The following is a 72,089-nucleotide window of genomic DNA, read 5'->3' on the forward strand; positions in this document are numbered from 1 at the left end:
ATTTATTCCTTTAGTAGTAATGTAATTAGTTAACGTTAATATTAAGTAATTTATAATTATCCATTTAAAAATATGCATACATGTTCATTGTGTGTCTTCTTTTTTTTTTTTTTTTAATTTTTATTTATTTCTAGGAGAGAGAGAGAGAGAGACAGCGTGAGCAGGGGAGGGTCAGAGAGAGAGGGAGTCACAGACTCCGAAACAGGCTCCAGGCTCCGAGCCGGCAGTCAGCACAGAGCCCGACGCGGGGCTTGAACCCACGAACCGCGAGATCATGACCTAAGCGAAAGTTGGATGCTTAACCGACTAAGCCACTCAGGCGCCCCTCATTGTGTGTCTTCTTTATTCAATGACTAGATTAGCTAGACTCCAAGCAAGAAACAATGGCACTCTCAGATTGGATAATTTCAGTGTTTTTAATAAAAGATCTATTTCTAAAGGCATGGGCAAAACCAAACGTGGGAGTGCAGTATGTGAGGAGTAAGGAGAGTGGAGAGCTCTTAACCACTCCAGATCTAAAGGGAAAAGAATACAACAAGGTCCCCAGAACCCGGGAAGGGTAACTGAAGAGCAAACATCTCCCAGGAGACTTCAGGAGAGGGGGCAGCCAATTCATTGGGACCAGACTAAACATCACACCTTCACTTTTCTGCCTCACTCTGATCTCTGCCCATGCCCAAAGCACTGGCTCACTGCAACTAGGAGGTAGGAAGACAGGAAACTTTCTGACACAATCCGTGGTGGGCAGCCTCCTAAACCAGGAAGGGGAAGAGGAAAGCATGAATCTGGGGCAGTAAAGGGAAAATATCCAGTGCAAAACTCCATGAGGGGAAAGACAAGTTTATCTTGTGGGCTGCTGATCCCAGAGCTTTGGAAATACCTGGCTGTATTTGTATCCTAAGGATCTGTAACAAATTTCCACAAACTGGGTGGCTTGAAACAACTGCAATTTATTCTCTCACAATTCTTGAGGCTAGGAAGTCTGAAATCAACAAGTTGGCAGGGCCACGTGCTCCCTGAAGCTTCTGAGAGACAATACTTTCTTGCTTCTTCCTAGCTTGGTGGCTGGCTTTCAATCCTTGTGTTCCTTGGCCTGTGACAACACAACTCCACTCTGCCTTTGTCATCACATGGAGCTCTTCTCTTTGTGTGTGTCTGTTACCAAATTTCCCTCTTCTTATAAGAACACCAGACGTATTGGATTAGATGCCCACTCTGCTCCAGCGTGACCTCCTCTGAACTTAAGTAATTATGCCTGTAACAACCCTATTTCCAAATAAGGTCACATTCTGAGGTACTGAGAGTTAGGACTTCAACATATCTTTTTAGGGGGACACAATTCAATCCACACCACTAGTAGATCAGAAAGTATATTAAGTAAATGGCATATTATACCATACAATATACAATAAGCAATTTATTTAAAAACTCTGTTGTCAAATATTGTGCTGAAGTATGAAGGTAGGGATGTATATATGTAGCATACTGTCTCCTCTATGGAGTCAGACTCTAGTAAAGGAAATCCACACATGAAAAATTAGGCAGGCAAAGTACAATGTGAGCCTGGGGCAGACAGAGATTCAGAAAGGCAGATTTTCAATGCTGGGGAAGCCTTGCATCAGATCAAGTCCTAATCATGGTTATTAGGCCTCATAGACTCAAATTTCCAGGTTTTGAGAAGATCTTCAAAGACATAGATCTATCATGTTCTCAGAAAATTTTCTGGACAATGGCGCCTGCGTGGCTCAGTCAGTTGAACATCCAGCTCTTGATTTCGGCTCAAGTCATAATCTCACAGTTCGTGGATTTGAACCCTATGTCAGACTCTGCACTAACAGCATGGAGCCTGCTTGGGATTCTCTCTCTCCTCTCTCTCCACCCCATGGAGCCTGCTTGGGATTCTCTCTCTCCTCTCTCTCCACCCCATGGAGCCTGCTTGGGATTCTCTCTCTCTCTCCCTCTCTCTCCACCCCTCCCCTACTAGTACTGTCTCTCTCTCTCTCTCTCTCTCTCTCTCTCTCCTCTCTCCCTCTTTGTATCTCTCTCTCTCTCTTCTCTCTCTCTGTCAGAATCAATAAATACACTTTAAAAAAAAAGAAAAGAAAAGAAAATTTTCTGGACAGCAAATTAGCATTGGGGAACAGAAAAATGAGAACAACTCAGTTACTATCAGTGAAATAATAAAATAAAAATAAAAATAAAATAATAATAATAGATTACTGCTGCAGAGTTTATAGAACATCTCCTTAAACAACTCAACAGTGCTGGAAGAAGATACTAGATGTTAGCCCATTTTACATATAAAGAAATTTAAGGAAGAAATCTTGTGACTTGCTCCAGGTTTTACAATCAAGACTCAAGTCCAAGTTTTCCTCCTTCTCATCATACCGTCTCCCTAAGTACGGTATTCCCCCCAACTCTTATCTGCGTTTTCGTTTTCCAGAGTTTCAGTTACTTGTGGTCAACTGAGGTCTAGAAGCAGACAGTTCCCCTTCTGACATCTCATCAAAAGGTCCATAGTACCTAATGCTTTGTCACAATGCCTGTGTCACTCACCTCACTTCAGGTCATCACGTGGTCATTTTATCATCTCATATCATCACAAGAAGATTGAGTCCAATGCAATGAGGTATTTTGAGTGCATGTAAGAGAAGCCACATTCACATAACAGTTATTACAGTATATTGTTATAATTGTGCTATTTTATTATTAGTTGGTGCTGTTAATCTTTATGATGCCTAATTTATATTATTAATTTTTATCATAGGAATTATGTATACAGTTATGTACAGGGAAAAAAACATAGTATATATAAGGTATGATACCATCCACAGTTTCAGGCATCCACGGTGGCGGGGGGGGGGGGGATGGAACATATGCCCTATGGATAAGGGGAAACTACTGCATAAACTGGAAGTTTAGATAAAAGATAAGTTAGATAAAAGATATAAAGTAAAAACAGCCTAATTTAGGGGCCCTTGGGTGGCTCAGTATGTTAAGCGTTTGGCTTTTGATTTTGGCTCAGGTCATTATCTCGCAGTTCATGGGATCAAGCCCCACGTCCAGTTCTGCACTGACAGCATGGAGCCTGCTTGAGATTCTCTGTCTCCCTCCCCACCCCCCGCCCCTTCCCTGCTTGCATTCTCTCTCTCTCAAAACAAATAATCATTTAAAAAAAAAGAGCCTCACTTAGGATCATTGGAAACAAGACCAGAGTAGAACAAAATGGCAGAGAGGTATCTGAATCACAGCAGAAAGTTCTGTCCCTGAGGTTAAGGAGTTGGCTGAGTCTACAGCACGAGCTATGTGGCACTAGCTAAAGTAAATGAGGAGAGTTTGTTTACAAGTATATAGACAGTCAAGGGCATGAACCGTCTGAATATTGAAAAGGTAGATTTTCTAAAAGAAGAGCAAAGTTCCCATTCCTTGAAACCTCTAGTAGAGAGTTGTCAGTTCTCCCTTGGCAGTGGGGGTGCCAGGAGACAGATTCTGATGACACGTGCTCCACTGAGAAGCCTTCATTGTGTTTATGTGAAGTGAGCAGATTTGGCTTTCCTTTTAGGCAAGATGATGACAGATTGTCATGCTCAACACTGAACTGGAGAAGCCACATGAAGTCCACTTCCAGGAAAACTGTGACAGAGCAAAGTGTCACAGTAATGTCACTCGATCTACAGTGCATCATGTACGCAATGCAAACATGGATTCCAAGACTTTCCAGCACACTGGGCCATCTCCCATGTCCTCTGCTTTTCTTCCCATGACATACACAGACACACAAACCCTCACACCAATTGCCCACCAACCATAATTACGTACTGAGACTAGAAAGGAAGTTGGATTGCTTAACTCTTTTTTTTTTTTTTTTCACTTATATGCATGTAAGCATCTGTGAGCATTAAGTCTTAGCTTTCATGATTTCCCAGGTCATAGATTCTCTTCATTGGTAGAATGATCCCAGTGCTGGCATAGCAAATGGAGCTTATTGCTTGGGAAAAGCCAAGTAATCACAGTGAATGGTGAAATTAAAAACTGGAGAGTGCCTGGATGGCTCAGTCACTTAAGGGTCAGACTTTGAGCCAGATCATAATCTCATGGTTCATGGGTTTGAGCCCCACATCATGCTCTTCACTGATGGTGCAGAACCTGCTTTGAGTTCTCTCTCTCTCTCTCCTCCTCCTCCTCCTCCCTCCCTTCCTCCCTCCCTCCTTCCCTCTGTCTCTATATCTCAAAAATAAAGAAATATTTTGAAAAATTTTAATGGATGTTTGCCTCAGTAACTTTTCATTAAAAGTGCCACACTTGAGTGAAGTCGGAAAGAGACTCCTAAAAGAAGTCCTAACTCTGTAAAATTGTTTCTTCACCTTTGTGCAACTAATACATTTTGTCTTCAAGACAACAAAATTAAATAACTATTTGAAAAAAAATAATGAAAGAGGGCCCATTTTAAGGATTACTAGCTGAATTGATTTCTTTGCATTTTTATTTATTTTCCTTTCCTCTTACCCAGGTGCTTCTAAGTAGTTGCAGAAGATATAGATTCAAATGATATTAATGTTGCAAAAGACCTAGAAATCATCTAGCAGCCCATTGGCTACAAATTATTGTTTCCAAATAACACTATGTTTAAAATCAATAAAAATCTTGGGGCGTCTATTAGTAAAAATCTTGGGGCGTCTGGGTGGCCTAGTCCATTAAGTGTTTGACTATTGATTTGGGCTCAGGCCATGTACTTGGTTCTTAACTTCCAGCCCCACATCAGGCTCTGCACTGACAGTACAGAGCCTGCTTGGAATTCTCTCCCTCTCTCTCTGCCCGTCCCCTGCTCTCTCTCTCTGTCTCTCTCTCTCAAGAATAAAAAAATAAACTTAAAAAAATGAAATCAGTAAAAATCTTATGCCAAACACGGCATTATCCAGGCTGAAATCCCCCTGGGTTCCTTTACTCTCCCAACCCTGATCTGTAGTGGTTCCTGGGGGAGATTCCGGATGTACCCCTACGTCTGCCTCCAGAGCACGAGCCTGCAAGGCTACCTCCGTGTTCACAAAGGAAAAACACGAGGCTGAAAGGATGAAAGGATCTAACATCACTAAGGGGCTACACAGCAGACAACAATTTCTTCCTTGCTTTATCATCTCCTAAATTTGTCTTCTCATAGTTAACTCATTTTGTATGTCTGCAGAATGACTTCCCAGAGGAGGAAATCTACCCCAAATAGCTGATTTGCTTTCCTTTCCCTTTATCTCGAGAAATCAAAACACCTGATTGTGCAACACAGTTCTTTTGAAACTGGCATGTAATCGCAGAATATTTAATTATGGCTTACTTACTGACGGTATCAGTTTTATGTGAACTGTTACATGGCAATTAAATTTCTCAGGTTACCGGGTTGTTGTTTTTTTTATAAAGTCCTCTCATATGCGTCAATGGCAAGAGATCCGTTTTCCAAACCTGTCTTGTTTCCTTAGTGAGTCAGTCTCTCAGAGCTTATATTGCAGTCATTGTTTGCATTATAAAAGTAATTAATCCCTAAAGTAGGAAGAACAACTACATATAGCCTCTATGAAATTCCTAGTCTAAAAAGTCATTTCAAATGGCTTGCTTTCCTAAGTATTGCTTAGTATTACCTAACTGTGACTAGCTCTGTACAAAAATATAGAACACAGGGGAGAAGCTGATGGTAATAGTGGAACTTGGGAAAGTATGTGTATTGGAAGGAAAAAATACAATGCCGGTGGGCAATGAAGAAAATAGACTTGGAAGAAAAAGAGGAGCATATAAGAGTTTGGTGTATTGTGTTTTTCCAAACGTATGGCTTCATTTAGCAAACTTGGGACAGTCTTTATTTTTTTCCATTATTATTACATGTCAGCAGGCATAGCTTGGCCTTCTCCTTCACAAGCCTGATGCTGAGTCAATGCTTAGTGTTCAAACATCATATAAACTATTTTCCCCTTAGAAAGTACTCATATGATGACTTAATAAAAGTGCTTTAATGGTTGGAAAGAAAGAAAAGTGTTTGCCTTCTTCTTTTACATTTAAAGCTGATTAAGATTTCTAGAAAATACTGAGGTCAGCAGCATTCAAAACGGAGAGAGTTTGGGGGATAAAATCTACCCACCTCTACTTTACTTCTACAGATCCCATTCTAACCAAATAATACATGTGGCCAGAGATAAAGCCAAATGCAGAACAGAAATTATTATAGGAAGTATGGCACAGGTGACCAGTTCCTACAGGACACTGACTATCAACTTCTGGGTGAGTTTCTGCCCCGTGGACTCTGATTTACCAAATTGCCCTGAGGTCAGGACAGTTGACCACTGAGTCCAGTCAACTCATGCAATTCTAGCAAAAGCACAGCAAGGAAGAGTGAGAGATTGTGGCTTTGAAGTCATGAGTAATAACAATAACAGCACGAGTCATAATTACAACAATGTTTTTTTGGACATTTACTACATTTCAACCACTAAGCTACGGACTGTGTACACTGTTTCCCTTACTCTTGCAACAACATTTTTCATATCTGATTTGCAGATGTGACAAATTAAGTTTAGGAAAGGCGGGAAATTCATCCAAGTTCACAGAGTTATCAATACATGGAGTCAATATTAGGAGTCTGTCTTCCCTCCAACACCAAATTCCAACACTCTGCTCATGATCAGTACAATAAGACACTCCCACCTGTGAAGAGAAGTTGGACCAGGTGATCTGTAAATTCTAGGTGAACCCTTTCGAGTTTTTTATTTCATACCAAACATTGTCTCTCAAATCTCTACTAGTGGAGAAATAGCACATCATCTCCCACAACACTTGGGAACACAATCATCAACAGCAACTTTCCCAATCTCATTTCTCAATGCAGCCTGTTCAGAGGTACCTCATGCTCCAAGTGAACTGAGTCTCAATGCTGCAAGTGAGCAATTTATAAGGACTTTTCACCTCCCTGACTTTGCATTCACTGTAGTGTTTTGCTATTCTCACTATCATCTCCCTTCTGGAACTTATACCCATCAAAACCCAAACTGAACTATAATTTCCAAACTGTATGCTAATTTCTCCACAAATGTTTTCCATCAGATGATATCTGCTGTGTGCACAATTTCCAACTGGCACCCATGTACGTCCATGCTCTAGCCTTCTTCCCTACAGACCACACACATGCAGGGGCCATACATTTAAAAGGAACACAATTGTATAATACCTCTTTGTGACTACTGTGGAGTGGCTAATTCTCCTCTCACCCCTACCTCCACTTTAATTTGAGTCAAGTGAAGGAGGTCAGCCAATGAGATCATAGTGAACTATTTATTTGCAGTAGTTTCTAAAAGATTTTTTAAAGTAACCCATCATGTATAGACACATGTAACTGTGAAAATTTATATAAATAATAAGCAAGCAATTTCAGGAAAAAGTGCTGCTAGAAAATAATTCTGTCCCCAAATTCTGAAACAATAGCACAACTAAAGATACATGTATATAATGATTTGGGTTGTGAGTTATAGCCATACATTTAGTACTTCTGGTACTTTACACCCTCTGAAATTGCATTTCAACAAGTTTCCTTAGCAGGAACTTTACAACTAGTGGTCAAAGCTAATCTCAATACCATTGATCTAGGCTCAAAAAATAATAATCATAATAACACTAACAACAATAATGATGATGTAGAAAAGAGACTTTTATCAAACAATGCATCAAGGCTGTCATAAAAAAAAATGTATCTGGAAACTTTAAATGGCAGGTGAAGAAATTAAAAATTAAAGAGTTATGGGGTGCCCAAGATAGATGTACATGCAAGGGAGTAAGAAAGCTATGGAGAAAGATCAGTGAGTCAATCAATGTACAAGGATCAGGAAGCATGGGTTCCGAGTCCAAATGCAGGCTCATCAACCCTCAGCATTTTTGACAGTCAGGCCACAGTGGGCTCAGCCAGGCTGGAAGACTCAAAATATCACCTAGATTTTCCCTTCTTGCAGCGAAGAATCAGAAATGTAGAATAGCATTCTCTTTACAGTGAGACCAAAGTGAACAGCTTGCCCTCTGAAGTTTTATGAAAAATTGTGCTTTCTTTTCCTTTACTCTGGATATATTTATATAAATTATTTTTAGTTTAGGGGATCGGCCAATAAGGATGTCTTAGTGCTAGTTGTCTACGTCATAAAAATGCAACCTCTGGGGCACCTGGGTAACTCAATGGTTAAGCACCTGACTTCAGCTCAGATCATGATCTCACTGTTCATGGATTTGAGCCCCCTGTCGGGCTCTGTGTTGACAGCTCAGAGCTCGGATCCTGCTTCAGATTCACCTCTCTCTCTCTTCCCCTCTCCTTCTCTCTCTCTCAAAAATAAATAAGCACTAAAAAAATTTTTAATGCTACCTCTAACCTTATTACCTAGACCACACTTCTGGGCGTGGAATCATGGTGGGAGGGAAAGCTATGGGCTGAGCTCAGCTTCTCATTCCTCACCACTATAGTGTCTGAGTTAGTGACATCACAAGACAGCTCATAGTATAGGAAGGTCTGAACAGAGACCTTGAGTTCACAGCCCAATTATTTCACCTCTTTGAAAGTTCTCAAAGGTCCCAAGGCAAAATAAGGACAATAAATCATCTGTGGATTTAAATGGATTAATACAAGCAAAGAACTTTGTAATTCAAATTCATTGACTCATTGTAATATGTCGGTTTTCATACTAAAGAACTATATTATGTTTTATTAGAAAAATAAAGCTTTGAAAATGTTAACATTTCCCTTTGCAATAAGTATATAGGTTAGACTTGCCTTATTTCATTTTATTACTCACCCTTTGCTAATATATTAATTTTTTAGTATTTAATAGGCACATTTAATATAGAGGTTTTCTATAAAAGATGGACACAGTAAGTTAAATTTCATTCAGAGTTTAGTTTATGGCACACTATTTTGAGGCATAACTTTACCCTTTGTTAAATCGCAGTTTTATGAAATTTATTTCTAAAGTCTCGATCTCACATGTATGTCTCCTCTAATCTGTATAACTATTGACTGTAAAACAAAAAGAATCTGGGTGTCTAAGTTCAGGAATAACTGACCTCTTTAGTCCTACAGATAACACTAAGAATAACTAAACCCCACAAGTGATGTCACAAATCCTTAGTAGAAGTAAGAGATGGGTAGAGAGAAAGGGAAAATAATGTAGAAGAAGAGAAAAAGAGAAAGGATGAGATTAGAAGCTTAGAAAATAAAGAAGAGCAAGTGCTAAAGATGCTGGTAAAAAGTCATGTGAGGAAAAGATATTTCAGGGGACTTGTTTCAGGAAGACATAGTCATGGGACCATTCCTCATGGACATGTTATGATTGGATCTGTACTTCAACATGAGGAACATCTCAGTACGGCTTTGAACCATTTTAGCCCAGAGAGGGAAACACCAGCAAAGGCATTTCAGTATAAGAAATGCATTTTTCAGATGAATGCAATGAACTGAAGAGTCACCTCTGAACTAAGGGTTTACATGGCCTGGAGCCAGGACTAACTAGCTCATGACCCTGGTCAGCTGTGTGTGGTTTTGCAGTTGCCTCAAGAATTTTCCACTGATGAGCCAGGCCACTGGTAACTTATTCCAAGGATATGATATAGTAACCTAAAAAAATGTGTTACCCTTCACACTGCTAATCTTTGATTAACTCTATGAGCTTAAATTGTAAACCCCACTCAATGGAACTGGGTTAATAAAAAGCAACCTGCTTTACTAAGGAAAACAATAAAGAAGCTTCTTTATGTAACTCAAAAGACAAAACATTTAATTCTTTGTAAACTTCATGTAGAAGTAACAGGAAATAGTCCAAAATAAATAAACTTGCTCAGATACAAAAGGGTAAAACACATTGTAGGAATATTGGGTTGGGCAAGTGATTCTTAACATTTGTCACAATTTAGAATCACCAGGGAGCATGAAACAGAACTGATTTGTGGGCCTCTAGTCTCAATCCACTTATATCAGACATTGGACTAAAGCACCCAGGTTTTTCAATAGGTCCTTAAGTGATGGAAATATGCAACCTCATAGAGAACCACCAGCCTCTCTATTTGCTTTTGAGAAGAGAGAAGGCTGGCCGAAGGGAATTTTTCCATATATGGGAATTCAAGCTCGAATTATAAGAGGTGCTACTTGTGTGGTTTGAGGCAAGTGAATCAGACTCTCCATGCTTAATTTTCCTTATCCTTTAAACGAAGGATAAATATTTTCCCTAGGAGACCTATCTGGGGTTGTTTGAGGATCAGAAATCATAGAGGCGTTGGCAAGGGATGTACAGGCAATAGGCTGGGATTCCCTCCCACTCTTGGATGCTTCCTTTCTCACTCTGCAGCTGATCCGATATAAGCCTCCATGGACTCAATTATTTCTTCCCAGCCAATATGGCTCTCTTGTGAAAAGGAAATGACGGTTATTAATATCTAGGGATACTGTAAAACAAGTACTTGCAAATTTCTTCATTCCACAGCCAGGTTTAAATATATTTATTAGCAATGCCTTAGATTATCCACCATATATCAATAGAACACATATTCTTAAAACAGTGATCCTCACATAAAAATAAACCAAATTATATATTTCATATATAGCATCATTTGGGAAGTCAGAAAATTTTCTAATAATTTCATGTAATTCCTAAGCCCTTAAATATATTTTCTTTTCTTCACTCATGTCAATTTTTTTTTTATTTAAAATGTTTTGTTTATTTTTTTGAGAGAGACAGATAGCGTAAGCAGGGGAGGGCCAGAGAGAGAGGGAGACACAGAATCTGAAGCAGGGTCCAGGCTCTGAGCCAGCTGTCAGCACAGAGCCTGATGCGGGGCTTGAACCCATGAACCGTGAGATCATGACCTGAGCCGAAGTCAGACGCTTAACCGACTGAGCCACCCAGGCGCCCCCACTCATGTAATTTGACAAAGAATAAACTGGAATATCAAAAAGAAATTTTGGAGAGAGTGAGAGAGCACATGTGTGCACAAACACACACACTCAGGAGGGGAGGAAGAGCAAAGAGAGAGAGATAGCTTGAGCAGGTGAGGGACAGAGAGAGAGAGGGAGAGAGAATCCCAAGCAGGCACCATGCTGTCAATGCAGATCCTGATGCAGGACTCAATTTCACAACTGAGAAATCATGACCTGAGCCAAAATCCAGAGTCAGAAGCTGAACAACGTCAAATATTTTAAGGAATATCTAAAACTGCCAGAAAGAAGCATGATGAAAATTCTGCAAGTTAGTTAAGAGTGGGCCATGGGGACTTGTAAGAGTGAGCTGTGACCTTGCTGGATAAACAACTAGTAACTCCATCTGAGAATAATCCAAACCCAGAGTTGCTGCATGAATTGCAAACTTCTTATGACAACTCTGCCACTGACACAACCACCATTTTGTACAATTTTTCTCTTTCAAGTTTTGTTTAGAGAGACACTCTTTAAGTAACCAAACCATTCAGTGACACACATATGTCATGTTGATCACAATTTCACTACCAATTCCCATTATTGAAAGCAGATCTACATGGCCATAGAACTACTTATAGTTAACCATTTTAATTATTGAATGGAAGTATCCAGTAGCATACTTTGCTCTTCTGAAATAGCCAAGAAAAGTCTTTCCTAGGTTCTGACATCCTCTATTTGATGCAGGGGGGTGGGGGGTGGGAGAGGGAGGCAGAAATAGGCAAGGGTTTGCTGACTATAAACATTCTTCCATTTTAGTTCCTGCTTCTCTTTCATAAGATACATGAATTTTAAGAGTTTTTCCAGTGTCTGTATCCCTAAATAGACTGGTGTGATAATTAGTCTGCTCAGCTACCAAACTTCACTTCATATTAACCAGAACCAATTGTAGAGGATCTCAAAAATTGTGTCTGCTATTCATTCATTCATTCACGCCCTTTGTGCATTTATTTACTTTCACAAATAAGCAATTCTTAACTTTCTACTATGTACCATACAATATGTACAGGAGATAAATAAGACATAATCTCCACCTTAAAGAGTTTATAGTCAGTTACCTCAGTCCTACTGGCATTTGGGACCAGGTCACAGTTGTAGGGACCTGTCATACACATTGTAGGATGTTTAATAGCACCCCTGGCTTCTATCTACTTATTAAATGCCAGTGGAAGCCAACCCACTCACTACCATCCAGGGTTGTGACAATGAAAAAGTCTCTAGGCATTACCGGATGTTCTTTGGGGGCAAAGTCACTTCCAATTGAGTACTACTGAGTTAGAAAGAAGAAACAGACATTAAGTGCAAAAAATGATACAGGTGCAATGATAGAAAAATTCATAAGACAAAATGAAGGCAAAGAGAAGAAGTATCAGGAAATGCTCTGAGCAGACAAAAGATCAGGAGTGTGATCACAGACCTTCTTTGACTAAACATGGTTGCTACTTCTACTGCAAAACTACCATAGGCTGGGAAGAGAGGCCTTGTGTGAGGTGTTCTTTTCTTAGAGCCCCAAATGAAACCTCCTTATTTGACTTATTTTTCCCTGGACTGAAAGGGATAGTTTTCAAATATCCATTTCACACTTTTTCCCCTGGATGAACTACTCTAATCCTGCATCCTTTCCTTTCCTGCAGTCTAGTAAGCTTATAAACCTTTGCAGGTTATTACAAGTATGGTTAAACAGAAGAAAGGCCTAAGATAACACTCTAGAGCCTCCCTCTGCTTCTGTGTGGCAGGAAGGTAGCTCAGAAGTCATTGTGTGTGATACAGAGGTTTCCAAAGGCAGGAAACTAATTAAAACTGCTGATACTGGAGTGGGGGCTACTCTAACATGTGGCTGAAGCTCAGTGGGGTCTGTCTGCAAAGACATAAGAGTCAAGGTGGTGTTAAGTCAGCAAGAAAAGACAATGAGTCTGGGGATGGGGCTCTTGCACAGAAGAACAGGAAGCAAGGAAGAAATCAGTGACAACTAAAAAATTACATAGAAAAAACCTGAGGTACCAAAAAAACCATGTTAGAATTCCTCACTAGTAGGGACCACTGAGGAAGAGGCTATCAGTTATAGAAAATGAATAAGCCTCATATTCTTTCCCTATCTGAATTTTGGTATGAAGACTTTTCTTTACACTGCACAGTAACTGCAAGATTAGAAATACAAAGTTCTGCAGGAACACACTGCAAAGTAGTTTAAACAGGCCTGGGTACTCGGGGAAGACCCAGATGAAAATGGAATTTTGAACAGAAACTGGAGAATGAATAAGAAATATCTATTGAAGAGAGAGAGGGAAAGAAGACAGGAGGAATGTTCCAGAGACACATATGAGAAGCCCCTGATGTGAGGAAGAATCAGGTAAGTTTGAGAACTGGAATATATACAGTGTTTCTAAGATGAGGAAAGCCACAGTGGTCAATATTTATTCAGGATGTAATACATTCCAGGTACTATGCTAAATTCTTTACCAACGTTATTTTGTTCAGTCTTCACAAGCAACCAATAACATAGGAAGTTATAGTTTTCCCCACTCTCATTTTGCTATTGCTATCTACATCATCATCACATCAGATTTGTTTCAGAAAGTATACAAGTATAAGGAGTGAGCAAAAAAAAACAAAAACAAAAACAACAAAAAAAGAAGCTTGCTACTATCACAAACTGGGAGAAATTGGAGTTCCAGATTATGTCATTAATGCTTAGAATTGAAAGGAAAGGATGATTTGTAAGTCACTTCAATGACAGAACTGAAAAATACTGATGCAACCATCTAGCTTTTCAAGTTCAGAGAGAGAGAAGTTGAACATGAGGTCAAAGCTTTGACCATGAAGAACATGTAACAAATGATTGGCACCAAGAGATGGGTCAAGAGGATGAGGAAAGTGGAGTCGGGGGATGCAAGCATGTGGGAAGAGCACACAGTGAAATGAGGAGCCACGATGTGCCCTCCTGAGTTTGAGGTGCCAGCAGAGGACCTGAAATGGAGGATAGGAATTTTGAAGTGAAAGACATTCAAGGACATAAAATTAAAAGACTTTTGGAAATTTTAGATAACTAGGTGACAATTGGTGTCCCAAGAGTGAACACAGTGACAAAGACAGAAGGAGGAAAATTCAAACAACTACTGAAGTTGGAACAGAACGAAGACCCACAGCACACATTCATAAATCCACTCTGTCTTACCTTCTGCTCCAACATTAACAATTGCAAGAGCAAAATTAATACTGCTTTTGCTGATTTTTGCTCCTAGGGGACCAGGAAGAGGGACCACGATCTGAGCATCGTTTCTTTTCTAGCACCTTCCCTGATGCAACCATTTCTTTTTTTAATGTTTATTTATTTATTTATTTTGAGAGACAGAGAGACAGAGTGCAAGTGGGGAAAGGGCAGAGAGAGAGAGCAAGACACAGAATCTGAAGCAGGCTCTAGGCTCTGGGCTGTGAGCACGGAGCCCGATGCGGAGCTCGAACTCCTGAACTGCGAGATCATGACCTGAGCTGAGTTGGACACTTAACTGACTGTGCCACCCAGGTGCCCCTGATGCAACCATTTCTAAGCTTTATTCTCTCCCCTTACTGTTCAGAGATCCATACGCTCATGTTTTCCTATGATCATGCCCATGGACTGACCATCTCACCTGTTTCTCAGACTCTGTGCCAAATCAGGTGTGGACTTTGGGAGAGAGTATAGTTTACTGTTGTTGGAGAAAATAGTGACTTCCCTCTAAAGGACACTGGGCTTCATGGCTTGATAACATTAAATGATTTCAACCTGATGTGTTAAACTGTCCCCTCTCTGCTCTGTCCCTTAAAGAAGAACCTAAATATTTAGATATTGAAATGAATTCAGCAGGGACACCTAGGTGGTTCAGTCCATTGAGCATCTAACTTCAGCTCAGGTCATGATCTCACAGTTCATGAGTTTGAGTCCCTCACTGGGCTCTCCGCTGTGAGTGTGGAGCCTGGTTTGGATCCTCTGTCCCCTCTATCTCTGAGCCTCCCCTGCTCATGTTCTCTCTCTCAAAAATAAAATAAAACATTAAAAAAAGAAAAGAATACAACAAATGTTTAAAACATTTTGCCTTTTCTTCATGACCTGTCTTTGGTTCATTATATTCTCTCCACTTGTAACTTTACCTTCTCCCCAATCTGCAACTGTTAAAATCCTATCTCTCAATATCTAGCCCCAGTAACCCCTCTAAGAAGCTATCCCAGCTCTACTAAGGGAATGAACTGTCAACCCCTCTGTGCCCCTGAGCACTTTACATCTCTGTTAAAGCATCCATTGTGTTCTTCCACATTTGTTGTGGTGGTGGTGGTCGTGTGTGTGTATGTGTGTACGAATGTAACTGCATTTGGGAGTTCATGAAACAGACACATGGTCACATAAGTAACAGCAATTAGAAAAGTCCCATGAAAACATTAGCCAGGAATCCTTCCTCCCAACCCTACCACTTTGCATTGAAAGTAATACTTTTAGCAGGAAAATCTAACCCATATTTGCAAATAGCAACAGTGTAATTAGCCTTCAGTTGTATTCCCTTATTGATGATGCTGTTCTTCTCCTTTCCACACAATGTGGGACACTGTCATAAATGGACATTTGTATAATGGATTGTAGGAACATATAATCTAAACATCTGGATTCTTCCACATATGGCTCATTAGCTGTTGCTGCAAAAGCCAATATGAGCTCCATGTTGATGCAATTAAATGTGACTGGAAAAATACATGCTTCTCACATTTTTAGCTCTACATAGGTATATAGTTGGCAAATAATTCAATGTAGTCACAGGAATTTGAAAAAGAAAGCTTTCTGCAGCCATGTCTGTTAATCATCATTGTGCTACTTCCTGGAAGCAAGGGGAAAATGAGTAGTCCCGGGCGGCCAGCCACTCCACCACATTGCCATAGTGAGAAAATATCTAATAATAAATAAATACGGTCAAGGATCAGGGTTTCTTGTCTGCTCTTCATGATGGTTAAAATATGCTTCAATTTGAAATTGTCTGGAATTGAGTAAAAAGAGGGTTTTTATCCATCGTTTCTTAATATGCAAGAACACAAAACAGGTGATTACTAATAACACACACTCTCTCTCTCTCTCATCACTGTCATAATGAAAGTGGCCTGAAAAGTGTGTGGCCCACACTGAGTCAGAATGAGAACACAGATCATTAGCTTCACGGCACTGGGTGAGCCAGCCCAGAATGAAATCCAATACCAAAGCAGCTGAGAGAGACGCAGATGCTCACTCTTTCTCTTCCACCCCTGCAGACCCTGTTTTGCCCTTTATGTGCTGAAGATAAAGTTGTCCATGCCCAAGTCAGAGTGGCCTTTCTCCTTCAAGTTTCTGCATGCATCAGAGCCTCAGAAAAGGAGGGGCATTGTCTTATGTTTCTTCTTTTATAATTGTTATGAAGAGAGAAGATACACTTTGCCTTCTCTTTATTTGGTCATCTACCATGGAAAAACTATTGAGCCTTATAACATCTGTATTCTCTCTTACTTGAAATTTCTCACCCTCATTACAAATGAAGTAAATATTAAACTAACGGTGGTATGCTGTTATTAATTTAGATTGCCCAAATTACACTGAGACTAGTGTAAAGGAGGTTTATTGGCATATTCTCTCAGGAACAAAATGTGTAATGGAGTGATGGAAACAAGATTTTACAGAGGAAAAAGGTGAACTGTGGTTTGGTTACACCAAATGTTTCAGCCTATTCCATGGAGAGCATGGAGGGATCTAAATCTAGGATGGTCCTTCAAAGATGTTCCATGCTGAAACAAGGGAGTCAGGCCTTTCAACTCCCAAAAGACCAGGTATATAGAATGATGACTAACCCAAGGATGAGAGTGTAACCTTGAGTGAAGGAAAGTCCTTCCACCAAGGGCAATTCCCAGATAAGGAAAGAGCTCAGAGCCACCAGCAGTCAACATATCCAGGGTCAGAGAAGGAGCACCTTGGCTCTGAAGGAGTTGTCTGGATGGCATATAATAGTAACCACTACTGCCTACCCTAATTTAAGATTCTTGAATCTACTGGCTTTCATAATAAGTTCTCCTCATCTAGGAATATCTTCGTTGGGACTCTAATTGGTCTCATTTTGAAATGAAACCTACAAAAGAAAGTTAGTAAGCTGAACTACAGCCCTCTAAGCTACAGCCCTTTCTACTATAGCTAGCCTCAAGGTTGTTAGTACACACCAATTCTAGATTTTTGGTACCCTCAGCTTGCACATCTGTTGGTCTGGGTTGCTTACCTGCTGTAATAACCCAAACTCTGATCTCTGAGGGATCTAAACTCTTTTCCACCATGAAATTCTTGGGTGATAGCAGCTGCATTTGTCTGTTACCACCCCACCACAGTTGGGCATGGTACTACCAAGAAACACATTAGTGGACTGGTACTGTCAAACTGCCCCCACTGTGACACAACAGTTCGTCCTTCCCTTAATAGTCAAGATCAAATACCCTGGCATCTTTCCTTGTCTAATTATATGTTGACATTACAAACCCTAAATGACCAGGAAGTGGAAATAGTGTAAAGTTCAATATTATTTTCATTATGTCTCTTGGTGAAAGCCTTACTTTTCTGAGAACAAAGACCTCTAAACAGCCAGAGAGGCTAAAATTGAAGGGAAAGGAAACTAGAATTCCTTCAAGTGGGTCATAGGAGGGATGGCCACTCCATTCCCTGACTTCTAGGCCCTTTTTTTCTACCTACTAGAAAAACAATGTCATATTGTGGTCATTGATTTAGGTTATTCAATAGATCCTGGAGGATGAAGCATCATCATAGCAGATGTCAGCATCAAGTTGACATTATCAGTTGCACTAAAAAAAGCTATCCCATCTCACTTCCAGGTTGAGAGCTTCTGGATAGTACAGAAGTAATAGTACAATGTAACAACTATTCCAATCATACATTTGAGGAACCAGAGAAATGATCACTACATGAATCTAAGGAACCAGCCTATCCACTAAGAGCCTGAGCTGAGCTATCACTCTGTGTATTACTTGTCCACCTAAAACAATGGAATATGATTGTGCTCCAGTCTCCAAGTATCAATGTCAGCTCAAATCCTGTGTCCAATTATTCTTGAAATGTCTGCATTCCTCTTTCTCCATGGTATACTGTCCAAATAATATTCACATTCCCTTTTAATGAAGACTTGTGAAGTCATTACCATATAAGCTTGGCATGTTGCAGTGTCTTTCTTCCTGATGACCATGACAACCCCAATAACTACCATAAATAAAATGTAATACAAGGAAATACTATTTAAAATAGAGGCATAAATAATGAAATTAATCATGTATATCATTTTTAGTGAGATCAAAAAACTTCAATTTTATATCTCTACCTCTACACTTAGCTTTAACTATACATCCAGTTACTATACATACACACATATAGATATATAGCATTTCCTCACAATAGACTATGCAACTTGGGTTTTTGTGAATAAGATAAGAAACTATTCTACTAATCTGTGCAAGGGTAAAATTAGTATGACTCCTTCCATTTTGTGGCAACCAAACTCTCCCATCTCAGTCAGTAGGCATGTTTCCCATGGCAAATGCAACACCACACATACTCTCCACACAATGCTTTTGAAAAGCTATGGAAGACAATATTCCATGGCTCTCTAGAATTTCTAAATGTCCTGCTCTTAATCCAGATTGTACTTTCAAGGATGTTTGTAAAATGCGCAGCCTGGGAAGATATAAATAGTATCTCCCTCTGAAGCCAAGGATAGGTTTGTTATAGCCTTAGAAAATAGAGATAATGTTTCCCTCCAAAGTAAAGGGCATGTTTGCTTACTCTCCAGATTAGTAAAGATAATGTCTCCCCAGAGCAAAAGGCAGGCATCTTCCTGTTATAAAAGATTTGAGTTCTCTAGGTTCAGAATTCATTTCCTGTAGTGCAGTCCACTACATAGGTATGGTACCACCTGTCTTGTGAATTGGGGCCAAAGAATAGCACAAAAATACTGATATTCTAGCTACTACTGTTGCTGTGAATAACAAACTGCCCTTCATCTCTGACCCAGGGATCTTGTATCTTCCACCAGCATCCAAAAATCTGTGGCAGGCTAATTTGTTAGTTTGTAAGTAGAGTAAAACTTTTACCACCTTTGCACTTCTAGACATTCTTTATGTGGCTATGCAGAAGACTTATTCTAGATAGCAGTAAGAGTGTTATAAATACAACCCTAGGAAGTACTGTGCAGATAAATAGTGACAATCATCCACATGACCCGTGTTCTAAGAGAAAAGGGAGATACTAAGCTAGGAAGGTATTACCTTTCTCAAATCTCATAACTACTTTATGATGGAACCAGGAGCTAAATGCTGCTTGTGTGACTTTACTATAATGAGCTCTCTGTCTGCTGAGAACTTTCTAGCTGTGCCTCAGAGGATGTTCTTATGAAGTTTTGCTTAAAGAACAGCTCAGAGTTAGAGACTTTTATACACCTATCATCTTTCTATTTTTAAACCTACAAAGAGAATTAGTATTGCTTTATCCCTATAGGAATAGCAATGTCAATGCCATATTCTACCATTTATACCATAATCAATTGCCAAACTACTTTGGCATTTTAACCGCTTCATTGTCTCAGCTTGTGTTCATCCAAAGCTGAGTCTGAGACAGAGGTCTACATGCCAGGAGTTTATATGCAAATGTGATCCCATGGAGCAGAAAGAAAGGCCAGGAAATAAGAATCAGGGAATGAGGGAAAGCCAGTACCAAGGATGCATCATTGAGTTGGCCAGCTGCTATGACAGAGTTCAAACCAACAGGACTTCAGATGAGCCTTATGAAATGCATCTTAGAAGTAGGAGAACCAGGAGAAACACTGATCTCTGACTTCTTGTCCCTCATTGGTTCCAAATGATGCCATAAGCATCACTCTGCTGAATATCCAGGTTGCACATGTGTGAGAGCCAAGTGGGTTCCCACAGTGAAAACCTAGAATCACTGCAGCAGGAAGCAAGAGGTGTCCATGCAGATCCAAAGAGAGATGCTGTCACATCTTATCTGCACAAAGTGTGAAAACCAAGTACTCTGGGGTGGTATCTGCACCAGTATGTGAGGCTACAAGGGTTTGGAGTGATGCCCAAGAATTATATAAAATGTGCCTCCTCTGCACACATTTTTTTGGGGGGTAAAGATGGTAACTTCCCTACTTCTGACCTGAAACCAGTCCTAACCATACTTCTCACCCACTAGAGAAATACCATCACTCGGCTTTTATGCACAGCCATTCTTAAACTAGAGAGCCTGTATAATACGAGTGGAGAGGATAGATTCTGTAGTCAGAGTTCTCCTGCAATGAAGAGTTCTGATGTAACTTGAGCAAGTTACTTAATGCCTCGATGCTTCGGTTTCCTCAACTATGTTAGGAAAATAATAATCATATCTATGCAAAGTTGTTTATAAAGATTAAATATATTAGTATTTTCAAGGCATTCAGAAAAGTGTTTAGCACATGGCAAGAGTCCAGGTATGTTATATATTGCCTATTAAATAACACTGCATCACTTTGATGTTTTTAGCTTAAGGTTAAGTTTAATTACAGAATAACAATTTCAATAAGATATATAGTTTGATGTGCTTATTTTAGGAGCTAAATTGATAGATGGAATCTATTGAACTTGGGTAATATATGTTTCCAATAAATTTGTAAGAAAGGAACAGGAAAGCAGTCCCCAAATAGGAACATATTGAGGGCAGCAGTCTGCTTTATTCATCTCTAAATTCTCTAGATCCAAAGATGCTTCATTTTCTCCATGTTCACAGAAGTCTTTTCTGTGCTACATATGAACCCAGGTTTCAAGGTGTTCCATGCAGATGTTGATTTTTTTTGTTCCTTGATCATACGATGGTGCCTCTCGATTCATGACTCTCACAAGTTACCCCTTTTGTCTGCAACACTAATATTTCAACCTTTTGACCAATAATATTCATCCTTTAGAACTCAGACTCTCCTGCCCAAATTTGAGCAAAGTTCCCTTCCCTTTGTGCTCCCATAACACCCCATATTTCTGTAGCACAGCACCTACCATCCAGTACTATAATGACCTGTCTTCATCTGTTTCTCACTAGCCTGAATTCCACAGTTATTGTTTCATTTCCATCATTTAGTATAGAGCCTGGCACAAATAAACTCAGAAGAAATGCCAGCAGAATCAACAAAGGAGAGAATGAATGTACATACAAATAAACGTATGAACAAACAAAGGCATAGAAGACAGTAGCCAACTGAGTTACACACAAAGAATGACAGCTCTGAGTGTTCACTTGATTCATTTCTGTCCTCCACTCCTTAGCCTCGAGGGGGGTTAAGCTCACACATGGCTAGCACCCTCATCCTGGAATATGATAGCAAAAGGTATATTTGCAGCCACTCCTCTAGACTGACGCCTGACTATGCCGATCTCCCGCTGGATTTCTAGATTTGGCTGAGGCTGAGGGAGCAGAGCTCAGCTCCATTCTCTTCCTTACCAAGCAAAATTACATTGCTCCCTATGGAAAGTCCTTTTTTAAGCTGACCCCAGTTACAGTCTTCATACATCATACTTCTCCTCCCGAGTGAGATGCCCAGAGGACAGAGTATAGGGAGTACAATCCAGGAATACAACTTTGATAGGTGCAGTGAGTAGACCTTCATTTTGGTATCACCAAAGACAAAAGTCATCTACACCTCATTGATGTAAAGTCAGTTCCCTTAATTATTTCAGCAGTCACTTTCACTAGAATATGATTATAATGCCAAATGGTTACTCATTATGAATTATGAACACAGACAAGTGGTAATATTTTTAAAGTAAATAAAAATTTTAGGTCCTCTATCTTCCTTCTGAGTACTCTGCTCCTTAATCTTCATGGCCTTCTCTTGAATGTTCCTCTTCTCAGAAGAATCTCTTTATAAGCTCCTATGATTCTGCAAGTGGCTCACAAACCTATAAAAGATGATGGATTATAAGGTGCAAGGCAGTATTTTCCGAAGTATGGCTTTTGGAATCACCTACATCAAAATCACCAGGATCAGCATCTACAACTCAGGGCATTAAACCAGATTATCTTGGGGTGGGGTCCTTGGAGGTAATCTTAATGCCACCTACATCATGAATACTATGCACTCTCAATATTGAGATCCACAAGCTTGACTATTTCCAAGTATTTTAAGGAAAATAACCTTCAAACTTCAAAGCAATGAATATCTCTTTATACACTGAACTGAAGATCCCTTGTACCCCATAAGAATGAGTGGCTCACATCATCATCTATGTAGCACATTTGCACTTTAAGATCAAGCAAGCTAATAGGACCATATGGAATTGAGATCACACCAATTTAGGAGGTTATTGACTCTGGCATCTGACATCAGTTTAAACCTGAAGCCAGAAATTATGAGCTGCTTAGAGATATGTTTTTAACTTCTAGGAACTGAATGTTCTCGTAGTAGCAAACACAGTTGGAAGTCTACAGAACCTTAACAGATTTCCTGGCCAGTGCAGTGGATATGCATGATTACCTGAAATACTGGAAAACGTAAGAGAAATATTAATGATTCTTAAGAACTCCGTCAAACTTGAAGAATCTGGCCACAGGTTGCACTTGAGTAGCATCCAGAATTAATAAATTGGTGAGCAATGCCTTATGCACAGTAGTACTAAATAAATATAATAATAAACAGACAATATTTATTTCACAAGAAAATTTCTAAGTAACCTCAGAATATTTTTCTTCACAAACAAGCCATTATTTTCCTATAAAAGCAATCTCTTTCCCAACAAAAATCATACTTATTTCTTGGCCTGGGTAATTTTCATACTATGGTGAAATTCCTCTGAGTGAATACTGTATATGATAATTGAGAATACTGCCTTGTTTTGAATAGTGGATTCATTTCTACTGTAACCAAACAAGGTGGTAATAATCTCCAAATGTAATCCTTTACCTAGAAGTTACTTCTCACTTTGTGAAAGTGTAAATTCTTCAAGCTGAGAAAAGGCAATCAATTGCTTCTTTTCTGGTAACTAGTTGGGCACTAAGATTCCAGAGAGAAACAATATCCCATCAAAGGGATCCTTGATGTCCACCCATCTCCTCATGCCCCAAAGGGCTCCATCCCAAGTGAGCTGATTTCACAGTCTAACACTGAATACCTTATTGTAAATACCTTATTGTCATCACACATACACATACTCTAAAAATCTCTAAAGGGATGAGAGATTAAAGTAGTCTGTTTAGGCACAGCCATATGGACATTCTTTCAAAAATATATATAAGTTAACTAAAATCTGTATATCTTTAGAAAGAATAGAATATCAAGAATGAGATGTTTCAGAGATCCACATATTAATAAAAATATACTTTTGTTCTTCCCAGATAGTGTTTAATTAAGTAATAACAAGAATAAAGAAAACCTAAATGTAAAGTACGTTAGTTATGGTGAAAGAAACACTGGCCTTTGGGATTTTAATTTAGGGTAATTCTTTGTTATTCAGTAAAGATTTATTAGTTGTTTACTCATGCCTAGCACTACATTAAATATCAGTGATTCAAAGAATAATAATACAATACTGTTTTTGCACCATATGAATTCAAATTGAACAGGGAGAAATAAACACATTAATAAATAATTGTCATACAGTTTGTGTTAATTGTCACAATATAGGAATGAGTTTTGACATAAAGCCTTGGAGTTCTCATAAAGATACTATTTGAGCTTAGTCTTGAAGAATGATGGAAAGGGGGAACCAGCATTCACATTAAGAAAGGTGTAAGTGCAAAGTCAGGGTAAACTAAGCAAACACAATGTATTCAGGTACTGACTGGAAGGTCCATAGCTGTGGCTGGGAGTGATGAAGAACAGTGTCAGGAAACAAGCCTGGAAAGGTATTTTATGGTCATCTTGTGAAAGACGAAGGGCCTTGAAAAAGTTACCCATGACCCTTTGCAAAAGAGAATTTTTTCAACAAACTATTTTCTAAACCAATTATTTACAATTTCTCAACAAAGTGTGCAATATGAAACTTTCCACCAAAATAGGAAATATTTGTTGAAAAATAATACAATCTTATGACCACATATCCACGTGAAGCTTAAAATTCCATTCTACAGAATCATACACATTGCTTTTTGAAGTTACAGGCAGCTCTAATAGTTCATAATTATAAGGGAACTACACAGAAAAAAACACAAAGTAGGTCAGCAATGTAGGGCACTAATCATCCAATCCTATTCAGTCTTTTGAAGCCTAATTCTTCCAATATGTGAAATCAAAAGATTAGCTTCTTTCTAATCTTAGGACAAAAGTAAAATAAAAATAAATTCAAATTTTTGTAGCTAAAAATGGTATGTAATTATTGGAACAATACGACAGACATGGATAATCTTCTGTGCTCTGTCCTCGGTATCACAGAGCAATTTAGTCCAGTATTCACAAACATCCTAGAAAAAAAATTAATCTTATAATTAAGTAGATAAACAGGGTATGCTTTCCCCATACCTGGCCTCACTTCACCTATGTTAATTTAAGGCACTGTCTAACCACAAAAGGAGATTCTATAGAAGCCTCTGCCAGTTGACTGAGGAGAAACATTCTTGCTTTAGAAAAGGAACCTTTCTTGAAGAAGAGATATGATTCAAGGAAAGTGAGATTTTGAGCCTTCACCTTCCAAAATATGTTCTCATTTTGGCCTTTTTACTTTTGTGACTATGTATTCCCAGAATGTCTACCATTTTTAATTATCTTGATTACTACTACCATAAGGTGTGCTAGTCTTATGCAGTAAGATGCTTAAACTTTTAGAACATTGCATTCTAATACAAAAAAAATTAGCTGCAACATAGCATGAAAAATAAAATGAAGTATATGTTCTTGGATAATTTTTGGAGGATTCAAATCAAGTCTGTATATTTTTTCTTGCTTATAAATGTATAGTCATGATCCATTTAGAACACATTTTTAACACATGATGTGTGTTAAAGTTGAACAAAAATACATGTTATTTTGGTGAAGAAATACAAAGATCTTTTCAATGTTTTGCTCTAAATTTCTTAAATAATTGTTTTATCCCTCTGCTTTGCTCTGGTACTGGAAAGCCAAAGACACTCATCTGAAATCTGTACAAATACTTATCTCTGCCTTATTGACTCTATTGTAAGTATCTATCATTGTGAATTTGTTAGCTATTTCTAAGACTGAAATTATTTTTCCAATAGTATCACAATATTAAAAGCTTTAGCTTATGATAATATCCTTAAATATCCAATATTTAACATGGGAATTTTCAGTCTTAATTTTAGTAGCTCATATTATACTAACTATTCCACTGAGAACAACTAGAAAATTATATAAAATATTAGATAGATAGATAGATCTTTGTATAAATATATACAAATATTTGAAGGGCTAATGAGATAGACATATTGAGGCATAAGGATCTAAGAAAAGGGAAGGACAAGAAGTTGAACCCAACACTCTTTTTAGTCTACCCTCCAGTAGACATTTGTCAAATCTTAAGTAAAGCCAAAAGGCTAAGAAGCCAAATAATATTCCAGATATAAGTGAGATCATACAATACTTTCATTTCCCTGTTTGACTTATTTCACTTAGCATAATGCTCTCGAGATCCATCCACACTGTCACAAATGGCAAGATTTCCTTTTTTTGTATGGCTGAATAATACTGATGGACACTTACATTGTTTTCATGTCCTAGCAACTGTAAATAATGCTTCACTGAATATGAGGATACATATATATCTTCAAGATAGTGACTTCATCTTCTTTGGATATAAACCCAGAAGTGGGCTTGCTGAATCTATTTTTAATTTCTTGAGGAACCTCCATACTGTTTTCCATAGTGGCTGTACCAAATCACATTCCCACCAACAGTACACAAGGCTTTACTTTTCTCCATATCCTTGCCAACACTTATCTTTTGTCTTTTTGATGACAGCCATTGTAACAGGCATGAGGTGATATCTCGCTGTCATTTTGATTTGCGTTCCCCCTGATGATTAGTGATGTTGAGCATCTTTTCATGTATCTGTTGATCAGTTGTATATCTTCTTTGGAAAAATGTCTACTCTAGTTCTTTGCCCAGTTAAAGCAGATTGTTATTATTATCATTATTATTATTATTAGCTATTGAGTTACATGAGTTCTCCACATATTTCAGATATTAAACTTTATTACTTTTAAAAATATTTTCTTACATGGAATAAGTTGCTTCTTCATTTCATTGATTATTTCATTTGCTCTGCATAAGCTTTTTAGCTTGATATAGTCCTATTTTTACTTTTGCTTCCGTTATTGATGCCTTTGGTGTCATATTAGAAAAAAATCATTGCCAAGACCAATGTCAAAGAGTATTTCCCTGTTTTCTTCTAGTAGTTTTACAGTTTCAGGTCTTACATTTAAGTCTTTAATCAATTTCAACTTAATTTTTACGAGTGGTGTAAGAGAAGGGGTCCAATTTGATTCTTTTCTATGAGAATATCCAGGTTTCCCAACAGCATTTATTGAAAAGACTATATTTTTTCCATTGAGTTTTCTTGGCTTCTTTGTCAAAAATTAGTTTACTGTATATGTATGGGTTTATTTCTGCGATATCAGTTCTGTTCTATTGGTCTATGTGTCTGCTTTTATGCCAGTACTATACTGTTTTGGTTACTACGGCTTTACTACTATAGTATAGTTTGGAATCAGGAAGTGTGATGCCTCTACTTTTGCTCTTCTTTCCTATGGTTGCTTTGGCTACTCTGGGTCTTTTATGATTTCATACAAATTTGAGTATTGTTTTTCTGTTTCTCTAAAAAAAGTGCCATTGGAATCTTGACAGAGATTGCATTGAATCCATAGATGGCTTTGGATTGTATTGAACAATATTTGAACAATATTAGTTCTTCTGATCCATGAACATGGGTATTTCTCCATTTATTTACATCTTCCATTTCTTTCATCAATGTCTATAGCTTTAAATGTACAGATCTTTCACCTTCTTGGTTAAATTTATTCCTAAATATTCTATTGTTTTTGATGCTATTATAAATCATATTGCTTTCTTTATTTCTTTTGCAGATATTTCGTTGTTAGTGTATAGAAATGCAAGTGATTTTTGTATGTTGCTTTCATATCCTACAACTTTACTGAATTTATCTACTAGGCTTAACAGTTGTTTGGTGGAATCTTTAGGGTTTTCTATATGTAATATCATGTCATTTGCAAGCAAAAACAATTTTACTTCTTCCTTTTGTATTTGGATGTATTTTATTTCTTTTCCTTATCTAATTGCTCTAAAACTTTCAATACTGTGTTGAATAGGAGTGGTAAAGTGTAGGCACCCCTGGCTTATCTCCGATTTTAGAAGAAAAACTTAGTTTTTCATAGTTGGGTGTGATGTTAGCTGTGGGTTTGCCATATATGGCCTTTATTATATTGATGTATGTACTTCTTTCTACACCCAATTTGCTGAGAGCTTTTGTCATGAAAGGGTGTTGAATTTTGTCAAAAGCTTTTACTGCATCAATCAAGAGGATCATATGACCTTCATCATTTATTGTATTAATGTGGTATATTGTGTTTATTGATTTCCATGTGTTAAACCATTCTTGTATCACAGGGAGAAAACCTGCTTGATCATGGTGTATGATTCTTTTAATAGACTGTTGAATTTGGTTGGCTAGAATTTTGCTGAGAATTTATGGATCTACCTTCATTGAGGATGTTGAACTGTAGTTTTCTTTTCTTGTACTTTCTTTACCTGGCTTTGTTATCAGGGCAATATGAGATTGGGAGTGTTCCCTCATCTTTAATTTTTTGGAAGAGTTTGAGAAGCATAGGCATGAATCTTCTTTAAAGTTTAGGTTGGAAACCTAAGGAGTAGAGCTTTCCTAATTAACAAAAAATCAAATAATAATATCTTTGATTTTTATGGTTATCTTCTTTTAACCTTTTTTAATTATGTAAAGAGGAAACTGCTCTCTACCTAATAGTCCATAAGAAAATGAGTGACTGAAGATAAGAAAAGAGAGTCTACAAAGTTCCTTGGGAATGTGAAGAGATATGATCAACAAACTTTCTATCATCAGTACTTTAAAGTAAAACTGTATATTACTGATGCTTTAAGTGAAATAGTTCAATGTCTCCAATACAGTGGTGACCATTAAGCTCCTGTTTCATGTGAACTCCTACCACATCATATTGTTTCTTTTGTTAAACTGTTTCTATAGTGAGCTAAATAATATTATGTAGTGTTTTTAAATTTTGGATATGTAATAAAATATAGTAATTTTATTTTTTAATATATGCACATTTATTACTTCATTTCTATGCCAAGACTTAAGTAGATATCTCCAATTCTACTGTAGGGTTCTAGTTATTTACATTGATGAAAATTGACATTTGAGGTTGGAGAGGAGAGATTTTATTTAAATAGAGGCATACAAAACTGATAAAATGAAAAGGGAACAGGGAAGAAAGAAGGAGGAGGAATACATTAGAGAAAAAAGAATGTCCATTTCTAGAAATTCAAAGATTGTATTATAATAATGAAAGATAGGATAAAATAGGCAGAGAGGAAAAGGTTAGGACCTGAGGTCCTTGGGTGGAGAAAAACACATATTTTGGAACAACACTGGGAGCAGTTGACTACAGCAAACTTCTCAGGTGTAAGGCCCCTCTTAAGAATAAAACAGACGCCACCTACTCCCCCTCAGGTTCCTTTGTCAGGAACTTTACAAACAATATACCTAGCTAAACCACAAAACTTATGTTATATGCGGGGCAGTATGACCAGTCTGACTCCTCACACAATGGAGTTGAACCAATCAGGAATGGATCACCCAGCACCTAGAGCTATCAAGCCAAGAAGGGTAAAACCTGAGAAGGAATGAGGGGGAGGGGAAGGGAAGGCTGACAAGAACCTTATAAAACAAGGACCTTTGCCTTTATTCTGCGGGCATTCACTTTTTAAAGTGTCCTTTCTGTAAAGAGAGGTTTCCTACTATTGTTACTTTCTAATCTTATACTCTAATAAACTTTTGCCTTCTGCTCATTTTGTGTCTACTTTTTCATTCTTCAAGGTGGCAAGACAATAAATCCTGGGTATTGAGGTAAAAAAAAAAAAAAAAAACCTGTAATAGTATGTAGTGACTCTCATTGGAACTTAAATTAGGAGCTCTGGTGTATATAAACTCAGAACACCGTGAGCACAGTGAGGAGGCATGATGGAGGAAGAGAGACATCCAGGGTGAGGAGACAGATGAAGGATGCATGGCCTATAGGTTTCTGTTGCTTGGAAGAAGTCAGAGGAGGGCAGGAGATAAGCTGAGCTGGCAGGGAAAAGTAATTTCTCCATCCTGGGAGGATGAGTAATAATGAGTTGCCCTCACTTTACCAAGTCATCAAGGCAAACTGAGATACTAATTTCTTTATACAGTCTCCCTTTATGTTCAGATTAAGGACTTTTGTTCTTCACTTTCCCTCCAGCACTCTTTTCAGCCTAGTTTCATGAATGTGGTAGCTATGAATCTCAGTCTACAGATCCATTTTTTAACTTCAATTATTTTTAACTTTAAACCCAATATCTTTGTAAACTTTAGATCTAATTTAATCTGTTCCAGAGTCCCTAATCCACAGAGATGATAAGAAAGTAAATCCCAAATAGTCCTGGAGCCCCTACCTTTTCAAGGAAGCTCCAGAATCCAGGGGGTTTATTGGATTTCTAAAATGTGTAAGTTAGCTCTCGCCATTTGTTCATCATGGGCAGTGATTTGGTGGCTCTCATATTCCAGGCACTGGTTGAGATCTAGCCCTAGTGTATGCTACCAAAGACAAAAGCAACCAGAAGGATGTGGATCCATGCTGTCTCTAAGAATCACTACTTCCCATTTTCTTCCAATTCTTGACCATTCTCTTTCTTCTTCTACCCCAACTTGATTCTCAAAGGTCTCTCCATTTCTCTATCCCTCCGAATTCTCCTTCCCTTAGGATAACTATGACAATCTTTTAGATGGACTTTGGCTTTTACAAAATATTCACCTCCTCTAGGCACAAAGAGAACTATCTATCTACCTGAAAGGGAAAAAAAGGAGAAACTAATTAAGTACTTTAGGTTTTTTAAAAATCTTATTTATTCTCTCACCAAACAACTGTTTTCATCCCACAAAGAAAATTGACTCCCCATCCAGAGCTCATCCAGAGTAAGACAGAACCAGGTTTATATTCTGAATTAGGAATAGTAACCCAGCACTCAATCAAAGTATGGTTGGGTTTAGGGTGCGTAGATGGCTCAGCTGGTTAAATGTCTGACTCTTGATTTCAGTTTAGGTCATGATCTCATGGTCATGAGTTAAGGATCCATGCTGGGCATGGAGCCTCATTAAGATTCTCTCTCTTCCTCTCCCTCTGCCACTCCCCAAGAGGTGCACATGAATGTGTGTGTTATCTCAAAATATCTCTCTCTCTCTCTCTCTCTCTCAAAAAAGAAAAAAAGTCTGGCTGGGTTTATGGGTTTATTTGTCCTAATATCTCCAAGTACTGAATATGTAAGCTTAGGTATTAGGCAAATTTTCTGCCTCCAAAAAGATATTATTTCCCCTTAAAGAAATTTTTACCACCCTACACTAGCTATGTTCCAACCAGGAGAATTACTTAGCTATTAATTCAACAAATATTTATTAAATGCCTATTATGTGGTAGGCACTGTTCTAAGTACTGAGAATAAGACAGTGATCAAAACAAACAAAAATCCCAGACTTTGTGAAGTTTACATACTAGTGATGAGGACAGTCAACAAGAAAATATTCAGAGAGAGAGAGAACTATACAGCATATCATATAGGGATAAATTCTAGGGAAAATTTTTAATCAAAAAGAGGATCTCCTTAAACTGTTATCTGGCGGGGGATGGGAGTAGAGTGAGAAGAAGGAAAGTGGAAAAATTTTAAACTGAGTGGCCATAAAAGCTTCAGCCCTATAGACCAGATATGTCTTTGATGTTTTGCTTAATTACATAGAGTAAAGAGTAGAAGGTGGAGGGTGAGGGTGAAAAATTCTTTGAGGCTTAAAAGCCAGGTGTTGAGTCAGTTGTGGATTAGTCCTTTCCCTGACTCCAACTTTAGCCATAACTCTTTACCACTAAGTCAAGACCTTTCTTGTACCAAGAAATGTCTTGAATCAAGAAGGGGGAAGGCCATGCTTAAACGCATGGTAAAAGACTGATCCCTACAACAAATATTACTCAGTAGGTCGGGCACCCTGTCTCTAGCTCCAGTCCTCCCATCTTGCTTCTCCAAAGTAAGCAAAGGAAAAGATGCAAACCAAGCTGAGATTCCTATGGGACCAGAGAAGCTCCACAGTATCATCACTTTTTAGTTTCCTGAGACACCCATCAATATTTTGCTCCTACCTTACTATCTCTGGTTAACCCTTGTGAGTTCTATCTTCCAGCAAATTTAAGTCCTAGCCTTTTAATATTTTCCCTCTGAAACTAGGCATGATTCTCTCCAGGCATGCTATGGGTTCTAGTCTTTGCTGAGACAACATACCTCACATGTACTCCAGACCAACAAAGATGATGTAACGGTTAATTATATGTGTCAAAGTGCCTGGACATGGTACTCAGATATGTGACCAAACATTATTCTGGATGTGTTTTGGGGTATGAGATTAACATTCACATTGGTGAACTTTCATTAAAACAGATTGTTCTCCAGGGGACCTGGGTAGCTCAGTTGGTTAAGCATCTGAATCTGACTCTTGATTTGGGCTCAGGTCATGAACTCAGTTTGTGATATTGAGCCCTGCATCAGGCTTTGTGCTGACAATATGGAACCTGCTTGGGATTCTCTCTCTCTCTCTCTCTCTCTCTCTCCCCCCCCCCCCGCATTCTACCTCTCTCTCTCTCCAAATAAGTACTTAAGTATTTACTTAAGTAAATAAACTTAAAAAGAAAAAAACACTGTTCTCCATAATGTGAGTGGCCTTCATCCAATTGGTTGAAGGCATGGATAGAATAATGAGTAACCTCCTCTGAGCAAGAAGGAATTCTGAAACTCTTCCCTGGGTCTCCAGGCTGCCAACCCATTCTGCAGATTTTGGACTTGCCACCCCTCCACAATCATATGAACAAATGTCTTTTTTTTTTTTTCTTTTTTTTCTCTCCCTCTTCCTCCCTTTCTCCCTCTCTCCATCCTATTGGTTTTGGTTCTCTGTAGAACCCTGACTAATATACAGAGATAATGCTTATTTGGGGGTTCCTGATTCAGGTAGCTTTTGTGATTGGCTTTAGAAGAGTTCTCCCCAAAACCCTGTAAAGTAGCAATTTAGGGTTTTCATAGCTGTGACAATCCCCATTTGTCTCAGTACAAAATAATCCCATTTGTTCTGAGGGAGGGGAGTCACTGTAAAGAACCATCTGTTTCTAGGACTCTTGCCTAAGGAGGTGAGCAACCAATTCTACTTCTTTCCCTTCTTTTATCAGCTTCAATAATACTCAATAAATTATTCTACCACGTAAAAACATGTGTTTTTGTCTTTACTACTAAAGTGTAAACTCCTCAAGGGCATGCACCATATGCTACATATACCATCACTGTAGCACCAACAAACCCATGATGATAAATCACACATAGCAGAAGCTCCATAAATAGTTTTTAGACAAAGGAAAATTGACCAAACTGTACACTGAGACACTAAATGGGAAAAGCTGACCTAATTTAACCTCAAGAACTAACCCAAGCATGCAGGTGTATGTGGTTTAATTTTGCATACCTTCTCTGAAAAATCACTTACCAAGCAAAACTTCACACATTGTGGTTATAAGGATGAATTTTTTCACTGGCTCCAGTTCACATGGTTTAAATAGCATTTCTTCTTGCTATGAACTTTATTTTTATTTGAAACTCCACGACTGTGAAACCATTTGAATCAAACCAGATGCAACCACTCGAAATGTCCTGCTAGTTCCCTTCAGCCTCTTTCACTTGTGAAACAACCAAATTTCACTTTAAGTAAACCTTCATCAGGGAGTGCTCTTTTCCTCTGAAGGTCTTTCAAACCCCTCCACCCTTACTAGTTGTTTTGGGGAGATATCAAATAATCTTTTAAAAAAAAAAGTGTTTTACCTTTATTCCTTAAAGACAAGATTTTTTTCTTTGGCAATCATAAAATAATTCAGAAACATATAAGTATGTACATTACACGTATTTGCATCATTTGCATACTCAACTCACCCACATACACCCAATATCCTCTTAGTCCACTGTAGTTTATATGGATGTATAATAATAGGTCAGTTCAGGAATGATGTCTGCCTTAACATGAACAGAAACGTAGGACAAACTTTTCCATTTTCACATGCACTACTGTTTGGGTATGTAAGCATCCATTGTGGTTGGCATATGAGAGGCAAGTAATACTTGTGCCAAATTCAACTTGGAACCCCAGCCTAGCCTAGGCATTAATTGTCATTTTTTACTTTTGCAGAGTAAGATTTAGATTTAGAAAACAAATGGATTATTTGCAACTGTAGCTTATCCTTCTCAACTCTTCCCATTTTTCCTTCAAAATCTACTTTGGAAATCCTGTCTCTGACATAGATGACTAAGCCATGAGTGTTCAGGTGCTGGCCTAGTGACAAAAAACAAATTCATTTTTTATGCAAGCTCCAAGGTGTATGACCTTTATTAGAGTGAGGCCTGCTAGATTCATTTTAGAAGCACCCACATTTCAAACATACATCCTTACATGTAAACAATAACCAGAAGATGAAAAAATCTCTGTAAGGCATCCACTTAGGGAAAATCATTTATTTAAAAATGTAAATATAGGGGCGTCTGGGTGGCTCAGTCGGTCAAGCATCTGACTTCAGCTCAGATCATGATCTCACAGCTTGTGGGTTTGAGCCCTGTGTCGGGCTCTGTGCTGACGGCTAGCTCAGAGCCTGGAGCCTGCTTCAGATTCTGTATCATCCTCTCTCTCTGACCCTCCCCTGCTCACGCTGTCCCTCTCTCTCTCCCTCTCTCTCTCTCTCTCTCTCAGAAGTAAATGAAACATTAAAAACTAAAGAGGTCCTTAAGGCAGGCTCTAGTTTAATACAACTGATGTTCTTATAAAAAGGAAAAATTTGGACACAGAGAGATACATGTACAGGGAAGACAACACGAAAATACAAACGGAGAAGATGGCTAGGGGATTGGGGTGGTGCATCTACAAGTCCAGAAACAGCCAAAATTGCCAACGATGCACAGAAGCTGGTAGGAGGCAAAGAAGGATTTCCCGACAGGTTTCAGAAGGAGCATGGCCCTTGATTTTGGACTTCGAATCTCTAGACCTGAAACACTGATTTTCTAATGTTTTACACATTCAAGTATGAGAAGAACTACTATAGAGAAGCAAGATTGCAAATTGGGTGGGATAGTACATCTTGATTTGTAGTTCAGAAAAAAGAACAGACAAAAATACTGCCAGAGGGCATTTCTGAAATGCTGCTTCAGGAGGAATGGAGGCTCCAGGAGGCTCACTAGACGAGGGGGAAATGTGTGTGGCTAGGCAGAAAGTGAACGTCTTTACCAGAAACAACTAAAAATATACTTAAGAAATGTGTAGAAACATAGCATGACCAAGAAAGAGACAACAGGAACAGACCCAGGATGACCTTGGGAAGGGAAAACTTAAACTGGGTTCAAAACCAGAGGAAATCTAAGAGGCAAGTCTGGGTGACAAAGGACAAAAGCAGGAGTGTGCATGCAGGCTCCAGGCTCTGGGGAACGGAGGTGCATCTTCCTCTTGTGTCTAAATAACCAGGGGATCAGGGGAGGATGGGGACACCCAGAAAGGCTGGTTACCACATACCTTTCAGAAAGCCCTTTCATTGATTCCCACAAAGTCAATTATGTCCTCTGAAATCATTTCTTTTCCCAAAAGTATTGAGTGAAGAGTGCTTACCAAAGGGAAACCCTGGACTGTCTGGCCAGCTCTTGCCCAAGGGCTCTGGGTCAAGGCTGGAGCTGGACCAGCTCCCTGCAAAGCACACAGGCCTCACTCAAGTTGGGCCCAGTCGATCTCTGAGATGTAGGCACTTGTTCAACATACACAGGAAGATGAGTGACATAAAATAAAGTAGAAATGATTGATCCCAGCTGAGATGTGGAATGAGGGGTGAAAATGCAGAGTATGTTCCAGATGGCAGAAGTTACAGGGAAGAAACTTCTCAAGTTGAGGCTCAGCTCAGGAGACCTTTGGAAAAGAGAAAATTGGAACTAAATCCCCAGAGACTGAAAACAAGGGCTGACCTTAACAGCTTCTTTGTTCTCAGCAGAGCCATATCCCACCCAAGGACAGAATTCTAATCAGCATTGTCCTTGGTCAATGGACCACACCGTTTCCAGTTGAAGGCTACAGATTCTTCATCCTTTCCTCCTCCCATTTCTGGACACCATATGCCCAAAATCAATAGAATATGGTAACAAAGAAAACCTTGAATCTGTGCCTGGAAACAACCCAAATCTCCAGGTTTTCTCCAAATTCTTAAAGTCTCTGCAACAATAGAATAAACCATTGAGTCACATACAAGCCTTTATTTTTTTTAATCTGACAAAATCAGCTCACCCTTCCATTTTTAATTCTTCATTTTTCAACTTTGTAGCAATTAAAATATTCACTTGAGATGAAAAATTTTAAAGTACACTCCAACAGAAAATTTGTGACCCCCGAGTTATCTGTTTTATAGATTAGTGTAATTGTTGAAAATAGTTGTCTATAATTATTGCATATGAGTTTATTTGGGATTTTTATTTTGGGAAATAACTAGGTGAGGTGGCCAAGAAAATCTGTTTGACCATTAAGATGGACATTCTAAATAGCCTACTCTGAGAGCAAATGAGATTGGCATATCAACACTTAATAACTATAACACAGACTGCAAATAACTAAAAGACAGAAAAGCAAAACCCTCTGGAAATGCTATCTTCCACCACCCTCCCCCACACATACACAGCCAAGATGCCTCTCGTTTTTTTAATACAGGAAACATTTGTGGTACAAATGTAGACGAAGAAGAGTTGTATCATGCTCCCAAGTCAGCTAAATTTGAAATAAATCAGAAGTTAAGATACCCTTGTCCTGATACCCTTGAACTGCTTCTTCCTCCCTGCTTGTCATTTTTTTCAAGGTCCAGTTTAAAAACTCCAGCTTTCCATGGATTCACTATGAATTGTCTGAACTGATGGTCTGTTTCCTTTCCCTGATATGCATTTTAATGCATACACTTACATGTTTTGGAAAAAAGAAGATGAATGTCTTCAGACCCCGGGTTTGGAATTTTGACATTAAAACTAGACTGTTAGTGGCACACTTATGTTACTATCTGAAACAGTCTGGTCCAAATAGTACCACAGGGCTGAAGATCAAGTGATGTATTTTCAGTAGACAGACTGCAACCGAAATGGTCTATCAGGATCAGTGTGTCCCACCTTCATGCAGCCAGCCTGGTCAGCAATCTACTTGCACGTGAGGAGCTCCTCAAACTGAAAGGAGTCTGAAGAGGGTGGTTGGGCTTTCTCAAAGACTTTATTTTCAAGAGTTTGACCACTGCTCACGTGTATACAACACTGCTGACCTTTCCCAGGGAAACCCACGATCCTTCATAGCACTGAAGAAACTTTTCTCAACGGCAGAGATGAGCCCAGTATGCCCTCAAACGAGCTTCCAAACTGCCAACTTTGTCTTGGTTAAATGCTCTGTATAACTATGGGCTTATGACTTAGCACTCTCATTGCATGCTTTTTGGACAGCTGGAATGAAGAAGGGAAAATTATGTGCAGCAATATCATATAATGCATTGGTTTCATATAGACACAGGCACAGTATTATCAACAAACATCTCACTCCAATGGGCTCTTCAGGGCAGCTTGGATCACCTCCCCCTCCATTACAATATGCAGCACACCATTACCACTAAACCAGTGTTCTCTCTCTTCCTCTTCCTTTCTCTTTCTCTCTCCCCCCTCCCTCCTCCTTCTCTCCCTCTCATTCTGTCTTCTCTCTCCATCTCTTTCTCTTGCCTTCCTTCCCTCCCTCTCTTTGGAGCAAATTATGCATGTAACACTTCATAAATGTTAAAAACAGAGCTATCTGCTTTATGATTGTTTTGGCATTGCTAATACCACCAGTCAGCCATTCCTTCTCTTCAAACTTGATGAAATCACAATGATTCATAAGCTTTGTTCAGAATGGTTGTGTGATACACTCTTGAAGAAGCCATCAGCCAATTATATTGCCCAAATAAATGGATTTTAAAAGAATAGTATAGCTGCATCTTAACTAAATTGAATGTGACAGAGACTCATATAAGATTTTAGTCATATTTGACACAATTAAAATTTAGCCAGCATAAATGCACTGAGCTTTGGAAGTCACTGGCTCTCTGTTCCTGGAGAAGAATCAGGATCATGATCCGTCACGAACGTTTTGGATAAAACGTGAGATTCTAGCCTACATGTTTTCAAATTCTGTGATGTCAAGATCCTAATACAGAGGGTAAAATGACTGATACATGATGGATCTGAGGCAATATAATTTAATTTTAAAGAGTCAGGACAAAAGAAAATGGCATTTCAGATGATCAGAAGAAAAGGATTGTTGACCAGAGCCTGTTATCCAAGCAAAGCCAAGAATTACATCTGAGAAGCAAAAGAAAACTTAGGAGGTGTCTAGTTCAATCTCTTAATTGTACATATAAGAAAGTCAAGTAAGAAAAACACAATGACCTACCTAACACTCTCTGATTACAAACAAGAATTGACATGGAACACAAAGAATGTCCCTCTCAGCTCAGTCTTCTCTCTACCATATGGAACAAGATTCCCATACATTAATGAAATTCTCCAAAAAGTAGAGACAGATGGTATCATTATGGAAACTCTATGCCTGTTGGATTTCATTTATGAAAGTTGCATCTTTCCTTATATTTAATAATCGATGTCCTAAAAGTAATCCACTTACCAAGTCAATTTCATATTTTCAGGGCAAATATTTCAACTCTGTTATTTACAGAAGATTCTTTTTTACAAATGGAAATCTCCATACCATATTTGGTTTGAAAGCCATTTTCTGTCATCCACTGCAAACTGAGACAGAAAAACTCATTTCTACTTTGTTAAGATGGTGTCACCAACATAAGGGCTCACAATTCTAGCTTCTCTCTAACACTCAAATCCAAAACTGATTTTCCTTCCCAGTTTCTTCCCTTGATTATTCATTGCTTGGCACAAAAGAAACATTCAACCTTTCTTCTTTCTCCCAAGAACATCTTTGAGCAGAGAACACAGTGTATCATGCAAAATATCACATTGACTACAATCTAACTGGAAACCATGTGGTCCTGACATTTGCTGCTGTCCGTTCTCTTCGCTAGCACCATGTCCAAAATTTACAATCTGTTGGAGAATATTTAGAGTCCACAGATTTGATCCAGGGACACTCTGGTGGCAAGAAACCTCCTTGGAGATAGAATTCTAAAATTCTCACAAAAGTAAACTCATCTTTGGGAAGCTTCTCAGCACTCAGGCTGGGAGTATCTAGGCAACTATGAGATGAAACACAAAACTGGTCATAGAGCAGCCGGAAAAAGATAATAAGAATGTAAGAACCACTAAAATAAATCAGACCCATGATCCATTTGCCTGTGCATCACTCTCCCAATGGTACCAATGAGAACAAGAATTGTCAGGAAGGAAAGAGTACATTTCATACTTTCTTGAGACTTGCCCTTTTCATTTCTCTTGAGTGCGTGATGCCCCTCCCAGATCTTCTCCTCCCATCTACATTCCTGGCCTTGCACAGAAATATTTCTTTCCACACCCGCAGCTCCCTTCCCCAATGGGCATCATATCTCCTTGTTAGGATAACAGCACTCACTTAAGTGAATGCAAGTGATTTGTAGCCAGACATGACATGCTCACCTTCCTGGTGGCATTTTACATCTCCAAAAAGGAACTTATAGATCCAGAGGAATGGATTTCTAATGCTGGAATTTGGGTTGAGATGTCTGAGGGCTCAAAGCCTGCTCAGCACATTGGAAATTACACCGGGTGGATTTCTCCATAAGCAGATACACTCAGCTATAGGTTGGAACTAGAATGATGGAAATTACATGAATTTAGAGTCAGGACGTTGGGCTCCTGTTTGGGGTTCCCCAAAGTAAGGGTCAAGCAAATCACTTCATCTCTTCCTCCATTTCTTTATCCATGAAATAGATTTCAGGATACATGCCTCAAAGCCCCTTTGTGGTGATTAAGTGGCTAACATTTGTGTGAAAGCAACTTATATACACCAGTCACCTTAATTATGGAAATTTATCATTTTCCTCATTGATGTCAATTAGGACGATACATTCTGGTGATTCTAGTCTTTTAAGGACTCTTTTTTTCTTAAACTTTATTTATTTATTTTGAGAGAGACAGAGACAGTGCAAACTGGGGAGAGGCAGAGAGAATCTCGAGCAGGCTTCATGCTGCCAGTGAAGACCCCCACGCAAGGCTCAAACCCACCCACAAAATCATGAGATCATGACCTAAGCCAAAACCAAGAATCAAATGCTTAACTGAATGCACCACCCAAGTGCCCCTAGGATTCTTCTGAAGTAGAGGTTGTCAAACTTTGTAAAAAAAAAAAATCAGATAGTAAATTATTTTGGCTTTGCAGGTCATATGGTGACTTCAACTATGAAACTCTGCTGTTGTCAGAGAAAGCAACCACAGAGGATATGTAAACAAATGGACATGCCTAGACCTGGCTTGTATGTTGCAATTGGCCAATCTCTTTTCTGGAAACAAAATATCAAAATAGGGATATAGAGAGAACAAAAATAGAGATAGAGGAGAACAAATAATATACTTGAGAGTACATTCTTATTTCCTTGACTTTTATCCTGCCTATGATGAAAACTACTTATCTAATCAACAGCTTATAAACAAACAGTAGAAATGATGTACACTCTTGAATAAGTGCAGTATGTTCTCTGGTCTATGGCATACATATTTGTGAGCAGGCTCAACTGTCACTGGTAACCCCAGTGGAAGAGTGGCTTGCTTGTCAACTCTCCCAACTTTCTCTTTCAAGTTGAGTGATAGGGTTCGATGAAGCTCTGATGATGGAAAGAGGGGCTGATGGCATGTGGCTTCTGGTACAAAGACTTCCAGACTGTGGTTCTTCTATTTCAGAGTAACTCAGTCTTCATCATTATCTCCCATATCCCAACCCCACCTAATGCACTATTTCTAATTGTTCTGACTATTTCTTTGGCGATTTGCTGAGCCCCCTCTCTCCCCTTGCTCTGGACCCATCACTGCAGAACTTCTGTCATTGTTTTTGTTCTAACCATCAGAGACAAAATCCACCAGGAAATATGACGGAGTAGAAAAATTACAATTCAAGTTATTTTTAGGTCACACTACTATGGAATAGGTAGTGTCAAATCAGTGTGTTGATTTCAGAAACTCCTCAACAATCGTACATTAATGGTCAGTGTGTCACACTCCCTGGCCTCCACCATGTCCTTGATCCTCCTAAACATTGGTTCCTAGAATAACCTGTCACCAATGTTCATGTAAGAAAACATACAAACAATGGGGCACCTGGGTGGTTCAGTCAGTTAAGCGCCCAACTTCCACTCAGGTCATAATCTCACAGTTCATGAGTTTGAGCCTCATGATGGGTTCTGTGCTGACAGCTCAGAGCCTAGAGACAGATTCAGATTCTGTCTCCTTTTCTCTCTGCCCCTCCCCTGCTCTCTCTCTTTCTCAAAAAGAAATATTCAATAAGAAAGAGAGAGAGAGAAGAAAGAAAGAAAGAAAGAAAGAAAGAAAGAAAGAAAGAAAGAAAGAAAGAAAAGAAAGAAAGAAAGAAAGAAAGAAAGAAAAAAAAGAAAGAAAGAAAGAAAGAAAGAAAGAAAGAAAGAAAGAAAGAAAGAAAAGAAAAGAAAGAAGAAAAAGAAATAAAGAAAACATACAAACGAAAAGAAAATTTAAAAATCCCTCCATTTCATGCACCTGGGTAGCTCAATTTGGTTAAGTGCCTAACTTAGGCTCAGATCATGCATGATCTCATGATTCATGAGTTCAAGCCCTGTCTGCGCTGACAATGCAGAGCCTGAAGGCTTCTTGGGATTCACTCTTTCCCTCTCTCTCTGCCCCTCCCCAACTTGCACTATCTCTCTCTGTCTCAAAAATAAATAACCTTCAATAATAATAATTAATAATAATAATAATAATCCTTCCACTTCTACATGTGCTATAGTGTTTAAAAATCCATGATGCAGTTACCTTGTATGCATCTCCATCAGACTTGGGTGACAGGGCACTTTTCTTTCATTCTGTTTAATCTTCTGTATGCAAGAGTCTGGTGGCCATGGCTAGGTGCTGGGATGAAGGCAGTATAGACAGGCCCAGACAATGAATGTAAAGCTGAAGTCCTTACTTTGTGACTTCTCTCTTTGGCAATATTGATAGTCAGGCTTGTAACTCTTCTACCTCCTGACCTAATCTTTCTCACAGTTTTATTACTTCTCAGCCCTGAATCTCTCCTGAGCCCATCCCTCCTCTCTAAACCCACTGCTGCTACACAGGCTCTTTATCTATCACCTGGAAGATGCTTCTTATAACCGACCTCTCTTGCCAGCCAGTTTCCCACATTTCGCATGCCCTCCCCTACTAGAGTGTTTTGTCTAAAATGCTAACCTCTCCCTTCTTTGGCAGGTGTGTGACCTGGGGAACACCATCACCAAAACAAGGGGACCAGTTACAACGCATTTTCCTGGCTTCCACTCTTGGAATCACAATCTCTAGAGGGTAGGGGCCAAGATATATGCATTCCTCCATTTCTTTCTTTTCTTTAAAAATGTTTTTTATTTATTTCTGAGAAAGAGAGAGACACCGTGAGCAGGGGAGGATCAGAGAGAGAGGGAGACACAGAATCTGAAACAGGCTCCAGGCTCTGAGCTGTCAGCACAGAGCCCGACGCGGGGCTCGAACCCACGAACCATGAGATCATGACCTGAGCTGAAGTCGGACACTTAACCGACTGAGCCACCCAGGTGCCCCATGCATTTCTCCATTTCTTAACCCCTGTCCTGCTCCACCCAGTGATTCTCTTGTATACCGAGCTGTCCAGGATACAACTGGCTTGGAGGGCAAGATCCAATCTCCAAAGATGACCTGCTCCTCTTGTTTCATGTTCCCAAGATGTCAAACTGGTCCCCTCACTGAATTTCCTACCCCCTTAGATCTGGTGGATAAAACTGGTCGTCTTGGTAGCTGAACATTTCTTTCTGGAAGCATAAGCTTGGACTCACAGGAGGGCTGTTTGTTCTCTGACGTTTGAAGGAGGGGTTTTCCCTCACACAAGCCTTGGCATTGCCCCTCACCTCCATACTTTCACACTGCTCCCCACATGTGGGTGAAAGGTGGCCAGTTGTGGGAGGATGTGGAACCTGAGTCATGAGCCGTGTCCTTCCAGCTGTAGTCTGTTGGCATTCCGTGGAAAAGCTGGTGACACAAGGGGTGACTTCATCAAAACATTGCATTCACTATCTCACAGGCTCCTCTGAGACCCGAGGCAGGGTCTGCTTTCCTGAGAGCTAGGTTAATGACTGGCTTGATAAACATTTGCTGAATTAATTAATAATGGAAGGAAGCAATCAATAAATGAACAAATGTGTAAATAGCCCAGCCTAAGGAAAAGAGTGGGCTAAATACCTTGTGAGACATTTTTGTTATGCACAGGCATGATTTTTGACAAAGTAATTCAACACATCTGCTTGTTGGTTTGCTCTTTGGGAATGAGATTCTGGATAACATTGAGTGTAAGAAATAGTATGAATTATACTCTCCTTCTATGATTATTCCCTCTGTGATTTCATTATTAACCAAAGCAAGTAAACAGTAACCTTCTAATTTATTCATTATTCCTACTATTGAAATTATGACAAGGCTCCAACATAACAGCTTCTCTCTATCATCATTTTGGACAAGCCGAACATTCTTTAGAAGCATTTGGGGTGTGTGGGTGTGGGTCTGCGGTGCGTGGTATGGGGGAAAGATCACAGAGGCCTGGAAAAAGTCATACTTTGAAACTCAAAAAGCCAATTGCACCTATTTCAGCAAATTGGAAATTGATGGTGTGTAACTATGAAGGGTCTAGCAGTAGCTATTATTTCCATCCAGGCTATTATTAACTGGTAATATTTTCTCTAGTAAACATTCAATTACCATAGCAACAGGAGGCATGTCATATGAACACAGGGGCTCCCCAGCTTTGCCAGACTAATGGATGGCGTTTCAAATGAATTTCAGAAAATGCAAAGAGACTTGCCAAAAGAATATTTTTGAAATACTAAACTCAAGTTTTATTTGAGACAAAGGAAAGAAGAGAGCCCTGATAAAATGGAAACTTCACAAACTCCACTTCTGTTATAATGCATCTAGGGCCTTCTCATCAGGCGCAGAAGTCCCTCCTTCCTACCTGAGCCAAACCCTCCACTGTGCTCCGGATGCTATTTCATGCCTCCTTCTCATATTCTTATTTACATTGTCAAGTATTTCTTCTAAATCCTCTGACTTCTATCTCTTTCTCCCCATCAGTATCTTTTTAAAAATCACTCATATCGATATACAGTATGCCTAAAAAACATAACAAATTATAAGAGTAAACCTCAATAAATTATTTCAAAGTGAACACACCTATGTACCCACTATATAGTAAAGAAAAAGAATATGACAGTACCCAGAAGCCTCCATATACCCTAGTCCATATTCTATTCCCCTAGCCCTAAAGGAAACCACCATAAGTTCATTTTCCTTTTGTTTGAAATTTGTATAAATTGACTTTCATATTGTATTTTTTTAGTGTCTAACTTCATCCAACTCAAAAATAAAGTCAATAGAATCCTACATGTGGTTGCGTGCAATAAAAGTACATTCATTTCATTGTTGTATTTGTATCCTGAGGCTGTTCTAATCACAAACTATTAACAGCAATCTATTGTCTCACAATTTTGGAGGCTAAACGTCCAAGATCAAGGTGTCAGCAAAGTGCGTACCCTGTGAGGGAGAATCTGTTTCCGTCCTCTCGCCTAGCTTCTGGTGGTCTGTTGGCCATCTTTGGCACTCCAGGTCTTGGAAGTAGATGTATTGTTCTGTTCTCTGCCTTCAAGTTCACATGGCATTCTCCTGCTTTGTATCTCTCTTCACAAGGCATTCTTTCTACCAGTCTGGGATTAGGGACCCAGCCTGGGTCTTCTTAACTAATTGCATTTTTTGCCATGATCATATTTTCAAATAGGGTCACTTTCTGAGGTTCTGGGGTTTAGGACTTCAAGATAAGAATTTGTGGAGGAACGCAATTAAAATCATAACGAGTGCTACAGTGTATTCCATTGTATGAAATAACCACAATTTATTTTATTCATTCTCCTGTGGGTGGATATTTGGTAATTTCCACTTTGGGCCATGCTATCCGGGGACAAGGCTTGATCCTTGACAAAAGAGTAAAGAGCATGAAGTTTGTCTTTGATGTTGCCCTCCTATCCTAGGCTTTCCACAGAATATTTTCTTCCTGCTTCAATGCATTTTTCCCCTGGCAGGTTTTATCCTGTTATAATTTAATAACAATAAGATTTGCTGATTTGGTCTTTGGAAGTTACTCTTCTGCCCAAGATTCTCTTCAGAGGGAGATTCCGAAAGACCAGAGAGTATTGAAACTTAATGGAATGAATCTCTACCCTTGAACTCCAGGATGTGGGAAATTTTTGGAAGGATCCTGGCATGCATTTTCCCCAAATCAAACAGAAAAACCAGTGGAGACTCTCATTACACAATATGACCCAGATATAGCATGTTAAAGGATATCACGGGATAAAATAACAATAGATGCATCAGCTGTTGCCACAATAATAAAAAAAAATCCACCTCAAGTATCAGTAGCTTAGAACAATAATAATTTATTCTCACAGGTCTGAGTGTTGACTGCAATTTGCCTGAGCCAGGATGGACTTTTCATTCAGGCTACAGGGTCAATTCAAGTCTGCTCTCACATGTATTTGTTCTGAGGCCTGATTTCCAAGGGCAAGGGAAAGCCAAGGTTAGTGTGCAAACACATTTCAACCCTCACATCATTTCAACACTTAACTGATTAAAGTAAGTCACCTGACCAAGTAAATGTAAGTGGAGCAGAGGTATATCCCTCCCTCGGAGAAGAGGAAAGTAAATATTTGCGGAATAATAAGGTGATCTATCACAAAAAGGATGAGAAAGTTCTATAGTCAGATGACATGAAGTAGAGATAGAAAAGAGCAGAAAATATTTGCCTCTGTCATGATGATTTTTCTCAGATAAGCTAAGGATTTCCAGGCTGGACATCATTCCTCTCTAATGAGCTGACAAGATATAATGATGGTTTATTAGTTTGCTAAGGCTGCCATAAATACCACAGACTGGGTGGCTTATGCAACAGAAATTTGTGTCACAATTTTGGAGGCTAGAAATTCAAAATCAAGATGTTGACAGGGTTGGCTTCTCCCGAGGCCTCATTCCTTGGCTTACAGATGGCTGTCTTCCGCCTGTGTCTTCACACGGTCTTCCCCTTATGTGTATCTGTCAAAATTGCATTTTCTTATAAGAACATTAGTTGTATTAGATTAGGGTCCACCCTAATGACTTTATTTAAATCTAATTACCTCTTTAAAGACCTTATTTTCAGGGTTTCCTGGGTGGCTCAGTTGGTTACGCATCCAACTTTGGCTCAGGTCATGATCTCACCAGTTCATGACTTTGAGCCCCACATCGGGCTCTGTGCTGACAACTCAGAGATTCTGTGTCTCTCTCATTCTCTGCCCCTTCCCTGCACCACCCCTCCCCCTCTTACATTCTATGTCTTCTTAAAAGTAAATAAACTTAAAAAAAAACACCTTATTTCCAAATACAGTTAGAGTCTGAGATACTAGTAGTTAGGATTGCAACAAATAAAATTTTGAAAGGGTGAGCCCATATAGGGCTCAGGAAGTAAACAGAGGTGGGTTTGAATCTTGCACCTACCACTTACACACTGGATGGCCACCTCTCCACACTCCTAGATTTTTCACATCTACACTTGGAGACCATAATCTCTCCTCAGCAGATTGCTTTGCCATTGCTTTCAGGAGTCAATGAGATAATGCACATAAAATGCTATCACAGTGTCTGACACCATGTTCAAAGTGTTATAAAACTCACAGATAACCATTACTGTTGCTATTATTATTTTAGTATTAAAATATTGTAACAATAAGGCGTATTCTAAGCCAGACGCTTCACATAACATATAATGGGTTTATAAAATAATGTAATATAAAAATCACTTTGTAGTTTAACTCATGTAACCTTGGGTGCAACCATATACTTCAGTTTTAAAAAAGTCACTTGGCAGTATCAATGAAAATAATATATTTTATTTTGTAGCCCAGCAGTAAGCCCTAATTACTCTTATGCCTTTTTATACTCTTAGACCCTGCAAAGGTCTTCTGAGTGAGGTGTGCACATCATTATGTTGATTTTGCAGCCGAACAAACTGGGCACAGGTAAGTGTAGTGATTTGACTGTCAACGTGGAGCTAGCAGAAGATCAGTTACTCCTAGAATCCAGTCTTTTCCTACAAGCTTGGCTCACAGATCCACAGTGAGCAGACTTCACTCCTTTCTTTGCTTTGATGATCATATACAGTTTGATTGGAAACCTACACTATAATTTCACAGTGATTACATGCCCCTGAAGATCATTTTGTAAGTAAATGTTTTGAAACCAAAGATAATCATTGTTATATGACCGTAGCCCTTTTTCTTATGCCATATTCTCTACCAAGAATTTAACCAAGCTAAAGTTACATTTGAGAGTCCCAGTAGCTGGCTCTAGGCTCTGATCTGCATTCTGGAACGCTAATTTCATCAGCTCTATGGAGATGAATTACTGTTTCCTGGCCTCCGAAATAACCTCTACCCTTTCCACTTGAGTGTATATACAAAGAAAGCTGCCACAGGGCTCTCTACACAGGCTCTCTCAAACATAACACGCTAGCATGAATCAAAACAAAGGCCTTGTATGATGGATTGTTCAAATTGGAACAAACTGGATGGGTCCAGAAGCTCTGAAATATGCTCCTGATATCCAGACATACCAAATGTTCTCTTTTTCACAGAAGCTTCCTAATTGCTTGGCTATATAGTCTCTAGGGACATCTCCAGATTTAAGAAACTTCTACTCCAGGTTAGTGGCTCAGAGCTACCCTACCTACTAACTGTGGAGGGCAATCATAATCATGGCCTCCTTTAGTTCTCTATTGACAAGCAAAGCAATAAAATACAGTACAAAACAGTAATAGTGACCCATGTTCTGGGTAATCTACATTTACCGCATTTTCCAATTTGCCTGAAATTTTTATAAGGAGTGATTAAAATTTAGATTATGCCCATTTTTATTTTATTTGTTTATTTTGATATTTTAGAGAGACAGAGAGTGTGTGTGAGCAAGGGAGAGAGAGAGAGAGAGAGAATCTCAAACAGGCTCCACACACAGCTTAGAGCCTGACATGGGGCTCAATCCTATAACCATGAGATCATGACCTGAGCCAAAACCAATAATCAGTTCAACTGACTGAGCCACCCAGGCACCCCCAGATTATGCCCAGTTTTAGAGCTACCAAGTGAAGAAAGAATTCTTTACCCAAGAGCCTATCCTGCTTGCTCATAAGTCCCAGAAGAAAGGGCAAAAGAGAAACATCTTGACAGTCACATCTGCCTTTTGCATTTGACAATAAAGTATATTCATCTGCTGCCATTTTTCCAGAGTCACAATATAAAAAGTGACATTCTTTTTTAGATAATACAAAAAGAGCTTATGGCTTAAATTGCTTCAATCTCTGTCACTTATTTCTCAGAGTCCAGTCTCACTTACCTGTGGTTATGGGGTAAAACTCATCTGGAACACATAATGTTTATATTGACTTGCCTTTTTATTCCAAATTCACTTTCTGGTGTAAAAACAAAGCTTTTCTAGGCTCAGTAATATTTTTCACTCTTTTCGTGGCAATGGTTTTTAGAAACAGAAATGATAGCAGTTTCCATAGACACATTTCCCAATAAACTTGTCATCAAAAGTTCTCAAAGAGCTCACACTAATCACTTTCAGCCATTCCTTCCATGCAAATGAGGAAGCTTTGAGATTACCTGAGCTGTGTCTGCAGTGGATTCAGCGGCCAAATCTACAATAATATTGTGTTTGTTTTCAAAGGATTAAAGAAGCCCCTTCTATAATTCCTGAGTATTGGTAACATCAGGGGAGCAGCTTTTCCAGAAGACAAGAGGAAAAAGAGGAAAACATCTCTGTCTGAAGCAGGAAAAACAAAGAAAAAGAAGCATCATCATTACAACAGACTTAGGATAAGATACAATTTAAGATGCTTAACAGCTGATCGTGTGCTCATTTGAGTCTGGTGGATATCGCCTTGAGCAGTGAACTACTGAAATTGAGAGATAATGAACAATGGAGAGAATTGAAATGAAAAGTTAAACCCTTGCATGTGTGTGGATGTCTTTCTGTGTGTGTGTTTTCTTCAAATGGGCAAACCAGCTTGTACTTTCTTTCATCTGAAACCTGCGCTGGCACAGGGTTGTCCTTACAGAACTCCGGATGAACTACTTAGGTGGGATTTCTGGACGGGTTGCTGGAAATGTGATCCCAGTCTGCCCCCTGATTTCCTGTGTAACCTGGAGACCTTAATCTCTGTACCCTGTTTCCTCATCAGTAACTGTATTCAAATGAGGGAAGGTAAGGGAGTCATACGGAGGTCAAGAGGGTAAAGGAGGACTATAAGGCATAGCTGAAAGAGTGGTAACGTAGATTGCCTGAATAACTCATCAAGTCTGAATGGGCCACACAGTTTTGCAGAGGAGAATTCACTGTTAAAAGTAAGAAAGAGAAGAGATTCTATAGGTACATCTATTCATTTATCCCCAACCCATTATATTATTAAAACTTAGGCCCTGAAGAGGACACAGAATAGAGAGTGGTATGCATTTCTACGTCTCCATGACGCTTTCTCCCAGGCTGTAAGCAGAGGAGTAAGAGTGAGAAGGTTATTTAAATCAGTTTACTTTCTTTTTTTATTTTTTTTTTTTAACACTTATTCATTCTTGAGAGAGAGAGAGAGACAGACAGAGAGAGACAGACAGACAGACAGACAGAGCATGAGCGGGGAAGGAGCAGAGAGAGAGACACACAGAATCTGAAGCAGGCTCCAGGCTCTGAGCTGTCAGCACAGAGCCTGAGGTGGGGCTTGAACTCACTGACCATAAGATCATGACCTGAGCCAAAGTCGGATGTTCAACCTACTGAGCCACCCATGTGCCCCCAAATCAGTTTACTTTCTTAATGTGACTATGAAACAGTGGTTTTTAAGCCCACCTGTGCAATGGATCTCATGTGTGGACTCTATATTTAAACTACTAAGAATTTCTGAGGTACTCTTAATGTCCACAGGTAATTCTGACCAAAATTTAAAAATATTCAGGTCTACATTAGGATTCTGATTCTTTTGGAATCTATAAACATTCAGATCATTGGCTACTCTTTTTCCTTATATAATTTTAAAACATTAAGCAGACATAGTCTAAATTAAATACTTGAGTTTGTGTTGTGTATTTATAAGTACTCTCCTGCCTAACATTGTCTAAAAAAGTTATTCTGTATTTTAACTCTGTACAACCCCATCAGGTGGATCAGGAGAGTCTAAGCCCTTGAAAACATCTTCCTCTGGGTCAAGATTTCTCACCCTGGACACTAATGAGCTAGATATTCTTTGTTGTGAAGGGCTGTCTTATGCATGTTAGGAAGTTTAGCAGCATCTCTGGCCTCTACCAGTTGAACACCATCCCCCACCCCCAATTTGACAACAAAAAATGTCTCAGATCATTGCCAAGTGTCCCCTACAGGGTTAAATCAGCCCCATCTTAGAACCCCTGCTTTGTTTGAAAGGCAGAAACATAGCAATTGCATTACATTAAATATTGGTCACCCATCAAGCCTTCTTTGACTGTGGACTCCCAGATCACTGAGAAGGCCTTCCTGATGAACTGCTCTAGGATCAGTGGAAGTGAGTTCTCCCTACTGCTTCTACAACCTTGTTGTTCCCACCTCCATTCTACTAGCTCTGCTGTCTCTCCCAGGGAGAGGTCATTACTAATAACTAATCACTGTTCCATTCCTCCCTCTCTAGGGCAATTACAGAGGCAAAGCCTCTTCTCCTTCCACAGGCCTCTACGTATGGCCATCCTCTCCAAGTCAGGTCCATCTCAAGGAATCAACTGCCAGAGGCTCCAGGCATCACTATGACCTTCACACAGTGGTGCAATGGATCCAGAAAAAAGAAGTCAATTCTCTTCCCTCTAAGGAATAACAGTATTTTTATATTTAATTATTTGTCATTGTAGTTTTACCTCTCCTTTACCATATTCTTCCCCAAATCACTGAAGTAACAGTGAGGGCTTTCTTGATGCAATCCTGGACAGATACTGGTCTGGAACAAAGTTACTTGAAGCAGTGGATAAATTTTGTAAATCTGAAGCAGAAGCAAATGTCATGAAAGCCAAAATGATACATAAGACCATCCTGGGACTCCATTTATTTCCAAGAAGTAAGAAGGGAAATGAAAAAAAAAAAATCTTGAATTGATGAAATGTAAATACTGAATTCATAAATGTAATAAATGTACATAGATGTACATATGTATATAATATGCATAAATATAACAAATAAGTGCAGAGTGATTATATTAACTTAAATTGTCACCATTAGGTTTAGGTATAGAGAAGTTATTTTTAAACTTACATTTCTGCAGGTGAGAATTTATAAACATTTAATGACAACCCCCTACACCACTTTTCATCATGGACAAAAGCTCCTGTACAACCCAGGTGACCTATGATCTTCCCATTTGTGCTTGAGCCAATCACATTTCCATTTTCCCTTCCCTGGATGAACAAATTCAATTCTATGGTAATTATTTTTAGTTTTTTCATCCCCAAGATTGGTAATACTATGTAAAACTCTTGAGCATATTATTTCTTCTACATTCTTTTGTACATCACCTCAATTTTACAAAAGAATCAGGCAAAGAAAGATGAAACAACTGGCTTAAAGTTAACAAATGACAAGTCTCAGACATGTAGATCTGCTGATTCTGAGCATAGTGTACTGTAGTATACAACGTAGCCTGGCAACTTAATACTCCAAAGTTCCTTCCCTTGACAGGAAGTAGTTTGATAAGTGTCTTAGATTATACGATAATCAAAGCACAGGACAATCTTCTGACGTTTGTAAATCAACACCGTTTGGTACATAACAACAATATTGCAAGGGGCACAGACAGAAGTTAGATCCTTGTGATGTTATGAGAACATTGTGGTTAGCTTCTCAACAAGCCATTTTATTTTAAGTAGGCACCACGGTCTCTCATCAGATCCCTGGTTTGACCTCCTTTGCATTCTGTATTGTTTTTTTTCTACTGTGACTCTCTGGGATAAGCCTGGACATGTACAGAAAGTCTGTGTCCTGGAATGGGAACTCATTTGTCTTAGAGCCCAAGTACTAGCAGTTCAAGTCTCCCTCACCTCTTCCTCTAAAGGTCAGTACATAATGAAATTGTTGCCACCCATGCTCAGATGGAAGCAATGTGTTCAATTTAATATTCCATTCTAATGAAAATGGTGAACACATATCATTCATCTTCCTGTCCCCACCCTTTCCAAGGATCTATAAAAAGGGAGGTGACAGGTGGGGCTTTCTCTTTTTAATCAAGTTTCCGGAGTTTTCTTATGTCAACTGGGAATAGTTTACTAATAAGCAATTAATATTCCATAATTATCATCTTTTCACAGAAATTTCCAAATCCTCTCTGATAAATAGAAATCATTTTCCAAATGTGTTCAGGGGAAGCAGGAACATCCTCAAATACTAGTCCCCTAACACAGGAATATTTGGTCATCACCTCCCATCATTTGGATTTGAGAATTTTCACCTAATATAAATGACAACTGCTTAATATTAGGAAAGTTCTGGGACAAAATACTATTACTGTTGCATTTTATTAACTCACTCCTTCACTGCTACTTATGAAACTGAGGTGTCAGAAAATTATGCTAAACACAACTATTAGGAAAAGAAATCTCTAAATAAAATTCTCAGTAAGCTGAATGGAAGGAAGAGAGAAGAATCAGAATGTGGAAAGACAGAAAGCTCATAATTATCATCCATCTCATGGAAATGAAATCAGTACAGCTATAGATCTGGTTTCCCTTCATCTCTGGGGTACTGACAAAAAGACATAAATCTGCAGTTTTTCTCCACTATGTAAACAGAGTATAAATTGTCATTTCTGTAAAAGCCCTTTGAGATTTTATAAGACTCTATCTACTGCTTTTTAGGCAATCCCAGCTCATTTCACTACTGCCCAGGAGCCCTCTTCCTCTGTCTCCTGCATATCCATGTTGGCCTGGCACCCCTGCTCGAATGTTTCAAGAAGGATCACAATCCACTTTTCTAAATTGAAACAATTCTTCGGTGACCTAAGCGAAGCATCTGAAATTCCTAAATATGACTTCCTTTATGGCTACTGGAAAAATATGCTTAGCAGTGAATACAAAAATAGAATATGCTATTTGAAAGAACTGAATGAACTACGTGGCAAGAAGAACACTGATACTTTAGTTAATATTCTCATGTTTGCTTGCTTCTTTGATTTCCCTAAATACATACGTAATTATTAAGAAAAAAATAAATGATATTAAGTGCCCTTATTACAATTATAATGTGTTACTATTCTACCATTCCCCCCCAAAAAAACTCCCATGTCATCACTCCTTCGCCCCATCCTTTATTTACTGACCTTTTATCATTTATTTAATTTATTTTATTATTCAGGATCTTTAAGGCTCGAATAATTTAAAAGATATGATCAGGCTGGCTACTTGGTCTTTTTTCACTTTGGCTATTTTTAATAGGACCTATTGCTTTACATTACTTTACATTGCTTTACATTACTATGTGAGAATTTCATGGATTCACTCCTGGATGCAGAAGATAAGAAAACATTTAATTCATAACTTTTATAGTAACCAATGTAGTAAAACAAAAACAAAAACAAAAAAAATAAAACAAAGCTCACACACAAAAAACTAGGTTATCTTTCTTTGAATGAATCCTGTCTGAATAAACAATGAAAGAAAGCTAAAAATAAAATTTAATGGTATGTAGTCTACTTGTAAAAGAATGAATATTGAAACCATCCACACTGTGGACATACTTTGAGGTCTTATATAGTTTTTTTTTTAATTTTTTTAATTTTGAATTTTTCTAATGTTTATTTACTTTTGAGAGAGACAGTGAGACAGAGCATGAGCTGGGGAGGGGCAGAGAGAGAGGGAGATACAGATTCCAAAGAAGGCTCCAGGCTCTGAACTGTCAGCACAGAGCCTGACATGGGGCTCGAACTCACAAACTGTGAGATCATGACCTGAGCTGAAGTCAGATGCTTATCTGACTGAGCCACCCAGGCGCCCCTGGGTCTTACATAGTTTTAATTGTTCTGCTTGTTCTACAGTTCTGTCTAAGACTATGGTATGTGATTCCCTTCAAAGTACATCAAGTATTGTGAACTCTTTGTTTCAGATGTATCAGCAGTTAAAACAGCAGATATACCAAAAAAAATTGATCAGCAGTCTAAACAGCCTTCTTTATTATCAAAATAAATACAAATTGCCAGTCGTACAAGAAATCAAAGTAAACTACATATCAGGAAATGGACATTATTTCAAGTGGGCTTATTTCGCTAGCTGGTTTATGATTATTTCTAATCTAACAGTTCACAGTGGTAATCTTTACTTTGAACAATTCCAAAATTGAATTTATTTTTTATTTTGTTTTTAGCTCTCTCCCATCCATAATAGTAACCACATGATTTATAATTTAGCAATATTAATGTTTCAGTCTCACGCTAAAGCACTCAATCAGAAAGAGACCTCTGATTCTTGAATGAACTCTTTTCATACATTCTATTTTTAGAATAAATTATGTAGTCTGCGGTATGTCCAATAGGGTGGACGTGATGAAATGTATAAAACCTTACAAGTAAAAATGAGAACCATTAGTCAAATTGTGCTTTTAATCTATAAAGGCATTACATCATGAGTCATTTAAAGGAAAGGGTAGGGTTTCCTCCTGAATTCATTACAGCATGAAAAGTAACATTTAGAAGGGAGCATTTACAAAACGAAATTGTACCTCTCAGGTAAAAGTATTTTTCCCATGAGAAAGTACACCTTCTATTTAAAAAGAGACTAGCAGTATTCTTTCTCTATTTCATCATGTATAAATGACTGGAAATTCATGAGCTCATTCAAAATCTCTGGGACTCCTGATGGAAAAAAAAAAAAAAAAAAGAGGCAGTACAAATCAAGGCTATGTAAAAATATAGCAAAGAGTGATCATTTTATTTAAGGAAGTAGTATATGTGAAGATTTGTAAACTTAACTCTAGAAAATTTTCTAGGAATATAAAAATCCAGTCAAAACCTCTTTCTTGAAGAACACTAAATAAAACCAATGGCTTATCTCACATTCTTATATTATGATTTACTAACTTAATATCCAGGAACTCCCAAAGTTTATATACTTGATTCAACATTGAAATGCCTAAATATCAAAATTTTAATGTAATTTTCTGTGACTTCAATGTTATGTCCAAGGTAAACCATTCCTTTCTTAGAGTTAATTTTTTTTAAGATGCCACAAAAAGGTCATAATATAAAAAGCTATAAAATCAGTTCTTTTCTCTTCCAACAAATATCTTTGTCCCTCAGTTTTCTCATTGTGACTGTAGAGTTTTACAAATACTTACTTATTTCACAAGGGTATTGTGAAAATAAATTGAAATGATATATTTGAAAGTATTAGAAATATGGACCATATCCATGTCATGCAATGAAATGTTAAGGGAATTTGACCATATTTACCCTGGATAAAAGACAATTTGGGTTGGATAGAATAGAAATATTTCAAGAATTGATCCATTGGGCAGGATTAGAACTACTACCTATATTACCTCATACACACACACACACACACACACACACACACACACACGAATCACTAGGCAGAAATAACACAGAAATAGATCTGGACCCAATAAAAAGGAAGACATTTCTAGTAGAACTTTAATAAATATAAGTTTCCATTCACTAGAGACATTCAAATGTAAAGGAGAAGACATTATTATAGGGTCTGAGGAGAAAATTCATATGTCAAATGAGCAACTAGGCTATATAATCTTTACTGTCACATCCAGAGTTTAGAATCTGGTATTTTGAAGTGTGTAAAGTATAGAGTCACCTGGGTGGCTCAGTGGGTTAAGCGTTGGATTCTTGACCTTGGCTCAGGTCATGATTTCGGCTCTCAGGTCAAAATCTCACGATTTGTGAGAGTGAGCCCCAATGTGGGGCTCTGTGCAGAGCATGGAGCCTACTTGGAATTCTCTCTCCCTCTTTTTCTGCCTCTCCCCCACTCCCCATGCATATGCGTTCTCTCTCTCTCTCAAAATAAATAAATAAGCTTTATAAAGTAAAAAATGTGCAAAGTATAAACACATAGAGTTGTTGTTGTTGTTGTTGTTGTATTGTTATTTTCAATATCCTTGCATGCATGTCCGAATTACCTGAAGCATGGGCTTTCCCAAGCTATAACGTGCTTTCACATGGCAACATTTCTATTCCTTCAGCCTCTCCACACTAAGGAGAAAGTAAGCAAGCAGGGATGTCAGGAGTGCCAGAAGGAGCACACCAGGAAACACCATCAACCAAGAAAATAATGTAGTCTATGGAAGAAAGGGCAGGGAAGAGATGAGAGCTTATTCAATGGCATTGCTTTTCCCTGCACTAGCTCTTTGACCGGACAAAATGAAAAATAGGTCATTTGTATGGCCTGGGTTTAATCAGATTGATAGGATCCATGAGGTTAAGGTCTTTGTATTTAGCTGTGTGTGGATAAAACTTAGGTCCAAAAAAATTTTTAAGTTGATTATTCAAGTAATTATTATAATTATTAAGAATAAAAGCAGTAATCACCTAATAGACCGCACATAGACTACTTAACTCAGGCCCTAACCCTTTCTTCTCCTCAATATCCGTGTTCTCTGGGGTTGTTGTTGTTCCATGAATTACCCAGATAATTTCTGCAAAGTTCTATATCTTTGGTTTTCTGGAAACACCCTGGGTGTGCTGTGAACACAATGCTAACACTCAGAAAGTATTCTAAAGAACTTTGGCAACACCTAGCCTTTGGCATGGGAGGCCCAGAACTGCCTCATAGACCAATTTTAGTATCAAAGTCAAAGGTACTCAGTGTTAAATCAAAAGGACATAAAATCTTATTTAATAAACATATTCAGGTGTCTTGAGCTAGGAGTTGGAGCTGCAAAGATAAACATCACCAACAACAAGATGCTGTGGTCCAATAGGCCCACTGTCAATATTTCCAACTCTCACCTCAAAATATGTACATGCGTTTATATAGTAGCTTCGGATGAATTCAAGCATGTTATTATAAAGAAATTTCACAAGAAAACATCAGTTCTAAACACCCTTTAAGTAGATTATCATGCTGACCGATAAAATTGTGTCTGGAGTAAATGATAATTCTATAGTCTTTTTTATATATAAAAGCATATATATATATATATATATATATATATATATATAATCCACTAAAAGAAATGAATTTCAAGTGTTATTTCTTACATTAGCTTTTAATTATAAATAAGGGAAAAGTCAATTTTAGGTAAATATGGCAAGATAAGTTGAGCAGTGGTTTGTCTAAAAAGTTGAGTATCATTAGTTTTCAATCATCTCTCCATAAATGGTAACTCCAGTGAAATCCAAAGATTCTGAAGTGTTAAAGAAGAGTCATCCATTATAAAAAGAGCAATGTTTCATTCCTCAAATTTTTTTTCCTCTTATCCACTAGACCCTACTAAAAGAATTATCCGGGTTACAAATCATTCCAACAGGAAGCAAAGGCTCAGAAAATCAAACACATTCAACTGGCTAGAAATCATAAAATAAACAGGATGTCCAAGCTAAAATTTTGAAATATAACAGTCATTTGTATTTTATTCAGATCAGAAAATATTAATTTGTAGCAAGTAAATAGAGTCCATAGTAGGCAGATGTAAAAATTCACCTCTTTCATGGTAGGTCAAAATGATAATGGAAATACAGAATGTCTGTACTTGGCTGAAACACAACAGTAGGAAAGAATACCCTGTACATGATTCTTCATTCCCCTTGTTTCATCTTTTTCCTCTCTCCATGAGTCTTGATTCTCTTAAGATGGGGAAGAAAAAGGAAAAAATGGGAGGTAGAGTGGCTGGAATTTTGGGCCAAGAAAAAAAAAAAGCTTTGGGAGGATAGGAAAATGCCACTCAAGCAAGATCCCACCTCAAAGCAATGGCCCCTCAGGCTGCCATTTTGTGAGACATTTTTTTTCAAAGTGTATTAAGTATGTGTTTTTGAGGTATCCTTGGAACAAAAGTCATGCTTAAGAGGGACTTCTGTGCACCCCAAATCAATTTGAGTTCAGCTCCATCCTGATGCTTATGCTGGGAAGCCAGGTACACACACACAGTACTGTGGTCCTCAGGTGCAGACCACCTCAATGATATGAGACCTAAAATGCATATTCCCAGGCCCCCTGGGGCAGGGCCCAGGAATTTGTATTCTAGCAGCACTCCAGCTGATCCTGAAATGAGCAGTTTGGGAACTACTAGTAGGAAATTCATAGACATCACTCAAGATAATTCTTAAACTAACTTGCTCAGAAAATAGCTGCCACAAATTACTTACAAAGGCAAAGAGCATAGTACTTCCCTTTGCGTTCTTGTTCACTCCCTCCAGTGGTACCCTCTGCTAGAACTGAGTCGTTGCAATTTGTGACTCCCCAGGGCCTGACATAGTCCTTGGCACAAAATAAACATCTGATAGATATGTGTAATGGGATTCATGCTTTCTTCTAATCTTGCCAATCCTTGGCTCTCGTTTTCTTTCATTTTCCTTCTCATTCTTATTTTGCTTCACTTCCTTCTCACACCATTACCCTACACTACCCTATTCTTCAACAGCCTAGCCCACTGTCATGACATCTGGAGATAAAGGGAACTGAGGGATACTCTTTCAGTTCAGAGCCAGAAATTGACAGGCAGGATGTTGATTGCTCTATTTATTATGATCTGCCCAATACCATTAATTTTTCAGTCTGGTTTTGCTAAGGAATAAAATCCCGAGCCCCTATGCTGACCTGAATCAATGAATTCGCTGGTACACTGATCACTTGAATCAGAATCACCTGGCATCCTGCTTAAAGAGACAAAGCCCTGAACTCACCTCAGACCTGTCCAGTCAGAACCCTTTGGGGAGGAGCGGCATGGGCATTTTCCTTTTTCATGGGCTCTCAAAGTGATTCTCAATGCACAACACAGTTTGAAAACTACCATGCTAGAACAGCTGGGCCAATTTCTAACTTCCTTGAGCTAAGGTTTTTCTCCACCTTTTCCTCAAAAAGACCTTTATTCATTCACTCAATATCCACTAAGGGCCTGGTTCAGACTTCTGGATTCAACAAGAAAATTAGCCTGAGTTTAAGTATGCCAAGTATCTTTTCCCTCTTACAAGAAAGTAAATGTTTAATCAAGAAAACAATATCTTCTGCAGACCAGGGAATTTGAAGTGATTTATTAATTATACCCTTAGAATAATTTCTAATTGCAAAAGCAATGTTAATGTTTCATTTGAATCCATCATTATAAATATTAATGGTTCCCTTTAGGGAATAAAGCTTATAAATTTAGCATAGTAATAAACAATGAACACTTTATCTGAATCAATCATGATATAGATGCCATTTGGAAGCATAATGTCCCTTATACCTAAGAGCATGACTCTTTCCATGGATGTTATACCTTTGTGGCTGCACAGGAACCTGCTCTCAAAAGGAACCCAGCACTTGCTTTAATGCTCTGCTATTGCCTTCTTGAAATTTCTAATAATCCAATCTTCAAGCCTGAGTTTTTTTAGTTTAGTGTGATGAGAAAATGAAGCATGTGTGTGGGCAGAGGATGTATAATACACCGGGAGGCAGACAGGACCTGCACAAGTATAGGTCCATTCACGGCTGGAAGTGAGCAGCCTGGGGCATTTGGCTTGGCCAATCACTCTGCATACGTGTGGTAGTCCTGGCCACCTCCTCAGCGCCTCTAGGAGCAGCCACAGCAAGACCAGGACAGAGATCGGCATTGGCATTGACAGTAAGAACAGTAATAGTGACAGCAGCAGCCAGAGCCCTGGAGGAGAGGAGGGGCCTCCCATGGGAAAGGACCCTCCGTGGGAGACCAGCTGGCCTGACCATTCCAGGAGCTCCTCCCTGCAGCATCTGCAGAGATATTAACTCTGGCCCAAGCATGGGGACAGGAACGTCCAGTATGCCAGCAATAAATTTTGTCAGTAAATTATTACAGAGTACAAGTGTACACATGGACATTGCACTAAGACACATCAGGGAGCTATTAGAATTTTTCAAAGGTTTTGAAAATGGCTACAACATTGCAAAGCAAATATCCACAGGCCTAGGAATAGAAAAAAAAATTAAAGATCATCACATCTGATGAGAAAAACAATTATTACTATTCTATTCTGAGAGAAAAACACTTAGATTGCATTTGTCAGTTTGTGTTGTTACATGTTCATCACTATTAACCCTTTACATTTTAAATGTTTTTTTTGTTTTTTAAGGTTTCTTTCTCTTTTTTTTTTTCTTTCTTTCTTTCTTTTTTTTCTTTTCTTTTTTTTTTTTTTTCTTTGAGAAAGAGAGTGAGAGCAGGGGAGGGGGCAGAGTGGGAAGGGGAGAGAGAGAGAATCCCAAGCAGACTCTACACTGTCAGCTCAGAGCCTGATGTGGGGCTTGAACTCACAAACCATGAGATCATGACCTGAGCTGAAATCAAGAGTCAGAGGCTTAACCGACTAAGCCACCCAGGTCCCACCTTTACATTTTATTAGTAACAAAATATTTTAAAGGATAACTTTACAATTTACTTTTCCTAACTGCACTTTTTAAAATTCACTTTCTGGACAACAGGCCTTGCATGTTCATTTTGCATCATGTTCTACAAACATGTAGGAGTCCCTGCCTGAAGGGAAAGGGACTTTGAAGCCATTTTACAACTGGGGGAACTAAAATCCACGAGTGGTAAATGGCTTGGCAGTCCTCAAAGCTAGTATAAGAGAGCCAGTTGCTAGACTTAAAATTTCAGAAGGTAGAGCCTTGAGCCCATCAAGAACACACCTAGAACACCTCCAATTATGAGAAGGGGAGACTCCGCTATGCTCCTTGGGACTAGTTTGCCTGGTTAAGTAGGACCACAGTGAAACAGAGGAGCAGCCCAGATAGGCAGTCACCAGCCAGAGCATAGAGAACTAAAGAAAAGACTGCTTTGTATGCCTGACAACCAACAGTGAAGCAAGTTGAAGGACGTAGCAGAAGCTACTATATGTTCTCTTCAGTGAGAATGCCCTTCTTGGTGACTCCCTGGATGCACCATCCAAAATCCCTATGCGTTTTATAAGCCAGACTTGTTTTGTATACCAGCACTTAAGCCAACTGTAAGGGGCACACGAATGGCCAGCAATCTTGTCACAATGCAGCTTCTGATTCCGGAGGGCTGGAGGGGACTCCAGGAGTTTGCATTTTTCAGGCACTGCCAGGGGCTGCTTCTGCTGCCGCTGATCCAGCCACCGTGCTCTGAGAAAGGTTATAGAGACCGCTGTGCTGTAGAGCAGTACAGAGGTGATAGTGTGCAGGCACATCCTCTAGTACCTGCCAGCTGTGAAAATACTGACACTCAATAATAGTTCCTCCTTATCCACGGCTTCGCCTTCCATGATTTCAGTTACCTGCTGCAGCCTGAAGCAGACAGAAGGTCCACAGCAGCCTAAAACTCACGACGCCTGGGTCAATCGCCTCACTTCATCTCATCGCATGGGCATCTTACCATCTCACATCGTGTCAAGAAGAAGAGTGAGCATAATAAAAATAAGATATTTTGAGAGAGAGGAAGACACCACAGCCATGTAACTTTTATTACAGTATGCTGTTATAAATGTTCTATTTTATTATTCATTGTTGTTAATTTCTTACTGTGTCTAATTCATAAATTAAACTTTATCATAGGCATGTGTATACAGGAAAAAAATAGCATACATGGGTTCAGTACTACCTGTCATTTCAGGCATCCACTGGGTGTCTTGGAATGTATCCCTCATGGATAAGGGGGGACCATGCACTTTATACAAACTAATAAACAGCTATCGAACGAATGCCCATTCTCTCAGCTGCTTTCCAGACCTCCCCAGAACCCAGCAGCAATTGGCTGATGCCACTGGGGGCCTCTCGAGCAGCTTTAGAACTGCAGCCAGCCTTCATTCTGATGGGTCAGTGATAAGTTGACCAGTTGTCCAATGTTTTGAATGTCACTCTGGAAAAAGGATCCCAGCAGATACACATTGAACGACACTGTGGAAAGGGTTCAAGCTTGCTACGGTTTAAAACCCTGTTTATCTTGACCTCCTCTTTCCCCAAACCTACTCAATTACTGATCCTTTTTTAGCTATTGATCTAGTTCACCCCACTCATTTTGCTAATGAGAAAGCCAGGAATCGAAAGGTTGAGGTGATTTGCCCAGGCAGATAGCTAGAGAGAAGCCAACACAGGATCAGAGAAATCCAGTCTCACTCTCATAATGTCATGCCCAGTTGAGTTTTCCTAAAATGAAAGATTGTTTAGTTTGACTGTATCATAGATAGGAGGATGACAAGATACAAAGTTTCTATTATGAGTCAACTGAACTATCTGAGTCAGTGTGACTTTAAAGAGCTATCACTATTTCTTTAATTTCAAACTCACAGCTTTGAAATGTATTTTTATCAGGGCTATGGAAGCATTTTATGAAAACTCTACTGTAAGTAAAATCTTTAGTCATACCATCCAAAACCCTCACTGCAGATGCAGAATTGAGCTCACATGACCTGCTTACCATCACAAGGCTGTTTGGTGACAAATCCAAGGCCAGAAACACAGACCTCTTTACCCTCAGTGCGGTGCACATTCTTCTCAACCACAACTGCTCTCACTTGTATTTTTCAAAGGAAGTGTCTGCGTGAATGACCAGTTGAACACAACCCAAGCTGCTGTGGAACCAGATCCCTGACTACAAGTTTACTTTTCCCCAGAACAAGGTGTGAACGACCACATCTGAGAAGCAAGAGGGAGCCCTGCAATGGCTTGAGGAAACTGCCCTCTGCTGGGGTACAGGGACTCCTCCTTAACGTGTGCCTCTAATGGGGAAACTGAACCACCATCAAATTCTCTAAGGTTCTGTGAGGTAGAAAGAGAGCATGCATAGATATTGGTAGATTGAAGCAAACTGTTTTGCCATGTGCCTTCATAGGAAATTCTTTTCCAGCCGCAGTCATATTCGCTTTTACAAGGGCATGTGCAATCGTAACCTTCTCAGCATCCGGCTTCTCCAGCATAACCCTAGGGCATATCTGTTACTGGGCTAGATGCTCTCTAGTGAGAAATCTGGAAGCTGCATCCCCAGCCTCTCATCCACTCCAAACCAGGAGGATACGGTGGTTACCTCTGTGTGCTAGCAGATAGGGTTACGGAAGCAATTAGAAAGGTGCCTGTGATTCAGTTTAAGGCCAACGTAATTGCTACCACCTCATCACTAAAGGGCTTTACAGAGGAAATAAGCACCATCAGGATGCAAGGCTGATTTTCCTGTCCAATCCTAAAAAGGAACTGCCTTCAATAAATCATCTTCCTAATGGAAATGACAGAATTATTCTCCCAGGAGGGCCAAACCCAGAGGACTACACAAACCACACGTCCCCCTCAAGGGCAGTAGGAAGGAAACACAGAGCCATGGCCGCCTGGGAGGATCTAAGACTTCCTAGGGACGGGTTCCATCTCTCTCCTTCTGACGTCACTCTTAATGCCTTCCACAGTCATTGTTCTTACAAAAAGAGAGAATCCTTCCCAGTAAGCATGCTATATGTTTATTGTTTATTTAAAAAAAAAAAAACCTACCTCTACTGTTAATCACAAAGGAAAAAAATTACCATATATCTTAAGTTAAAAAGAAAGTTGTAAAATCAAAGTAGGATATCTTTTATTAATAATATCCACAAAATTAAATGCATTGGGAAAAAAACAAATGGTAACAGTGGTAGCTTTTGGAGAAGATTGTCTATGATTAGCTTCCCTTCTGTGTGCTTTTCATAATTGTTAAATTATTTGTGCTTTAAAATTTGATTATAAGGTACTTGTTATTTAAATGCATTTATTCTTAATATGTAGCCTAAAATAGGGGTTGGAATTCATACTAATATCATTAGCTACTTGTTGAAGTAGAGTAGAAATATATGAATAATATAATGGGATTTTAAAACCAGAATAATTCACATTTGTATTCTTTAACTGCATTACTTTTATCAAGAGTTTGTAATGAGCTTTGTATATGGCACTTGGCAAAGAAACTTGAGTTCATTCTTTTTGAAATGAATTTGTTAGAACTCAAAGCGTCTTTTCCAATCAAAACTTTAGGAAATGCCACTCCCAAACGGACAGAGCAGCCAGGCTTTTGATTTCTGAGAAATTCTTGCCCAGGTCACTAGGGAATGAAAGGTCAGTTTTGAGGAAGTTTCTGGAACAAGAAGAATCTCAATGAAATTGGCTGGAATTTTTTGAGTGGTAAAAAATATCCCTTGAATAAAGCAAGGTATATGGGAGTTAAGGTCATAGCTTTATCAAATTCAACCTAGGCATTTAGTCAGATCCTTTGAAACTTTTTCCCATGATTAAAATTCTTATTTGTTGCATTTTTGGCATGAAGTGATTTGGGACACTGGCCCAAAAATCATAGGGTTTTTTTTTTTTTTTTTTGGTTGTTGTTGTTACAACATATTATTAACTTAGGGGAACTAGTTTTTTTGTTTATTTTTATACCATCCACTGTGAATGGCCCACTTCAGGGTAAAAAAAATCACAATTTGTTATAAGGTATGTTCTTTTTGCATTCTTAACATTTTTCTCCCAAAGTTTGCCATGATAAATTTTATAGAGTACTTGAAGAGAACAGTTCACCAGACCTGGTCCAAGGAAACCTAGGGCTTTCCAAGACTTTTTAGTGAGTCTGCAATTTCCTACCTATTCCATCTAAAGATCTGTGTGAAGCCAAAGTTTCTTTATGTTTCAGTCAAAAACATTAAAATGGATGAAAGAAGCATAAAAGAGAATTTATGTTCTATGAAGCCAGACATTAAAAAGATTGCAAAAAAAAATTTTTTAAAAAACCTTTTGTTTTGAAAAATACAGTATTCACAGAAACATGTCATTAATATAAAACAATTATGTTTTACTCTGTTTATTGTTACTGTTATTTGTAATAAAGTAATAAATATTTTCAATTTCTCAATTTTACTTTTTAATAAAGTAAATATTAATAATTACAACCAACCCACACCAAAGCTTCTGGAAAGCTTTTAGGAATATAAAGGAGTCCTGAGACCAAAAAGTTTGAGAACTGCTAAACTAGAGAGGCTGAGGGATTGCAGGGAAGAAAGCCATGCTACCCCAGCTGACATGGTCCTAGATCGGCCACCCCGTGCTGGCCCACCATTTGACCACAGATGCATAAATAAATCCAGCCAAGAGCAGACATGTCTGGTATCGGTGAAAAGAATCATCTAGCCAAACTATAAACTTCTGAGGAATAATAAATAATCTTTATTTTAAGCCACTCAGGTTTGAGGTAGTTTGCTGTTCAGCATTTTGGCAATACATAACTGATTTGCTCTTGCCCTAATTTCCTCAGAGAATTTGCCATATATTTACAATGAGTCCCATACATTTATGCCTCATTGTACATTGTCTTACGTTGTGAACTGATGTTTCTAAACTACTTGAAGGGATATGGGGTATTTTAGCTTTTCTTTTTTGGCTCAATAATTAATTAGCTTATGAACCAATTTGGAACCTGAAATTTCTAGACAAATAAGTTTTCTTTCAAAATTGCCTATTCCTTACCTACCACTCTTCCCCCCCCCCCCAATCTTAAAAGAAAGATAACTCCTCTTTTGAGAAATCAGTCTATCTTTCCTGTGTTTCTTTCTCTAATGCTCAACTTCAGTGAAACCCGCATTCAATGAGCATGGAGTTACACCATGTAACTACAGCTTGATCTTCCAGAAGAAAGCATTTTCAACTTAATGGCTTTCACATTCCTATCATTGAAATTCTAGAACTCTATAATCTGCTTTCTCCATCACTTTTGTTATTACTATTATTTGGGAAACTGTTCAAAAGAAAAGTGAGTCACTTTGCCTGAAAAGAGATTGGATCCTGCTTCGTGGTAGCTTCTCTGCTGCTTCTCTGGGACACTCCCTAAATGACTGGTCATCTTTGCTACACATTCCCTGAAACCTCATGCTATGAACAGCCCAAGACAAAGATGTGAAGCTTTCTTCCAGACCCTCATATTTCCTTTTCTGTCTCCCTTTCTCATTTCTGGTCACCTCTCTCTTCAACCCCCTAACAACTCAAGGCTTTAATGCTTTTTCTGAATAACAAAAGTCTCACAATGTGAGAACTGTTCTCCCCTCAAAATGCTCCTTACTCCAGAAGTTACTTGCTTTTTCCCCCTGCTAAGTTCTTACCAAAGTCACCATCCTTACCAAAGTGCCCTTTATCTTACCTTGATGTTTGGGGAAAGAATTCTACTAAAAAATTAATGTGAAAGAATGTTCACTTACTAAATGAACTTGAACATGTATAGAGGGGACACCTGTTAATAAAATTATACCAATGGCAATGATACTAATTATGGCAGAGTCTGATATCTGTTTGCCAAAATATCATGCTCTGTTCTCCTTCTTGGGTATACTGACTCTTCTACATCCAGGGTTATTTGGAAACTGCACATTGAAGAAGTTACATTTGTTAGATTTCCTGAATGACTGTGTGGAGGAAGCTCTTTGCTAACCTGTTAAGTGTTAAATGCACCACACAGAAACGTTGCTTCTGTTTAAATTATAAAAATATTGGGGCTTATTTGTTATGTCAGCTATAGTTTCCCAAAGTTACATACCATCCTTTATTCATAACGTGATCCATTCTTTTCATGGCACTTTTTATCCAATCATTCACAACAGGCTACAAAAATTTTCCTGTAAGATACAGTGTCTGCTAGATAGTAAATTTCAGGCATTGTGAGCTAGAAGAGCTCTGTTTTGACCATTCAATTATGTAATTGTATCATGAAAAAAGCCACAGAAAATATGTAAAACAAATGGGCATGGCTGTATTTCATTAAAACTTTATTTACAAAGTTTTATTGTAAACTTTGTAAAGTTTGTGCATATGGCCCATGGATATAGTTTACCAATCCCTTTAACAGATGATAGGTAATCAAAAATCAAGCAACAATTCCTTCACTAAAGAAACTAGAAATATATCTTCCCAGTATTTGGCTGGAGACATACCTGTAGTTGCAATCAACAGGGTGCTTGATTAGGACTGGAATTTCTACAATGGTTTCACTCTCATATGTGGTGTCTCATCCATTGTGACTGAAACATCGGAGGGCTCACTGAGCCCAAGCTGGATCCAAAGAGGGTAAGCAATGGAAGCTGCTGGCTTTAAGACCTTGAGACACGTAAACTGCAAAATGGTGTGCTAAGGGCATTAAGAGACATTTTTGTCAGGTAGAGTATAGGGAACAAAGAGGGTGAAGAGTGAAAAAGCACGGTGGGGGCTTCACACTGGAAATGACATTTCAGCTTTGCCATGAGTGTAGCCAAAGACTAAAGCACAGGGTGATAATATCTTTATTTTGGAACAATCATCAGTACAGATAAGGAGAGACTGGAAATTAATAAGAAGGAAAAGTAACTGATGAACAGTTTGAAGACTTTTGAAACAGTCCAGGCAAGAAGTCTCAGCTAAGACAGTGGAAGTGAAAATGAGAACCAAAGGAGGAAATCATGATATATTTAAGACACAGAAACTAATTACATTAAAGAGGTAAGAAAAAGCATAGTAGAGTAGGATCAAGCCCATATACCTGATTTGGCAAAAGGACCTTGCCACCAATGCAAAGTAGAAGGAGCCAAGGATTGGCAAGAGTCAGTACTGGTAACAGAGAATGATTGAGTTTCTATGGCCTCTTTTTTGCAAACAGCTGTAAAATGAAGTAGAAAAATTCATAACAGGGACTAGACCAAAGACATACCTTGATAACTGTGAGCACAGAACATAGGATCAATGAGTTCAACAAAGGAGAGTCAAATGAGAGAAAGGGGCTTAAAAGAAAAATCCTGGTCAACAATCCTTCCATTAAAGAGGTGATTGATGAACAGTTAAAACATGAACATGCCTGGAAATAAACAGAAAGACAAGGGGGAAAACCAAAAATTGAATGGGAAGAAAAAGTTTCCAGATGAAGTGAGTATTCTTACTAGATTAATAAGTTTAAAGATCATTAGTGAGCTTTCCCAGCAAAGGTTCAGCAGAAAAGTAAATCTACTTACAGTAAGTGATAAGAAGTGAGGAGAGTGCGTGTTCATAATCACCTTGAAGAACTCAGTCATGAAGCAAAGAAACGGAAGAGAAGATACCAAGAGTTCAATATGCAGGAAGAGTTAATAATAGTGAAGAGTCTTGATATTGAGGAAGAGCTATTGCAGAGATTATGAGAGAAAATAAAGGAAGAAGTGTTATTTCATGAAACAAAACCGATAAGGAAATAAGATGGGAAAGATCAAAGGGAAGAGGTAGAAATTTTAAACAGAACACCTCATCCCACCATGAAGAATGTACTGGTGTGGAGGCTAAGACTTTATGCCCTGTCTCATCTATGAAGAAGGACTTGACACCATCTGCATAAAAGGGTGTAAACTGTGAACTCCTATGTAACACAGAGGATTTGGCCCAACACTGTGAGAAGAGCCTTGATTGAACAGTAGCTTGGCTTCCACCTTCATTAAGCCATGCCCCTCAAGGTAACCCCAGCTCCCATGCTGAATCTTTGCCTAAGAAAATGCAATGCTGCCAAACTGCAAGATATACATTGTCCTGACCCACCTTGCCAAAACATTTTCAGTTGGCAATTCTCCATTTACCATCTTTAGTAACGTTTCCTCTTTGTAGTCCCTCCCCTGCTCTCTCCTTTACTTCCCAGTAGTCGTTTTTTGTTCCCTCACTGTTCTCCCTTTAAAATCCTCAGTCAACTTTGTCTCAATTGGAGAGGAATTCAGTCTTTATTGGAGTCTCGGTCCCTTAGTCTGAATACAATCAGTTTTGACACCTATAACAAGTGACAGGCTTTCTTCTTCTTTAACAAGGGTATATGGGAAGAAACTGCGGAAGGGCTCCATTATCCCCAACAATTATTTCACTAGACTACATTCTATTCGCGCCCCCCCAACTTTGTCTGAAAGTAAAATCATGTTTGGACTTGGTGACTGTATCAGAGTTCCGTTGCTGCATAACACCATCATCCCAAAATTCAGTGGCTTAAAACAACAACAAGCTTTCATAATTATTTGAATTGGCTGGGTTTAGCCAGATGGTTTGTTTGCATCTCATGATATTGCAGTGCATTCCACAGGATGCTGGATTGGATCTGAACCTCTCAGATGGCTTTACTATTGATATCTGGAGACTAACCTAGTATGACTAAAATCCTGGGAGCTGATGGAGCTAAGCCTTTTAACATGGTGCTGGATCTCAAGAGGTCAACAATAGTTCTCAAAACCCAAGTCTAAGATCACACAGTTTCACCTTATCTGTATTCAACTGGTCAAGGAAAGTCACAGAATCGGCTGAGATTCAGTAGGAAGGGGACTGGATCCCACTCTTGAAGACAGAGTAGTATATAACCACAGACATGAGGAAATTGATAGCCATATTTTCAGACATCCTACTACAACAGTTCACATCTTCTCCACATATAAAACATTCTCACCCTCTCACCCAACACCTCTAAGACCTCTCTGCCTCTTGACTGCCAAGTGTTAGCTGAGTGCTCATGGAGAAATCCTATAGTCAGAAGGAGGAGGAAAAAAAAAAGAGATGATCTAAGTTGGAAGTTTATGTAAAGGGGGTGGCAAAGAGCAAGATTGCTGGGGCAACCTCAAAATATCTATGAAATAAGAGAACATGAGGTGGGTCCAGGATGAGTAATGAAGGCCTTGAAAAGAAGAAAGAGCTGATAGGCTTTTACATTTATCCCATTTGCTAAGATAAATCATCTCTTAAGTGGGGAAATATGTGGGAAAGAGCCCCCTTCCTTATCCCATTCAATTAAATCAATGGGCCTTGGTCTCATCCAAAGGCATAACAGTTTCCAATACTCATTTTCTGCAAGCTCCTGCTTGAAAAAAAATTGAAGATGATGTTCAGCACATACCTTTCAAAAAGGCAACTGTACAAATCACAATAATAGTTTCAGATTTTCAGTTGCTTGTTTTGTGTCTAGCATGCATTTCATAACTATATAGGGTATATGATTATAGTTGCCAGCAATTTTTGTTCCACTGGATTAGGAAAATCAGTACTTTTTTAAAGCGAATAAACTGACATACACTTGGTATATGCAAGGACAATGTAATGAGCAAGATCTTCACATCTCCGAGCAATCTCTAAAACAACTTATAAAGAAATAAAAACACAGCAAGACTGGCATGAGTTGGTCTCATCTGTTGATTTCCAAGGCAAGGTAGTTCTCTAAAACTTTCTAAGGCTGAGGAATTCAGGGGGGAAAGGAGGAAGATGAGAGTCTTATTGGCAGACACCAAAAAAGAAACAAAATTTATTTTTCCCCCTTTTTCTCAATTAAGTAATATAATATAAAAGGGAAATATGTTGGAAAAAGAAAGAATGAACTCACAGGAACATGCAAGGAAAACCAAGGGGAATTTTTTAATCAATATATCTAAAGAGCTTGTTGCTGCCGTTTATATTCTTCTCTTTCCCCTCCCACACCAGAACTCTCCTACCCAGACCAGAAGAAGACCCTTCCTAATGTCACAAGACTTGACTAGACACTTCTCAAACCAAAGAACAGAAATTAAAAGTGGGCAGGATAGGGGTGCCTGGGTGACTCTGCTGGTTAAGCATCCATCTTCACCTCAGGTCATGATCTAGTGGTTCCTGAGTTCCAGCCCTGTATCAGTCTCTGTGCTGACAGCTCAGAGCCTGGAGTCTGCTTCAGATTCTGTGTCTCCCTCTCTCTCTCTGCCCCTTCTGTGCTCATTCTCTATCTCTCTCTCAAAAATAAATAAACATTAGAAAAAAAGTTGACAGGATAAACAGAAAATGGGTAAATATAGGAAAGAGAAATAATAGATATATAAATATATAAAAAATAATTCCTTTCCCATTATGTTTATTTTTTTTTATTTTACTCTTTGTGAAGGGAACTTTTTGCGAGAATTTTCACCCATCTGAATCTAGCATTGCATTCTTAAATCAAACCACGTATGAAGCCAGCTCAGGTACAAGGCCACACCCAGAGAGCACCAAATGACACTACCAACACTACCACAAATGGATGGCCAAGAAAAGTTTGAGAAAATTTATTTTTCACTTCTTTTGGTCCTCAGGATACATCCCATGAATCTCCATGAGGGGGGTGGAAACCCAACTGGATTATCGAATCAACTGGGATAAAACCCAACTGGAAAAGTTCTCCCATGTAGAATTTTGCATCAATTGTATATACTTTTACATTCATTTGTTTTGTTTCATTTTTTTTTATTTTTATAAGTTTAATTGATTAGAAACAAATTTTAATTGAAATCTGTTTTATAATTACATAAATGCCAAAATCATATCTGCAATATGAGATGTAGTCATCTTAAGAAGCTTAATTTCTAACTTTCTCCTCCAACTTCCAATGTCACTTTTTTAATTTTCTGATTTATGCTTTAAAGGCATAAATTTATTTTTTAAGTAAATATTTTTTAAATTTATTTTTTAAAATAAAAGCATATGTGTACGTGTGTGATACATCTGTGTCTCCCAATGTATTAGATGAACTGCAGCATACTACAAACTTGGTTTCATCTCACTTAATCATATAATATAATCAGGCAATTATTCCAAAGTAGTATACAAAGATTATGTACAAAATTTTCTTTGATTCTCCTAAAGGTAACCTATATACAATATCTTTATATAATTCCATCATTCTCTATTTTGGGCCATTATCAAGTGATTTCTACTGTGAGCAATACAAATATAATACATAGAATCCATGTGTACTTTACTGATGAATTCCCCACTGCAAACAAAATTAAAATTACCTAGCATATTCTTCTTCCTGTCTTTGCCCTCTACCTTACCATTCAGTTTGAAGTATAATCTTTGCTTTCAATTATTAATAATAAGGTGAAAAAAATTGTATTCCATAGTTTATATGGTTCCCCCATGCTCTCTCCATTTTTTATATCTGTATTGTATCTACATTGCCAGAGGATATTACTATTACACATATTTGCTTCTCTGTTTTGGTCATCATTTAGTCTGAATCCTACAGGTCAGTATACATGTTAAGCTCACAACTAACTCTGTCCTCAATACCTCTCCAGTCATTTGATTCCTGAACATTGTTCTTTACCAGAGTCCTCTGTTTAAAAGGTTCATGAGTTCTCAAATGCTCATAGCAATTTATCTACAGCCTTTTTAGTTGAAGTGCAGTTTGGCTAAATATGAGGTTTTGGGCTCTTATTTTTTCTTCATTATCATAATTATGTTATCCTACTACCTCCTCACATAAAACATTGATGCAAGCAAATCTGATGATAATCTGCATTATTAATTCATTTTTCCAGAATTTATCTTAATTTG

General features: G+C 38.6%; 1 long non-coding RNA gene across 1 annotated transcript; it reads right to left on the reverse strand.

Annotated features, from left to right (window-relative positions):
• Positions 1 to 44,629: 44,629 nt before the first annotated feature.
• Positions 44,630 to 48,403, reverse strand: LOC120235139. The gene is made up of 2 exons (XR_005529313.1): positions 48,249 to 48,403; positions 44,630 to 45,645 (listed from the first exon to the last, which is right to left on the reverse strand). It is a non-coding gene; the product is annotated as an uncharacterized LOC120235139 (long non-coding RNA).
• Positions 48,404 to 72,089: the final 23,686 nt, after the last annotated feature.

Source organism: Hyaena hyaena, unplaced genomic scaffold (genome assembly GCF_003009895.1).
Source record: "Hyaena hyaena isolate Hyena2069 unplaced genomic scaffold, ASM300989v1 scaffold_122, whole genome shotgun sequence".
NCBI lineage: Eukaryota > Metazoa > Chordata > Mammalia > Carnivora > Hyaenidae > Hyaena > Hyaena hyaena.